Source organism: Paramisgurnus dabryanus, chromosome 9 (genome assembly GCF_030506205.2).
Source record: "Paramisgurnus dabryanus chromosome 9, PD_genome_1.1, whole genome shotgun sequence".
NCBI classification, from domain to species: Eukaryota; Metazoa; Chordata; class Actinopteri; order Cypriniformes; family Cobitidae; genus Paramisgurnus; species Paramisgurnus dabryanus.
Genome location: NC_133345.1, coordinates 27,717,769 through 27,789,857, shown reverse-complemented (window position 1 = coordinate 27,789,857; position 72,089 = coordinate 27,717,769). Strand labels below are relative to the sequence as shown.

The 72,089-nt window shown below is 37.9% G+C and overlaps 2 protein-coding genes across 5 annotated transcripts in view; both read left to right on the top strand.

Annotated features, from left to right (window-relative positions):
- The window catches only part of LOC135769471 (solute carrier family 66 member 2), a 52,201-nt gene extending 47,210 nt beyond the window's left edge, over positions 1-4,991 (top strand). For all 3 annotated transcript variants that reach the window (XM_065278797.2, XM_065283456.2, XM_073815778.1), the window contains one exon: positions 1-4,991. This exon is cut by the window's left edge and continues 49 nt beyond it. In XM_065278797.2, the coding sequence (XP_065134869.2) occupies positions 1-126 (126 nt within the window). In that variant the 3' untranslated portion in view covers positions 127-4,991.
- A 30,838-nt stretch (positions 4,992-35,829) lies between these two features.
- kcng4a (potassium voltage-gated channel, subfamily G, member 4a) lies at positions 35,830-70,796 on the top strand. Of its 2 annotated transcripts, XR_010542455.2 has the most exons (4): positions 35,830-36,069; positions 37,240-38,147; positions 68,762-69,903; positions 70,137-70,796. XR_010542455.2 is itself a non-coding variant. In XM_065278801.2 (3 exons), exons 2-3 carry the CDS (start codon positions 37,398-37,400, stop codon positions 69,629-69,631), a joined length of 1,620 nt encoding a protein of 539 aa, XP_065134873.1. In that variant the 5' UTR covers positions 35,830-36,069; positions 37,240-37,397; the 3' UTR covers positions 69,632-70,116. The 2 variants fall into 2 exon arrangements, 1 of the variants encoding a protein (XP_065134873.1); XM_065278801.2 differs by lacking the exon at positions 70,137-70,796 and having other exon boundaries at positions 68,762-70,116.
- Positions 70,797-72,089: the final 1,293 nt, after the last annotated feature.

Genomic DNA, 72,089 nt, shown 5'->3' with positions numbered 1-72,089 from the left:
TACTTTGTGATCAACGAAAGCCCTGTCCAGTTCGTGGTCTGTGGCGCAGTGCAGATCATGATTGACATTGCCATTCTGCTCCAGGTGGGATACTATGGCCAGGACTCCAGAATCAAACTGGGATGATGTTACATTTAAACAATCGTGATGATATTCACCACTTTACAACAAGGACGTATACAGTACATTACTTGTGTACTACAAAACTATGGACTGTTACTTTCATTAGTGTTTTAAGTCTGACACCATGACTCAATTTAGAATCTATATTTTTATTAGAAGTTACAGTATATTAGCAGTGAGTTCAATTTAAAAATTAATTGAGTCTTAAATGACAAACATGCACTTAAGCCGGGATGAACTCATAATCCAAATCACATTATCCCAACATAATTTGAGAACGCTGGAAAGAGCATCGTCATTTATTGGAAATGAGAAAATCTGACCTTTTGTACTTGCTTAGTAACTGGGAAATAGTGCAGATATGACAATCACTCCCGAGTTTAAGGTTTTAGTTCGTAGTTTTAAAGAAAAAGTTAAAAAAAATTTGAGAGCTGCTAGTTTTCAGTGCAATTAAACTACTGGGAACCTATGTGTGCCAATGTGCCGATCGCATCTGCCATAACCTAGATTCAATCTGATAGCTTGTTTATCAACAATTTGGGGATCTTTCTCATTTAAAAGCACTAACACACTGTTACTTACAAGTAGGCTGTATTTTAAACTGTCAGACTTTTAAATCCAATTAAGCCTTTGAGTCAAGACCATTTGCTGATGTATGATTTTAATTACCTGAATATTTTACAGGAAAGGCATGAAGGGTATGCCATAAATGTATAATGTAAAACTGATATATTAAGCTTGATTCCAGTGCTAACATAAAAAAACTGATTAGTTGTGTTTTATAATTTACATAGATCAATAGTGCCCTATCAGAAAGTAATTTTACGAGAAGATTGTTCAATCGCCTTAAGGTAGCAGCCAGTGCCCGAACAAGACTTTTATAAATGGGGTGGTCCAGGCTACTTTATGTGTTTATGTGTTACCCTGTAACAAAAAAGCATGAATGAATCTCATGATTTCTGATTACTTTACATTACCCCACATTAGATTAATATTCCTGCATGCATTATTACTAGCACAGATGGGTGATTCTCACGAAATCCAGATTTTAGATGATGTCCAACATCAGAATTTTTAAAAGCCCTTGAAGCCATTTTTTTTTTTTGAACATATAAGATTAAGGTCGAACTTACTATAACCATTATTTTTAGAGGATTTAGAAAATATTTCCTATCGAATTATTTACCTTTTTTAGGTAATCATTATCAAAAATTATCATTACCGCAACATGATATTACATTAAATATATGCATTTACAAACTCGTGTTTCGGTAATGAGAACTCAAAAGTTGTCTAGGTACTATTTCAAAACAAAATTTTAACTTTTATATGGAGAGAAAAAATAAGAACTGCTTACCTGGTAGCCATCTTGAGTGTCACAGTCAATTATGTCCCTTCCAACATTTTTTTTTTCAAATGTTAGTTCATTAAGGGCTTAAACAATGATTGAAAATTGTTGTGGAGGATGAGAAAATTAGTCTTGGACACATTGATATTCCTTATTATTGTCTCTACATTTACCAATGATCACCAAACACCACTTGTTTTTTTACTGTAAATGTTTATAGTATAACATGCACTGAAGCTTTTTATTTTTTAGATTTTTTAATTATAAATATTTCCATGTCAAAGAACCCAAATCCATGGACACGTTGCGGTAATGAAAATGTTCCCCTTAAATGTGGAAAAAACAACAAAATTGGTTTGTATGATGTCATTTGAAATCGTGTGCAAAATAGTACATGAAGAGATGTTTGTAACTGGATGCTTCTTATTTTTGATACCCTTACTTTGCATTAACTTTTTTATCAAAATGTTTCATGACACCTCATAAGTCTAATTTCGCGAGAATCACCCAGATGTAAACATAATGTAAGGCTGAACTTAAAACTAACTTATATTTTCACATCACATCTGATTTACTGTTAATAAAGTAAAAGACCTCACTTTAACTGCCGTAACTTTCGTAAAAATTCAGGAAATCTAAACTGCAAACCTTAAACTTACTTCAAATAGCAGATCTAAACAAAGGATTTTTGGCAAAAGGGTCATTTATTTAAATATTGATTCATCTCAAAGTTATAGAAGTTAGTCTCTTCTTCTTTTTGTTATTTATAATAAACTTTAATGACAGAGACCTCAACAGGTAGGCTAGCCTACTGTTTTTTGGACATAAGTAAAATGTTTACATTCATTTAAGACATACAGAAACCAATTACTCACTAAGACAGCTATTTTGAAATATGAGTATTTGTCCGTTTAAGCCAAAAAAGACGCGAATATGAACTAATTTTAAGCTCTGTGCACGCCCCGCCTGTGGGTGTGAAACGCGATGCACGTCGCTTTTTCAAGTTCAAGGCTCCAGTGCAGTCCAACACAGTGAATTTAATAATCAGTAGAAAGATCACTTCACTAATTTTTGTAAAAATAAAATAAAAGCTAGTCTAGGCTATATAATAAAATATAATATAAGCATAAACTTGATTCAGTCCACAGAATGACAAATACTAGATGTGAGATGTGAAGGGGGGTCCAGTGCCACATCGGACACCCCTCTGGGTCCGCCAATGGTAACCCAAATGCAATGCAATCTTACAAATGGAGTGTTATTTTTATCCAACCTATAAACTCACAGGAAACGTATCTGTTTTGCATGGTGGCAATTTCTAGAACTGTTAGATTATCTTTAAAAAGCACGGATGAAACTCCGCCCATAGCCTTACTGTCAATGCATGGGCGAAAGCAGAGCATACTAAAACGCACAAATGAGATTCAAACAAATTAGACACTTTGTAAGGTAACCACATATTGCCATGAGATTGTGTCGTTTTATATAAATATATATCCAAATATATCCAAGGTATTGTGGAAAATTTCATTGGAAACATCATATCGACACCTATAAAGCCTATGTTGTCCATGACTAGTCCTAAACTGTTCAAATATTTATCCATTTACATCACACCAAGATAAAGGGCAGTCTATCCACAAATATTTGGACTGTTTTCATATGAAAGGTAATGAAGCTGGTGATAAAGGTAGCTTGAATGATGGTGTAATTCATCAGTTCTGATAAATTCTCATCATAGAATAGATCCACTCCATTAAGTTACTATTCGCACATGCACTATACACTCTCAGAAATAAAGGTACATAAGTTGTCACTGGGACAGTGCCCTTTCAAAAAGGTACACTTTTGTACCCAAAGAGTTCATATTAGTACTTCAAAAGTACATATTGGTAGTACAAACAATAAATGGTACATATTAGGACCTTTTAAAAGGGTACTGCCCCAGTGACCGCTTTTGTACCTTTATTTTTGACTGTTTGTAATGTTTGTCGCTGCAAAGAATAAGTCACTGTAGCTTTAAATGCTTGTAAAATGCCAAGCTACTCAGGGCGATACAAATGTGGCCTTTAAAAACCGGTTTTAGATTCCATCTTGGTCTATGTTTGCCTTCTCTCTTTACCTTTTTGCTGGTGACTGCTTTAGCATTTCTCTGGTTATTATGGATGTCTTCAAAGCTATATAGTCTATTAGCTGTGTGTTATCTGCATAGGCATTTTATTAGCTTTAGTTCTTATTTTGACAGGGATTTTATACCATTGTATATAAGGTAAATCTTTGTTCTGCCAGGAAATACATCTGGCCACAGCAAAGATTAAAACTACCAACATATTTTTTCACTGAAAAAACTATGTACTGTAAGCCCTATATGTATGGCCTTTAAAACACAAAAAATATTGAACTGTTTCACCTCAGATGATGTACTACAACTCAGGAGATGACTTTGGGTATTAGTTGTTTCTTTTAAATATCCAATTCGTGTCTTTGGTGTCACTCTGAAAATGCATATGCATTTATATATATATATATATATATATATATATATATATATATATATATATATATATATATATATATATATATATATATATATAGTATTACAGAGCTATAGAATGAATAGCATGGTATGGTAGCTTGACAAATATGAGCACAATTTTAGACACCTTCTTATAAACCTTATAGAATAAGCTCAAGGATTCTTAAGCAAAAGTTCAGATGTACTTATTTACTTGTCATTGTTTGTAAGAAACATTTCATTGCTTTTCTTTGGGACAATTTATTGCACTTGTACCCGTCTTAGACTTTCTTAAACCTTGGTCAAATCTGTTATCCTACAGAAAACTGGCAAAAATTACTGTTACCTATAGGCATTCATGTTGATGATGTATCTTTCTTTTGTATGTGTTTGGCAATTTTCAGTTTTGTTGCACATGCCTGGTAAACAACTTTGCAGGCTCAGTAATTCTTTTGTCTTGATAAGGAAATTGCACTGATGAGCAAGATAAAGGTCTATTATGTGTTTAATGTTGTGTAATAATGACCGTTTAATGTTGCCTTAATGGTCTGAACGTTTTGTCATTTAAATCGTGTGAAAAAAATTTGACATCAAAACAAGCGTTATTACATTATTGTGCACATTTTTAAAGATATCAATATCAGCCCAATATGCAGCCTGTATTTTGGGATTGTGTACATGCGTTTGCTAGTATATCATATGTCATGTATGCAAAAAAAAAAAAATGAGAAAATGTTACTGAATGACAGAATTTGTGTTTTATTGTAAAAGTAATCTCTGTACTCTGTGTCTTAATGTTTTTGTTTTTTATTTATTACCATTATTATAAAACAGGAACCTACACTGAAACAAGATGATATTTCCTGCACATATTGCTTGTTCGATACATCAGACTTAATATTTACCCAATCGTTTGGATTTGCAAAGGTCCAGCAACATATTTCATTTATATAACATCTATTGCATGATTGCACATTTCAAATTAAATGTAAATTGCTTGTGTGACCAGTGTAGTGGGGTGTAAAATTGAAAACCAGTATTCCATCCATTCATGATTTTGCACATTGGGTGTAAGGCAGGTGTCAGTTTTGAATAATAAAGAGACTTTCAATGATCACAAAGTGTTAAACTGTGCCGTTCTGACCCACGGGCCTGAATCTGAACTCGGTGGCTTTACATACATTGGGTTTCAGCAGTGGAAAGGTGTCAGTATGAAATATTTAAGGCTGCAGGGAGAACCTATGAGAGACTAAGCCTGCTTGGATACCTGTATCTCTCCATTAATCGAAAACATTAATGATACAGTATGGTACAGGATGTCACATGAAAGACTGCGGGGTCATGGTGTCCCTGCTTGACCCTTATGATGGGGGCTATTTGGGTGAGCGGTAAAGCAGCCTGATGCAGGAACAGGGAAAGAGGGATTATCGCATTTGCTCACATTTATCTCCTATTTCCATTAAAATGATGAAAGCCGTTGATTCAGATTTTAGATGTGCCGGGAGCACAAAATCCAGGATTGACAAGCATTTTTCGTAATATCTGATAAATTGTGGATTATTTTGCTTTCCTATGTGAATTCATGAAACTAGAAATCCCTAGTTCAAAATAAAGTATGTTCTGTGTAAAAGTCTTAGGCCACCCCCACCTGCTTTGTTGTTTTAGCAAAGTTTTAATGTCCATCCATATTTATTTTTCACTCTTTTTATTAAGATACAAACAGAAAATACAGGAAATATGTACACAAAATTAAAAACAAACATGTTTCAGAACTAAATGTCTTCTTCAAGCATCAGTCACTATTCAGTATCTTTGCACGAAACACATCTTGAGCATTTTTGAGAAGACTGAAGTCATTCGATTAGAATTAGAAATTAGTATTTAATTTTATTTAGGTTTAAGAGATCCTGCAGCTGCCTGCTATTGCTCAAGTGGAAGGGGAGTTTACCCTAAATACTTGACACTTCAGCTTATACTTTTATACTGTTTTTAATACTACATACACATTTCCTGTATTTTCTGGTTGTATTCTAATAAAGAGACTGAGAAATAATTATATATGCATACTATACAATTGCAAAAACAACAAATCTAATGGTAGCATGGTGGCCTAAGAATTTTGCACATATATTAATTCATACACCATTCACTTTTTCAGCAAATTCAGCTACAGTAGCTCATCTCTTGGATCGGACCACCCGGGCCAGCCTTTGCTCCCCACGTGAATCAATCAGCTTTAGCCGCCCATGACCCTGTCTGCGGTTCACCACTTTTCCTTCTTCGGACCACTTTTGATAGGTACCACTTGATTGACGTGGGAAGCGAATGCTGGCCCGTGTGGTGCGATCCAATAGATGAGCTACTGTAGCTGGAATTGTTGATAAAGTGAATGCTGGTTTTGACAAAAAGGTCCAGTTGAGGGGCCATGGCCATGAAAATCTGACTTTTTCCATGTTTAAGTGCTATGATTGGGTCCCCAGTGCTTCTGTCAACCTAGAAAATGTGAAAAAGATCAACCCATTAACTTAGTTTTGGTAAACCATTCTCTGCAAGCATGTGGTAAAATAGGTCTTTGAAATTTGGCTCTCCTTATGATGTCATAAGGAGATCTTATTATAATAATACCACCCCTTAATGTGCACTATCCAACCACGGCACTGCCATTTAGTGCAGAGAGAAAGAAAGAGAGAAAATAATTCACAGCACAATTGAGTTTCAATTTCAACAAATCACTATCATTGTGATCAGCTCATTTGCATTTTAAAGGACACACCCAAAACGGCACATTTTTGCTCACACCTACAAAGTGGCAATTTTAACATGCTATAATAAATTATTCATATGGTATTTTGAGCTTAAACTTCACATATGTACTCTGGGGACACCGAAGATTTATTTGACATCTTAAAAAAGTCTTGTGACATGGCCCCTTTAAAGTAATAATTATAAAACAATACAATAATAGTGTTATATAACAGCTATGAATATTATTCAGGCATGTTTTTGTGCGAATCCCTCACAGCTTTCAAACCACTCTCGTGTGAAGTATTGCGATTTCTATGTAAGACAGGACTGGTAATTTCTTCTGAATATGTCATTTATAGTATCTTTCAAGCTGCTTGAGATATCCAGATAAAAGCTTTTGTAGCTGTGGGCTGACCAGACTTATATGAGTTATGGTATATTTGTCCTTTGCCTTAAAGACATTTTTCTGTTTCTATGCAGCTACGGGACAAAAAAGCCATTTTTGCGTTATCTGCGACACGATTGATGCTTGCATTAACTTCATTTTATAGGCTGGGAAGTGCGTGAAATGTGTCCAAGAGAACACGGTCGTTCAGCGTGCGTTACCTAACTGTAGTGCAGGTGTCATATTTCACAGAACATTAGCTGCTTTGATAAGGTCAGCGTGTCACAAAGTATGTACTGTAAAATATTGCAATGCTTTCTGAGGTTCTTCTAATGTGCACGTGGGCCTAGATTCATTCCGTTGGCGGCAATGATGTGTTATAAATGATTTAGAAATGTGAGTGAGGGATATTTATTTCTAATGATAAACTATCAGCTAATGGGGTTAAAGGGTATGCTGTACTTTGTCTCGTCAGTTGGGATACCATTATGTATACCATTACATGTGCACGTGACAGACATTACTAACCGTGTAAGTCTTATGGTCGATGTCTTTGCCTGCAGCCAATCAGCTGATCCGCAATCAATATTTAGTAAGTTCATCCATAGCTTGAGAATAAGCAGTCATTCATCTGGAAAATATGTGACACTTAAGAAGTGTTTAATAATGTTAATATTATCTTTCAACAGTTTTACAATATATTTTTAAAAGCTGAATTCTGATTGGATGAGCCACTGGCAAAGACTTTATATGTACACTATCTGATTAAAAGGTTAAAAATGGTCCCAAGCTAGCTGTCACTGGGGCGGTACCCTTTACAAAGTCCTAATATGTACCATTTAGGTACTGATATGAATATTTGGTAATAACCTCTGAGGTCCTAATTTAAACTCTTTACGGTACCACCCCAGTGATAGCAAGGGACCACTTTTTCAGACAGTGTACAAATGAAGGCTTTGCTCATCCAATCATAATTTAGTGTATATATTCCATTCAAATTGATTTCTTTACACAATTTGGCATTGTTGCAAAACAGATTTACACTTACAGGTATAGAGACCACTGATCTATATAAATGACTGGATTGCGCATGACGTCACAATTGTTAAGCCACCGCCCCGCCATGTTGGTATGCCTAAACCTTTTTTTTTATCAATGGACGTTTATGATAAAAACATCACTTTACTAGTTTTATATCTGAAGTCTCCCTGTACATTATTACAACGTAAACTTCCTAAGCATGTGCATAGTTATTTACTAAAAGTTTTATATTTTGGTTTTTAAACGGTAAGTTACTATACATTCATCTTCATTACAGTATCAGATCAGCGGACAGACCGCAGCATATTTATTATTAATGACAAACGTGCTCATTCTGAAATCTAAATAAATAATCATGATATCTACCGTATGTGCATGCAATAATTTGCTGGTTTTGTAATTATGCTGTTTTTTCAAGTTACTTAAACTTATTCAGAGAAATAACGCTGACCGTGTAGCAAAAAAACTTTATTTATACATAAACATTGCAAATAACACCAGAATTAATGATTAATTTACATACACATATGCTGAAACTTAATGTGTGACTGATACGCTGTAAAGCAAGTTAATTTAGATCATGATGTTGAATGTAAGTCAATGACGCCCTATGCCGGTTGGGAATACCAAGATGGCCGCTCGAACTTTGCGCTGGCTTCACCTCACGCTGTTATGTTAAGCGTTCTATGCGCAATCCAGTCATTTATATAGATCAGTGATAGAGACAAAAGGACTTTTAAATATGTTTTTTTTTTTTTTTGCTTTTGTTTTCATAAGATACATACATTACAGTGTAAAAAGTGAAAAGTTGAATCAACTTAAAAAATTACTTCAATTTGTAACACTTCAACAACTTTAAATTTAAAAAGTTAAATTAACTTCATTTTGTGAGGTGTTACCAATTTTACGTTTAAAGTTGACCCAACTTTTCACTTTTTATACCCCAAAGTAAACGATGACGCGAGTTATTGTCTCCAACGTAAATCTCTTTTCTTGGACTACAACAAACACACGGATTGTAGGCAACAGTTTACTTCCTGGGATTGGTGATGAAGACAAGACCGACATTATCATAATTCATCCCGCTTCGGACTCACAGCCTGTAAGTTAACTCCTGTTAGCATTGCATTATGAGTGAATCTTTCAAACATGGTAAGGAGCGTCACATTTTCGGCTGACGTTAGAGGTATTCAGACCAATAACAACGTACAGATTAGCTGACCAATCAGGGACACAGAGCTTTTCAGATCGATGAGTTTGTACAAAATCCATGCGCTTCAGGAATTGAGGGAAATCTGTAGCTACAAAAATGTATGGTTTGTGGAAAATAATGTGTTTTTAACCATAAACTACGCGAATACATTGTTTTATACCAAATAAACAAAATTACTTATTTTTTAGCAATGAAATAGGTGAACTTTAAGTTGAATCAACTTTTTTTTACATTATAATGTATATGCAATATAAACCCAAACCACCATCTGTAGGTTCCAGGATCCATTATTTAATCCCTTGCCGTATATGACATAATTTGAACAGGCACCATCAACACTGGATTCATTACATTATAAAGAAACCCTAGGGTATTTGTCTTAAACTCTCATAAACGTCCCTTTCAGTCGACCCATAATTCAGTCTGTTACGGTAATGAGAATGTCTCACGCAATAGAAGAAACTGAAATATCTTCCTTGTCTCTGCACTACACATGGCTGACTACTGCAAACCTATTTTTAATACGTGACACCTTCGCTCACAGGATTTGAAAAGGTGTAAGCAGTGCCATTTTCATTACTTTTGCTTCTCTTGCATTTTCATTTCTTTCATTAGTTCATTCTTGTCCGCTTAAGGTTGTGCTGTCCGCGCGCAAAGCAGAAGACAAACTGCAGAGCCAACAGTAGTCGACAAAAGATCTTGCTCGCTATAGCTGTGCACATCTCCTTCTGGCATTGGACATGATTTTCAAAGCGGTTGCACTTGTAGATTTGCCCGAATGACTTCCTTCCTAACAGTCGATGTCCTCGGGCTCCTTCACCCGAGCAATTAGCCTTCAATCTGATTGAGGGCAATCTCCATCTGCCTGAATCATTTGCTACACTGTATTTAAATCAATATCAGCTTCTCCTACAACTTTTTTCTCATTACTGATGATTTAAATGAAACGATCACTAATCGGGCCATTTGGTAGTGAAGCTATTTTCTGCTCAGGTAATTATGGGTTATGTTAAATTGCCACTGTAAGTTTATGATTTATGTAGACCTTTCCCTTATATCATCACATTCAATTACGGGAAACTCAGACATAATACTGTAGGTGTTAAGAATAATAATGAGCAATGTAATTTAATGACTGTATAGATATAGATCGTAACTCTAATTGTGAAGAGACATCTGAAAGCTTTTGCCATGGGGTGTAAACTTTTTAACTTTCTGACCTTTTCAAACTTGTGTGTGTTAAATAACCTCTCTCAACCTGCCCTGAAAAGTGTTTAAAGAGCAGTAGAGAGGTTATGAGTCACTGATGTAGCATTACTGGGCTCTCTGTGTTTGCCCTCACTTTTAAAGAGCACCTATTGTCCGATTCACGTTTTTAAATTTCCTTTGGCATGTGTAATAGTACATGTTAACGATATGCAAAAGGTACATACCCCAAAGGAAACAATGACGTGAGTTATCATCTCCAACATAAATCTCTTTTCTTGGACTACAACAAATGCATGGATTGTAGGCAACAGTTTACTTCCTGGTGATAGTAAAGAGTGACATTATCATAATTCCCCCCGTTTCGGACTTACAGCCTGTAAGTTAACTCCTGTTAGCAACCGAATCTTTCAAACATGGTAAGGAGGGTCACATTTCCTGCCGACGTCAGAGGTATTCAGTCCAATCACAGCGTACAGATTAGCTGGCCAATCAGGGACACAGAGCTTTTCAAATACGTGCTTGTCAGGAAAAGAATAAAATCTGGAGCTACAAAAATGTACGGTAGATGTTTTTAAACCATAAACCACGCAAACACATTGTATTATACCAAATACACAAAATAACATTGTTTTTAGCAATTAAATTGGTGCTCTTTAACAATATGCAAAAGATACAAATCCCAAAGTAAATGATGGTGCGAGTTATCGTATATCCAACTTAAATCTCTTTTCTTGGACTACAACGAACACAAGGATTGGCAACAGTTTACTTCCTCTGCCTGTTGACGTGGACATGACGGTATTTATCATAATACCTCCCGCTTCCGACACACAGCCTATGAGTAGTCTATGTTTTTATATTGAAAGAATATACTACTGACTAAACCATGATCCAAATGCCTGTTGTTTCTACGATCAGAAATGCAGGCCTGGTTTTTAATGTTTTAGTAATGATTACCAATTGGTTACGTTCTGCTCAAGCTGCACTGGCAAAGTTAATCGATCAGCTTGGTCATCTGCATTTTCTGGATCAGATTCGGCTTGTATAGAAAAAGTAGTAAAGACAGGGGTGTCATGCACCAATTTTTTTAAGGGGGCACAGTGTGCACAGCTCACAGAAATTTGTGCACACAAAATAATAATATTGACCTTTCAGTCTTTCCATGGCACTTACATTTCTAACAATCTGAACACAGCTGCTTTAATGCAAAAACCTCCAAAATAAAAGTGTTGACTAACTTTCATATCAAATACTTTTAAATCGGAATAATTACATATTGGTATCATATTTACATCTGAAACGGCATGCATTGTTTATTTACGTTTTGTTTAATGACTTGTTTAATTGTGTCAATATATGGCATTAATGCAAATTGCACAACAACTGCATTATCCTATAAAATTAATGTAATTTTAAATCCATAAAGTATATAAAAAACGAAAATTACATAAGCTATAGCCACATGATTGAGTTTAATGTTAAAAAAATTATAAAAAAAATATATGTTTAGATAAAATTATTAGAGGAACGGATTTTTGCATTCAATTTTACCTCGTATGTGAGCATGTGTGATTCCGTGCCCCCGTGAACTCTGGCGAACTTTGGCATTGTACAAAGATGAATCTAGAAATCTCTACTAATATAATGTTGAGACGGTCACATTTTAACCCATACATTTTCTACACAGAGGAGGTTAACTGCACATTGCCGTACTGGGGTTTGGATATGTTGTGAGCATTTCTTACACGTTTTAATTCCTCAGATAGCCAAATGCAGCAGCAACAGCAAAGAGCCTGTGAGCGCGCTCAGACGCTAATGACGTCTGCGACTGTGCTGTCTGCAGCGACTGCCGCCAGAATAAAGTAATGTAACATGATCAAACACTATCAAAATGGCAAAAATCTTTGAAAAGTGACAAGGATGCAGCACAGCATAATCAGATTAAAAGACAAGTATTAATGAACGCTTCTTTGAGGTTGCATGTAAATTACATTTGGCTCAAAAAACCAAACTGCCCCCTCAGTTTGAATGGGCATGACGCCTGTGATTAAAGACAATATTAACTCTATATTAACTTCCGGGTGACAACAGAGGTATTCAGGCCTATTGAGCTTTGTACAAAATCAAAACATTTTGCGGAGGCAGGGCATAGAGGAGCAACAATAATGTACGGTATGTGGAAAAATTATCTGTTTTTTGAAGCATTAACCACGTAAACACATTGTATTACACCTCATACACAAAATAACATTGTTTTAGCAATGTAATTGGTTTTTAATGTAGGCCTACATCACAAAAATTAGATTTCAAAAAAGAACCAAGTTCTTCATACAGTTGCCAGAAAAAATACAAATGTGATTCTGTCTGTGAAATCCAGGCTAAAGTTTTATAAGATTAGAAGCAAAAAGTTTAAGATATTAAGGTTATAATTTCACAGAATGTTCTTTACATTTTGTACGATGACTGTATGTAGAAAACAGTAAATTACTAAAAATGACTTTAGCTGGGGTTTATAGCCAGCGTCCCAAATCAGGAAAGATTTTACACACAAGAGAAAAATGTATATTCAATTTGTTTTGGACCTATCCCATGCAATTAAAAAATGTATACTGTACTGTTTAACAACAAACGGTGCTAAATGGCACTAAAAGTGGTTCACTGGCTTGTAATAATAGGGGAACCATTTTAAGTGCCATATAGCACCTATAAAGCACCTATGATACCTGGTTAGAACCATATTGTGCTATACAGAACCATATCTGGTGCTATATTTTCACGGAGTGACTAGACAGGGCGGAACCAAAAGTAGAGTGAAGAAGTTCCGCCCGGGCCGGTTTGCACGGACACCGGCACTTCTGGGTTTCCCGGGGATCCCCCGCAATCACCATAATACGGCACAGCTGCGTGAGCGACGTGGCAGATGACGATTGGACGAGCCACGCTGAAGAGAGGAATATAAACGGAGAGAGTAGGAGTCACTGGGAGGAAGTTTTGATCGCGTTGGATGTGTGCTGCGGATACCGGTTGGGTTGTAAGTCGTTCTGGTGTTGAAATACGTTGCTGTGATACGTCTGGGATCTATGAAGGGAGAAGAAACACCGTTCAAATGCAAGTAAGAGTATCTTGTAATTGAAACATACCCATTGGCACCTTTTGTTGTTGTTGTCTACACGAAGGATTGGGAGCTCTGCATTAACGGCATTGTTTATATGGGAGACGTCCTAAGGAAGGAGAAATAAGGAGAGAGAGAGAGAGAGAGAGATCGGTTAGAGACCCGCCAACCGTGAGTAACAGCAATTCAGCGACTAATATTGGAATGCTTGCATGTTAAAGGAGAGTGTAAACCATTTCTGAACGGCCCCACTAGATGTGTGTAATAGGTGGGTGAGCCGAGGGGTGTGTGTATTGAGTAATACTGGACAGTGAGAGTTTGCCATCAGGTTGAGGCGCAGTACTACGTGGCCAGTACCATTCTACCCTGCTATTCAGGCGCAGTCCCACCAGGAGAGGAGTACAGACCCTAACCTATCCACTGGAGTGTGTGCTGTGCAACGAGTGAGTGATTTAATTTGACGTGAGTACACAAAGCTTTTGAAGTGTTGTGCTGTGCCCTTGTTCGTACTCACCTTAGGAGGGATTGAACCCTGTGGATGCCATTGGGGGCCGCCGTGATGGTGTGTGCCCAACCAACTCATTTACGCTCTGTAGCGGTTTCCAGCAGGAGCTACGTGGAAATACCGAGTGAGGTACATTGAGGAGTTTGATAGCTACATCAGCCGCCGAGCAGCAGAGGGGTAGTTGAGGAGGGACCAAGGGAAACTGGGCGTTCTTTCGTACGTTTCCTACAACAACAAATGTGTGATAACTCCTGTCTTTTGTCTAGATCTTCGCCTGCCTAGGGAAGAGGATGTGCGGTCATTGGCCGTTTGGAGTTTACTCAGCGGGACGTAGCGTGTCGGCCCCCGGGCCGTGAGTCCGTCCAAGCCCCTTGCCTCTTGCTGCATTGGACGGTATGGATTTAAATTCTGAACTTACCTTCTCACGAGCTAAAGCTAACTTACCCAGAAACGACCCACAGCCCTAGAGAATCTGTAAAGCAAGGAAGATACTTACCTTCGCACGAGCTAAAGCTAACTTACCCAGCCACGACCCACAGCCCTAGAGAACCTGTAAAGCAAGGAAGATACTTACCTTTGCACGAGCTAAAGCTAACTTACCCAGCAACGACCCACAGCCCTAGAGAACCTGTAAAGCAAGGAAGATACTTACCTTCGCACAAGCTAAAGCTAACTTACCCAGCCACGACCCACGGCCCTAGAGAATCTGCAAAGCAAGGAAGATACTAATTTTGTACTTAAAAGGGCTAATTTTGTACTTAATATACTAAAAATTCCTTTTTAGTACTACTTAAGATGCTCTTAAGATCATCTAAGTGTACTTCATTTTGAGACACCATAAATATGATCTAAAATGTGCTAAAAATGTATTTAAAAAATGTATTTAGATACCACTTGTAGTAAACTTGAACCGATCTTTGTATGAAAGTTGACTAAATAATTTTTTTAATACAGAGATAGTATGTTAAAAGTGCATTTTAGTTCATATTCATGGTGTCTCAAAATAGCACAGTAAAGTACATTAAGATGATCTTAAGAGCATCTTAAGAAGTACTAAAGATGCATTTTTAGTATATTAAGTACAAGATTAGTGTGCGAAAATAAAGCACTTTAAGTAAACTATGGAAGTGTACTACTTTTTCACCTGGGTCCTTTGATTACGAGCTTTGTGCTATTTAGCACTTCTTTTTTTTAAGTGTACACGTAAAATGTCCAAGCCTCCACATCTATACCTTACCTAATGAATGGCTGGAAGCAGGCATGTGTTTACTGAATTTGACAATGTGTGAATCTTCATCATGTGACCGATGTATCTGATGTCCTTGAAACGCTTTGTTTTCCCTTTCACTAAATCAGCATTCATGCTACAGTCATTGCCTCTGGGAAATGCAAATCCCTGTGACGCCAAAGCCAATCTTTACCTCTATCCACTTGCTGAACTGTATCTCTTTCTATCAAATATGGCTCCCATCATTGTCACCTCTACGGTTATTGTTCCTCATGCCCCTTCATTTGAGATTCATCTCTCTGGACCACCTGCAACGTGTCCTTCCTGTACATTGTTCCTATAGACTTCCCCAGGGTGGGTCCTATTTGTTAGGCATGACGTCGGGCCAGGACGTCAAGGGCACCCCGGTCTATCTCATGGCTTTTTGATTCACCTCCCCCCTGGTGATTATTATTACCCATCCCCTGGGCAGTAATCCCAAACAGACTAATTAAACAAGGTCAAACCTTTTACCTAACATAGTGTGGGACCCTCCCTGTAACTGCTGAAGGTGACCATGGGTACCTTATGGTGTAGTTACTGTAGCGTTTATGTACCATGTTTATTTTTTATTCCAGAGTAAATTGCCACATGACATTTAAAATAGAAATGCTTATGGATGGATCCTCTCTGCAGATAATAAACCTCCTTTGACCAGAACAGTAAAAGAAGAAGGTGAAAATCTTGCAAGGTTTAAATGAAACTTTAACGCCTTTATCTCACTGGAGCAGATGGAAACTTACATACCTTTTTCCAGGCTGTCTACAGGACACCTCATAAAAATTCCCAGGCTATAGTTGAAAGTACATCCAGTTCCCTTGCCATAATGTTCTTTGGATAATGACCTCAACTTGGTGACATCAGACAGATAAAATGTTAGTGGTTTGTTCCCTCTTATTTTCTTTTTTCTTTCTCCCTCCTGTATTATTTTAAATAATGGATGTCCTGGTCAGAGAATCTGAGCTTGGGAAAGACTGAGATCACTGACAATGATCCTCAGCATTGTGGGTGAAGTTTCCGAGCTTTAAGACAGCATTAATGAGCAATCACTATCTCTCTGCATACTTTGGAAAGAGAAAGCGCCACACTTTACAGACACCACCCTGCCCTCTTGCCAGTGTCTGGAAATCATCATTCATTTATGAAATATATATATATACTGTATATTGATCTAAATAGATGAACCGCAGAGTTGTTTTTGTTTTTGGAGACATGATAGGAAGCATTTGGAGCATAATTGATAATCCATACGTTGAAAGCTAGATGATCATTTTAACAGCGGAAAGATCTTTTTCCATAGACTTTTAAAATCTTGTTTTAATGACCGCAATCACTACAGATATTGAGTTATGTACTCAATAGAAACTTAAGAAGCAAAAGTGTTAGACTGCTAGTGTCCAAACACTTTTTATGTTGCTATTTGAATACAATTTATTTCACAAAATATCTGCCATTAAAGGGATAGATCACCCAAAATAATATAATATATAATAATAATAAAAAAATATATACCTACATAACATTTCTTAAATTCATACATCTATACAAACAGTGCACACAAACATTTATTATGAAAACACAAACTTTTATTTTGTATGTGATTAATAGCGATTTATCTTTTGACAGCCTTAGTAACCATACATTTGACAGTACCCACTGACTTTCATAGTAGGAAAAACAAATGGAGGTCAAAGGGTTCCATTAACTGTATCCTTGCCACCATCACATCATTTACTCACTCATGTTGTTACAAACCTACATTTCGTTGTTTTGATGAACACAAAGGAAGATATTTTGAAAAAAGTTTGAAACCAAACCGTTTGTGGACCCTATTTACTTCCATAGTATTCTTTTTTCCTACTATGAAAGTAAATAGGGTCCACGTACGGTTTGGTTACAAACATTATTTTAAATATCTTCCTTTGTGTTCATCAGAACAAAGAAATGTATACAGGTCTGTAACAACATGAGGGTGGGTAAATGATTACAGAATTGTCATATTTTAGGTGAACTATGCCTTTAAAATTATAATATTAAAAAGTTTGCATTTATGCTAAATATAACTCTTGTATTTATTTACCTGATGATTTTATGCAAGCATGCCTTGGAAATGTTAAAAATGGCTCTTTGGGTGCTTCAGTGGAAAAACATAAAATCTGACCTTTCATACAAGGAGTTAACATGTCACACTTGATCTTTTTCCTTAAAAGTGACCTAGAAATAGCACAGAATCATACTTCTATGTCACAAATGTTATTTTTTATATATAAATAAGGACAAGATCGTAAAAATAACCATTCCCCTGAAATTGATCATGTGATTGGAGGTTGAGTCTTTCAGCGGCACTTCCTCTCGCCTGTCTATGACCTTCTTCACAGGGCAGTGCGAACACTGAAAACACATTAAACAAACCCAGTGATTTATCACATGCTGACCTACAGTGATGCTCAGAGCCCCCTCACACCTAAAAGATTGATGTGACCAACAATATAAAGCCTTTAAAGTTCTGACCTTTAAGTGTCCTTCTAAAGGTTTTCACTCTTTCTTGCAATTTTTAGCTGTGTGATGTAAAAAATCAAGGGGAGAAAAAGCTCCCCTTTAAGCTATTTTAGGCTATGGTTTGGCCAAAAATCTGTCCAGCAGGTGGATCCTTATAACCAGCCACAGGTAAAAGTGTGGTAATCTAGGAAATTGTTGAAAAATAAAGGTGCTACAATAGGTTCTTCACGGCGATGCAAAAGAACCATTCCAAAACAAACCATTTGTGACCTTGTGCCCAGTTGCACGAAACTCCTTAAGTGAGGGTTTCCCTGAGGGAGAAAAAATCCCTGAGGTAAGGGATTTATTTAAGAGCGTTGCAACAAAGGTGTTAACTGCCACCCTTACCTAAGTGTTTATATTTTACGATAGTCTCTGCCAAAACACGGCAATGGAGAAGTGGAGAAGTTGCTTACAAAATCTCACAGCATAAACAAATCAACGCACGCAGCTCAACAGACGGCACATTTGTGTACAATGAAACATCGCAAATAACACACAGTAAAGTACCGCATGTATTAAACTTCAAAGTACTTCAAACTTAAAGCTCTACTGTGTACTTTATTGAGTTATTTCTTAACAAAAACCCATGTTTTCTTTCAAAAGTATGTGCTCATTCATGTGTAATTACTTCCCACCCACTAATCAAAGTATTCTCGTAAGTGTAGAATCTGCTATTTAAAATGCATACCGTCGAAGCGCTCTCTGGCTGAATCCATGTTGTGCCTCCATCTTTGAAATACATTCGCCGACGAGGGACATTCCTGAAATTCAAGCTCCGCCTTTCGCGCTTTCACTCTACACTCACGCTGCCCGATAGCTGAAGCCTCCAGAGGTTGCATGTGTAGGCGGTATACGTCATCAAGACAGTCTTATTTCAGAATATTAACAATTATAAAGCTGACAATTATTCTTAGTTAATTGTAAATTGATGTAATATGCGTATGACTTGCGAATGTAATGCTCAGTTAATTTAAATAAACCAGGCTTGATGACGTATCCAGCCTGTGACCTGCGTAGCTGAATCCTTCGGATTTTACAACAACCGCACACCGTGATGAACCTGCGATCTAATGCTTTGATTTGAAAGCCTGTTGAAGACATATTCTCGAGGACATTAAAACAAATCGCCAAGGATGCGAAACGGGGATTTTAAACTAGGGCTGCACGATTTGGGAAATTTTTCCCATTGCGGTTATTGATGCTAATATTGCGATGTGCGATTGCGATTATAATGGATGGTATCATGAGTCAACTTGATGGGTTTTAAGGAAAATCCACACACAGTTTAGGGATAATGCTAAAATGTGTATTTGTAAAACTAGAAATGTTTTGGTATTGCCACGTGATGTAGTAACTGCTCAGTGTCAGTAATCCTAAATCCAAAATACCGCCATACAACAGACGTAGAGTTTTTTTCAGCTACCAGATCACTGTCAATCTCCTCTGCATTCATCTTCGCTCTGTTATTTCCGTGCTGCGCACACACAAGTAACAACGCACGCAACACACGTGCATGCCACACGTGCACTGCCTTTTTTGTTCATTTTTCTTTCTTTTTTTAAACAGCAAGAAAAATCATCAAACTGTTATCAGAAAGTTTGTGTTAACAAGTCCACACATTTATTTATTTAATATAATTGCAACATTTTGCTGTCATATAATCGCACAGGCTGACATCGCGATTGCGATTGCGATGCGATTAATTGTGCAGCACTATTTTAAACGACAACGCGACAGGAAAAACAACAAGACCAAAGTCACTATTGGAGTTAGTTTTCCAAGATGGGGCTCATGGGACACTGAAGTTGCACTTTCTATATTCTCCACAGGTAATTCAGCATATTCGTTTACATCTATACAGTCCATGTTGTAAACTTGAAGTTTTATAGTTCCTTGGCTAACTTTAGCATGATTATGCATAACACTTGTTAGTGTAAACATGCATGTGGTTTAATGTGTTCGAACGGACACACGCCGTCTCTCCGCCCATTTATGTAATCTGAGGTACTGAGATAAATGTTTTCATCTTTTCTGACCTCTAGCACAAACACACGGTGACAGCGCTATTTTTAGCCTTTCATTGATAAAAGAGTCTGATCTGCGCGTCTTTCGTTTCATTTTACAAGCGTGTGAATGTTGCGCGATCTTTTTTCACCAATATGAGAGAAAGCTCTTACATATACACGGACATGTAACGTTTACTTAAAACATAAGCATTGTACTCTGACATAATGTCTGACATAATACTCTGATAAAAGCGTCTGATCTGCGCATCTTTCGTTTCATTTTACAAGCGTGTGAAAGTTGCGCGATCTTTTTTCACCAATCTGAGAGAAAGCTCTTACATATACACAGACATGTAACGTTTACTTAAAACATAAGCATTGTACTTTGACATAATATTAGTTCGCGTCCATTTAAACCCGTCATGGTTGCTTTTTGTATGTGATTTTAAGCGGACATATCATGACAATCAGACTTTTTTCATGTTAAACATAAATCTGTGTGCATTGATGGATCACAGGCAAAGGACATTGCAAATTGTTCATTTTTTCTCATTGCTTTTGCTTTGTAGCTACTGGAAGCCATGTTAACCTTGGCATGACACGGCCGGGCCACCGTACGAGTTAAAACGCGTTCCGAATGGGGAGGGCTAGAAAGTAATATTCAGTTGCTTGTCATATAGACTTTCACCGCTAGATGGGAGTAGATCTTACACAGTGGAGCTTTAAGGACTTGGTAGCAACACATAGCAGAACTTAAGGTAATAGTTTAGCATTTAATAGTAAATACTTATTGACAGCCTTATGGTTCCCTAAGTGAACACTTAAGGTTTTTTCTTGCAACCCTTTATTTTTTTATGAAGGGTACCCTTAACCTTATATTTAGCATTTAGCCTAGCCCCATTCATTCCTATGGCTCCAAACAGGGATGAATTTAGAAGCCACCAAACACTTCCATGTTTTCCCTATTTAAAGACTGTTACATGAGTAGTTAAACGAGTAAGTATGGTGGCACAAAATAAAACTTTTGTTTGGAACCATAGGAATGAATGTGGCTAGGCTAAATGCTAACACATTCAAAAGACAATGTACAAAGATTAAGGGCTCTATCTTGCACCCAGCGCAATTGACTTTGTCCGTGACGCATGTATCATTCGTATTTTGCCCCGGCGCACAGCGGGTTTTTCCCGTCACAGAAGCACGTCGGCAAACTAGGGAATGAACTTGCGCTCCCTGGGTGGTTCAGCGCAAAAAAAGAGGCGTGTTCCGGCGCAAACCATCCCTGATGCTATTTTGCAGTTTCAAAAAACAATTGCGCCACTGACCAGAAAAAAAGTTTAAAGTCAGTGGCGCGTTGCGCGTTGTTCATTATGCTATTTTAAGGGCGCATGCTTGACCATAATGTATAGCGTGCACAACGCGCATACACTTTGCTTATCTAATCTACACAGATGCAACAGTTATTTTTGCAAATCATAAATTGTTACACTTAAAAATATTAATACACGAGATAAGGGGAATCATAGTGGTGAGCATTGTGGTGATAGTTTTTATTTATTCTCATGCAAATAACGATTAAAATATTTTCATAACTTTGTTGTGTGGCTGTATTACGTTTATTTTATGTAAATAATAATTAAAATGTTTTCATAAGAAACCTTAATGTATATGAACTTGATTTGTTAGAGTACTTTGGGGTTGGACCTTGCTTGCGTTTCTTGGGTCCGATTTCAAAGCCCCCAAACCCTTTCAGCGGTGAGGGTGGACGCAGCGATGTCCTCTGCTGGCGTCAAGTCCTGAGGCAGATCCACCTCCCGTTACACGGCGTGCCCGATTTATGCTGGCAAGCGTGGGATTCCCCCGTACAAGGACGTCGGTCTCCTCGGCTGTGAACCGCTCCTGGCGTGCGCCTGGTAAATCCATCATAATAATAGCAACCCGCCATGGAACTTGCGCCCTTGCGTTTAAAGGGAATGTTGGATAGCGTTCTGATTGGTTTATTTGACGTTACGCCCAAACCACACCTATGAATAATGAACCTACTTCAGACCCACCCCTTATTGATTTGCGCCCGGCGCAAGAGTTATTTCTCACGCCGGGAAAATAGCAACAGCGCCCAAGATCCGCCCACAAACTCACTTGCGCGTTGCGCTTCGCACTTGCGTTTCAGATCGTTAAAATAGGGCCCTAAAAGTACATGCATTGAAAAAAGATAGGTATGTATTAATTCATCTAAGTTGAGGTAAGAACATGAAAAATGGTGGTGTTTTCCTTTAAAAGCTTTCATGCAGCCGGGCACAGGACAACAAAACCGTCGTAAGGGTCATTATTTAAAATTGAGATTTATACATAATCTGAACACTTTTATTGATGTATGGTTTGTTGGGATCTGACAATATTTGTCACAATAAGATACAATTACTTGAAAATCTTGGGGTGCAAAAAATCTACAGTAAATTGTGAGAAAATCACCCTTAAAGTTATCCAAATTAAATCATTAGCAAAATAAAGTTTTGATATATTTACGGTAGAATTTTACAATTTGGAACTTAATATAATGATATTTGGCATAAAAGAAAAATCGATAATTTTGGCCTATACTTTACAACTTTTTTTTTGCTTTTGCTACGAATATACCAGTGCCCTTGAATTGAGCTCTTTTAAGGGTGTATGGGATTTTTGGTCTTATGTATACGTTTGGATCTTCCTTGGAGAAGTGATTGACAGACCAATGTTGACCTTGACAATGCTGCGTGTGCGCATGAAATCCATGATTCAGTTGTTGCACATACATTTTTAATAGTACTTGTCAAATGTTGTTTATTTCTGTTGTTTTTTCAAAATGATTTCGCTCTGCTTGGTGTTTATACAGCATGTTAATAAACACAGCAGCTACTAACACTTTCCTACCCAGGATCACCTGATCACAAATAGAACTTACTTTCTGACCATGGCATGTACACTTCGATAACTTTTGTAAGGGCCATTTGCAAAAGAAACGCACCTATGAATTCCATCCCCTTCGTAAAGAGCCCTTCAAGGGTGCATAAATGCTGTTTGGAAAATCTCCAGGAACAGTGTGCATCATGTAGCACCATTATTTTTAAGGATGTTTTTTTTCTATTTTGCATCAAAAATGATTGCACAGCAGAAAAATACAGTTTATGCAAAGATGGAGCTACCAGTTTTTTTTTCAGAAACCTTAGTTTGTATGTGTTGGTTAAATTTGTTCTGTGAATATAAATGAAGGGATTAATATAATGCCAGAAGGAAGTTTTTAAAATGCAAGATCTCATTAAAGCATTTCGTGTCGCTTTTCTCTTTCTTTATCCTTTTTTAAACCTCCAAGCTTTTTCCTACTTTGACAGCAGTTAGTCTTCATGCGGTGCTCCCAGACCAATCATAAACATCTATGTGTACATCCTTCAATGTCTGTAGGTAAATATACGCTAAATAATATGTTTCTCTACATTTCTGTCCACTGCGCATTAGGGGCTCTGTTCTCCATGCCAAAGCATTAAAATGGTAACGGTTTACATTTGATAGTGGTAATTGTGTTGAGAGTGGAGGTGAATGCACTTTAACCATATCAGCGGTGGATTAGAAAAAGCTCTCCAGTTCTGCCCTTTGAGACACGTTGCAGTAGATTTAAGTTATTTTCCATTTACAGAGTTTACTCCTCTGACAGAGCAAGCAATTTCTTTCCATTGCCACACAAAGACTGACGCCAAAGTTTAAGAGACAACAAGAAAAGCTCTTTCATCCGTTTCTTTGGTTAAGATAATTTATAATACTGTACCTGCTGATATCACACTTGATGGTAAATGTGTATAATTTGCTCGGACAGGATTTAATTTAATCTAACCTTACCTTCAGTATTTGTATGTAGTTTAATGCTTTAAGTTCTTTACAGTGTAACAGTATGCAGCCAAAAGTGGGCTATGCAGGGTGATTACGCATCCTAGAGATCAAATGTTACCTTGGTCATCATGACTTGGAAATGGAATGGGAAATATTATACGCTTTATGGTTATACTTAATTCATCATTAAATGCAATTTAATATTTGTACAAATGATGGATGTGTTTGATGTTGTGGACAGATAGGTAAACTATATGTTATAAAAGACGGCATTAAAGCAACACTAAAGAGTTTTTGCCCTTTGCTCCCCCTACAGGCTGGAAGCGGAATTGTCCATTACCACTGTCATAAATAATTTAGCCTACCCCAGGAAAGCTGGCTTTGATTGGATTGTAGGTCTTCCGTAAAGCAAGTTTGTGCAGTTTTCACTCGAACTACAGGACCCGACGGTTGGTAACTTCTTTAGTGCAGTTTTGGCCGAGAGGAATGTGAAAAGCGAATGTGAAAGTGCCGTTCACCCTGTTTCGAGTGGATGAACGAAACGTTATTTTAAGGTAAAAAAAAAACCCTCTTTGGTGTTGCTTTAAATTTGAAGACACTTAGCGTTTTTTCTTGCCTCTCTAATTCAAAAAGTGTCAATGGAGCTTAATGTACTGTAATGCATTTGAATGAATGAAGGGTTATGAGATGACGATGGTAGCAAGCCAGTACATGTTTTTCAAAAAATGTAAGCCAGTACAATGGCAAAAAATGTATGTGTGCACCCTCTTGCAAACAAACAGCATCATGCTAGCATCAATGGTTCATGTAAATAGTAAAGTAAACAACATTAGCTGATAAATATATGTTTAGTGCATCATACAGTACGGTATGTGGCATTAGCAAACAACTGGATTTGCTGTATGTTGTTTGGCACACCTTATGTTCACAATACAAGCGACATTGACAAAGCAATACGATCCCATCCATCCAAAACAACGCTAGACTTTATACAAAATTCTATTATTTAAAAGTCCTCAGATAGGGATAGGGAGACAGAAGGATGTTTTTTGTTTGGAGGAGTACGTCATTGTGTAAAGCTTGGGACACTGCAGTAGATCATTTGAAGGGGTTATATGATGCGATTAAATGTTTGCCTTCGTCTTTGGAGTGTTGACAATTTGTGCATTTAGAAGATCCATAAAGTTGCAAATATTAAAGTCTCAAACACAAAGGGATATTCTTTCTAAAACTGAAGGCTCATTCACCCCTTCCTTAAACGCCTCATTCAAACATGTCCCACATAGCTACGTCACTAAGTGGGAAGATGTGCATAACACCGCCCAATGTATACGCAAAGAAAGAAGGCGTAACTTGTATTCTTGCTGTGGTATTGTTGACGGCACTGCCATGTCGTGAAGACCCTGTATTGCTTTTGGTGCTGATATTCAAAATATAGTAAGGGGCGTAACTTTCCAACACACGCTTGAGGTATTCAGCCAATCACAATGCACTGGATAGCTGGCCAATCAAAATTCAGATAGGGTAGCAACAATAATGTACAGTATGCATTTTTTTTTTACCTGTGTAAACACATTGCATTACACCAAATACACCAAATAATGTTCTTTTTAGCAACATATGACCCCATTAAAACTAGTTTAATTGTTGTATCTGATTTCTAAACAATATACATTAGAGTAAAATTTGAGGTTGCACGTAATAGTCCTATTGGTATTACTTTACTTGAAGGGGTGTTCATAAGACTGACATGAAACCTTCATAATCATGACATGACACGTGTCATGAACATGAAGGAGAGTTCATGCACGTTTATGTCATTAAGTGTCATTTGTTGAATTATGTCATTTTTAATGCAAAGGTGACATTGTTTGAGATGTCTTTGACAACTTGACAAAAAACCAATACATCATAACTTGTCATAAACATGACGTAGCAGAATAATTATCAAACATACTGTAAGAAGCTACGTAGCTTTATAAATGTCATTAAGTGTTAATACTCTGTCAAATAGTTTTATAACAACATCATAAATATTTTTCTTGACCTCAACTACAGTGGTACAAATTGAACTTGTTATTAAAATGTCATTAAGTGTTAATACTATGTCAAATAATTTTAAATACCTTAACAAAATGCAACAGACATGTCAAAAGATTATGTACTGTATGTACACAAAACATAAAAAACCTGACAACTAACAGAACTTGTTCTTCCTCACACAGAGGGTTCTGAATTTTTTTTACATAACAAAACATTTGATTAATTTAATTTAATTTAATTTAATGCGATATGGACCCATGTTGCATGGCTTAACCCATTTATGCACTGTTTTTTGTTAATTTTAGGTGAATCAGTCGCCAAATGCAATAAAATATAATTTTATAAATTTTAATGAGTATTATTATTTTTATTAAATGATTGATTTTATTTCTCTAACACCTGGAGGAAACTTAAAAAAAAAAAAACATTATGAACTGAAGAATATTCATGACGCTGTTATAAAATGATATGACAGAGTATTAACACTTAATGACATCTTAATGACAAATTCAATTTGTATCACCAGTAAAAAATGGTCAGTTATGTTGTCTTGGTATTGTCAAGTTGTCATAACAAAGACATCTTAAACAATGTCACCTTTGCATAAAAAATGACATAATTGAGAGAATGACACTTTAATGACAGTTGTCGTAAACGTGCATAAAATCGCCTTCATGTTCATGACACGTCATGTCATGATTAAGAAAGTGTCATGTCAGTCTTATTAACACCCCTTCAAGTAAAGTGTTACCGTGCTATTTAATATTGTGATTCTGTCAACAGAAGAATAACAACAGAGGCTAACAAAAATGACTATACTGGGAGCCGTTACCTAAGCTTACATTAATTCAGTTCCTCTGTGAATTTTATCTGAAACGCTTGATTTCTCAGAGATGTGTAAGATTTCCACATCTGTTTGTGACTACCCTGTATTAAAAGACAAATACAAATAATGGACTAGTGAAAAGACACATGTATCCATTACTGCAAAACTACTCACTAAAAACAGTTGGGTTAAAAATAACCCAATAAATAACCCAATGGTGGGTTACTATAGCACCGACCCATTGTTGGGTTATTTTAACCCAATGCATTGGGTAGAAAGTTTTACCCAATTAGTTGGGTTATGAAATAACCAATTTGTTGGGTTATTTTTGCAATGCTGTTTTAACCCCATTATTATTATTATTATTATTATTTATTACTATTATTTGCTTTATAAATAAATAATTCAAAACTTACAAATACATTTATAATGCTTTAATTTCATTTAGTCATTTGCACCTGCATTTAAATGTATAAATACATACATGTATAGAAGCATAAATACATACACACATACATATATACATACATAAATAAACAAAAACATAAGAACAAAACAAATCTACTCAATCTTATCCAACTAAAAACTGATTAAAAGCATATTTCACACATTTTGTCATCATTTTCTCCCTCTCATGTTGTTATAAACCTGTATATAAGTCTTTACTTTGATAACCACAAAGGTATATTTCAAAGAATGTTTAAAAAATAAAACCGATCATGAGCCCCATTCATTTTCATAGTATTCTTTTTTCCTACTATGACAGTCAATGGGGCTCATGATCTGTTTGGTTTCAAACATTACTCAAAATATCTTCCTTTGTGGTCATCAGAACAAAAAAATGTGTACAGGTTTGTAACGACAGGAGAGGAAGAAAATTATGACAATTTTCATTTTTGGGGGAACTGTCCCTTTAAGCAGGTGACAGTGTGTTCAGGAAACATCACATGGTACAAAATGTATTGTGTGTTACAGAAACTACTTAACAGTAGTGAAAGGCTTGGGATACTCTGTATAAAATGTAAAAAAAATATTAAAGCACATGTCAACTGCTGGTCTTGCTCCAGGGCCATGCCTCCCCACGATAACAAAGGCTTGTGATTAGTCAAATTCATCCCATAGCAGAACATGGGGTCTTCGTCATACCTCCTCCTCCAAATACTGAATTATGTTTGTTTTCTGACCTGAAGACAGAATTTTCACAATGTAAATATGCACACATAAACAGGTTAAAAAAAACAAGTGTCATAAATGATACTTACAGGTTGCAAATTAATAAATGTTTGCTTTGCCTCTTGGTACTGTAGGAAGGCTGAACCATCTTGCTGGCCATTTTGTAAGGTTTTTAATGCAACATCTCCAAGAATGTCTACATTTAAAGAAAAGAATAATTAATTAAATCTCAAAGCAAACACATCTGGCACGCTGAATAAATACTCTACTTTGACAGTAGATGGCGCTGAATTGCAAATTCAACCGTTACCGGGGTTACAGTATACAGTAGTAGACGTGCAGCGCTTTATCAGGAATTATACTGAAGTAAAACGACAATAAAATGCCATCGAGTCATTTCTTAAGACATTTACATTCAGAATCACATTTATATTACAGCTCTGTGTCTATAACACAGACCGGCTAAAAAAATATTTGGAGCAAAAAACAGCCGGTTGCATCCCTTACAAAAGTTAAAAAACGGTTTTTACTACACTCTAAACAAAACAACATTGTCTGTTACAGAAAGCATGGTTAAAGCAATATGACAATCAATACGCCATGAAACTAACGTTATACTACTAAAAAAAGAAATGATTCATTTTCGTAAGGGCTCATGCTGTTGGTGCTGTTTAGTATTAAAATAAATTGCAATGTCTCTCTACGTTTATGATTGCTTAAAAACGCGTTTGGCATCGATAACAGTTAATGAATGGTGTAACGGACAAAAACTAGACAACAGCGTTTTTGTACACGAATTTAAACGTGACTGATAGTTTACTGTGTTTTAGAGCTTAACGACACTTTGTAGCAAAATAAAACATTACACAGAGATATATATTTTAAAACGTACCTCTCGTGTCTGTCCGCACTCAGCAGTGGCACCGGTCAACCGTTGAAATTCAAAATCCGTGACGTGAGCCCGATTTTAACCCAACTCTCTGGGTTGTTATGGAAATAACCCAATACAAGCTAGGAATAACCCAACAGAACAACCCAATTCGTTTAACCCACCTATTGGGTAAAACAAATAACCCAACGGTTTTTAGAGTGTACTCACCAGTTGCCACCTAATATAAAAATGCATGAATCACTTTCCAGCCATTTCTATTTTTACCCATAAAATACAAATCAATTATGTTATGGTTAGATTGAGAATGATAGCAGCATCTGTGTTTATAAAGGTGCCTTGCTGTTTACATATCTGTGTGTGTTTAAGGTCAATAGAAAAGAGTGAATGGCCCATGGTGAAAAGAAAGCATGGAGGCCAGATAATTACGACCTGTACTGGATTAACAGGAATGCCCAAAGCTTTGTACTCAGTTTTGTACTCTGGAGGCGGGTGTGTGTTAAGTGTTTGTCTGTATCTGCATTTTAATCTGGCTGCTCGACTCCAGAGATTGGCTTAGACATAGAGCATTACCATTCATTTTCAACCTAAACACGTTTTGCAACAACAGTGCTGTTTTCCATTGCCCAATTATAGAGGATATACTTTAAAATTAGTTGTAAAGTCTATTACGCAAACAATATGAAGAGGCTCTATTGAAATTCTATCAACATTTCCCAGTAGTGTACTGTAGCAATATCTTAAACAGAAAGTAGTTGACACTGCTTTACTACTGGGAAAAAAAATCAAGGGTATTCATGTTTAAAGAGAATTATTCGGTTAACAATTTTGCACTCGCTACCAATTACTAAATCTTCAATAATGAGGGCAGTTTTAAGATGTGGTACTGTAGATGACAGCTACATTTTAATAAATCCTGTTAAAGACCTTGGCTTGCATTTAGATTTGGTGGTTGCATAATAACTCATTGTGTTGTCATAAGTGTACTTTGAGGTATGTAACACAGGGGATTCATTTCATCAAAGGCCATTACATTTCTAGTCAAAAGGAGCTGCTCCATATTCAGCAGGCGTCCCGCAGCAGCCAGGGCTGGGGGCACTCATAGTTTCTCTCTGTGATTAAACTAGCCATTCCTCTTCTTTCTGCTCTGATCACTGAGGGCTGTACTGTACACGGTATTCACAGGAGAGCATGACACAGGCCAAGCCAATGGCACGTGTGCTTTAAATGAGATGTGATGCTTTATGTTCCTTAGAAGTCATTCTTTACCTTCTCTATTCATCTTGAGCCTTTCTCCTTGGTTATGGCAGTGCTTTGGCATTCAATCTGGACTGTAGTGGTGATGAAGAAACACAAAAGCTTGTGTACTGTAGTATACTGTATGTCTTGATCATCTGTGTTAAAGATGATTTCTGAGCATACACTCTAAAATAATAAAAGGTCTTAAAAGGGTTATTTGCAGTGATGCCATAGAAGAACTACTTTTGGTTCTCCAATGAGCCTTTTAAGGTCTTAGAAAGACAATTTCTTTCTTACCTTTTATGTTTTTTTACAACCTATTTCCCCTACAAATAAAATTTTGAGCATCCTGCAGATGATGAAGGTTATCAGTGTCTATGCAGGTAAGTTTTGTGGGTTAAATTCCTATTAAAAAAAACATACTAAGATGCTTTGGATAGAAGTATCTGCCAAATACATAAATTTAAAGGTAAGGGCTGTCAATCGACTAAATATTTAATCTAGATTAATCGCATGATTGTCATGAGTTAACTTGAATAATTCACACATTTTTATCTGTTCAAAATTTACCTTAATTTAACACTTTTCAAGTTTTTAATACTCTAATCAACATGAATGTGGACAAATGAAGAGTTTGGTTCCAAAATGCGATAAACAGGATAAAAATAAATCAATTAGATCCCACCAAAATCATTATTGTATCAGGTCATTATTAAAAAGTAAATTCTTAATTTTACGCAAAATCCGATATCCATCATGTTATTCTGTCATCTTTTCTCCCCTTTTTCCCAAAACGCGATAAACGCCAGTCCTCCTTCTCTGCAGAATGCAATAAATCCACTCAACAAATCACAGCGCACCATTCCACGCATTGTAAACAACATTGGCGGCGGGTTGAATTCACACCGAATCCTAGTTTTCCTCATTTACTTTGTACTTCGTGATCAACAAAAAAACAAAATAATACTTTTGATGGTATTGATATAAACCTGTGGTGGTTTTCTGTGACGGGGGAGAAACGTAAGCCAATCAGGGGACGGAAAAACGACAGCTGTTCTCACACAATAGCTTCTGTCATGCTAACACATTGACCCCAGGGGATCTTATGAAAAACTTTCCATTATTTTACTCGAAGTCAATGGAAATCGAGCAGGACCAAAACATTTTAAATCTAATCCCTGTCAAAAAAGTTCAGCGACGTCCCAAGGATGACAGCAGCAATGACAGTGTTCTTAATATGACAAAGTAAGTGTTTTGATTAATCCCATTAATGTTTTTTTATTCAGTGTATACCAGTCAACTAAATAAATATAACACGGCAAAGATGAATGCACATTTATATATTGATTCAATAGATTTATAGCATTTTGAAAAAACTTGTCATGGATTTATTGCATTTTACGAAAAAAATCAGTTTTTATAAAATATCTTAAAAAATCAAATTATAGATAAGAATTTTTAATGTTATTAGATGCTATGTGAAAGTTTGTAACAGAAAATAGTGTTTTTCATCTTGCCACTTTCTTGGTATAGAAACCATATTTTTACTAAAATAAGTCAAAATGGATTTATTGAGTTTTGGAACCAAACTCTTCAAATATAGATGCTTTATGCAAATGTTTGTTTACACCAGCCTGTTTACAATCAGCCATTGTTTTGTATATGAATTTGCCTTTCAGAAAAACCCTTTCTTAATAACTCTTTTAACATCAATCAGGTCCTGAACTTCAGCTCTCTTAATAACTCTTTTAATATCAAAAGTCCTGGGGCTGGACTCACAAAATCATTCTTATATAAGAAAAAAATAAGAACTTTCTTTAAAAGCTTTTTTGGGATTACAAAAAAACTTTTTCTTAAACTTAAATGTAAGAAAAAAAATGGCCGTTAAGAAGAATTGCACTTGAAACTAAAATGTAAGATGCGCAAGTTGATGTACAACCATCATTTGTGTATTAGTTAAGCATTTAGGACTGTACACCTCTCAGAAAACGTACAAATAAAAATAATTTTAGATGTTCAACTAACATTATGAGCATTAGATTCGCTAGACAAGAGCCTAATGTTCTTTTTTTCATGAAAACCTAAGAGCAGGGGTCACATTTACTGTCTAAGGCGGGTGTAGGCAAGTTCGGTCCTACAGAGCCGCAGTCCTGCAGAGTTTAGTTCCAACCCTAATCAAACACACCTGAACAAGCTAATCAATGTCTTTAGGATTTACACATCAGGTTAGATTATCAGTGCTTAGGCTAAAATATGCAGGACTGCGGCTCTCTAGGACCGAACTTGCCTACCCCTGGTCTAAGGCTTTGTCTCAATTTATCCAACTGAGCTAGACCAAGGGTCAAACAGAAATTGTGCGTTGCATTAATCGCACGTTAATAAAATTAGTGGTGTTAAAATGAATTTGCATTAACACGTTAATTTTGACAGCCCTAGTAAAATGTAAATGAAATTCAAACAAAGTTATATATGGAATGATAGTTAGCATATAGATTTGTATTTTTTGGATGAATTAACACTTCAAACTACAATGTTTTTACTACAATAAATCGATTTGTTTGCCGATCAAACATAAATCCGTCCTGTCCGACTTGCTGTGAAAATATTTGACTTTCTATGGTGGAACCCAGCTTTGTTCTCCATGTCTGAAGCTCTAGTGCCAACATATTGTCAATATTGCTGCTGTACGCAGTGCGTCGGAGGGGGGAAATGAGAGAGAGCTCTATTAACAGTCTAGCTAGCAAATACATCCTGACAAGAATATTGAATTCTCATGCAGTTTAATGATTAATTGGACCGGCTAATGTAACAGGCCAGCATGTGTTTTCTTATCAGAATTAGTTCTCTCCTAAAATTAAAATAGATCATTCCTAGTGGCTTTTAATTATTGAAAAGTCTTTTTCTCATTTCTTGCCTGTGGGCATGGAGAGGTGTGGAGGAGAGAGCCTGACTGATTCAGACTGTTGGGAGTTTGGTTATGATGAGTGTTGATGGCAACTTGGTGTGTAGAAGCAACTCATTTGAAAAAAGAGATTTATTCAGATGCGTTAATGATTTCTTGAAGGAATGTTGATTCAATTTGCACCACTTTCTCTTTGTGTGTGTGTGCAAGCTAGATACAGCTGACTTATCTCTTCTAGGAGAAAATAAACCTTCAGTGCACGGACTGCCACGTTGCCACTAGGTGAGAAAGTTGAAGCGAAAAATGTGATCTGTTGTCTCGGTGATTGCACCCTTGTTCTGGCTCGGCCTATTCTTCACTTTGGCTTTGACAGGTCGGTGTTTGGAAATCTGGGAGAAGCTAAACATAAAACAAAATTGCCCAAATTTTACTTTTATAACATACTGTAGTTTATCATCTTATTGTGCACAATTTATCAATGCTCTGTACACTGTAATAAAAAGTTTGTCTTCTGTTTGTGTCTGTCTCTGAAATGACTTTCCTTTTTGGCTGTTGCCCAGATTGTGTGGGCGAGGGGGGAGAGGACAGGAGGGGAGACGGTAATAAATAATATTTTTTTACTTTATTGAATGACACGGTGGCTTGTTTTAAGGACAGAAAAAGAAATTTTAAGAAATGAACGAGGAAGCAAGTTTCTTCACTGTTCTGATTTGATCCAAGATGAGCTGGGAAATGGAGCTGCGGCGTCTGTAAACTGATCAGAGATCAGGGAAGTGAGCTGATCGGGTTGAGCTCTCAAGTTCGTATTCAGGTGTGTCATTACAGGTAATCTGAGCACTAGGGTATAGGCTGCTGATGTAAATAGACTCAATTATTGTGGAAATAAAACACCAGCACAGCAGAGACCACACCGAGTCCCTCGCTGCGTGACGACGCTCCCCTGTTCGTTTTACTGATGTCTGCAGTTATGGCAATGTCATGTGTCCTTGCCGACTACCTTTGCGGTTCTGCACAGAAGTGGACGCATCTAAAGTTGCATGTGGTGTTCATTGATGGAGTCATATGATTCTACACAACATGAGATTTGCTGACAGGGCACATTTTGTACAGGAAAGGATCAGATGTGTTTCACTCGGTACAGATGATGAAGATCATGCTATATTTGTCGCTCCTATATGGGGATATCCGGTCTGTAATTTGCTTTTTTCCCCACAAGTGCACACATACAGTACGCTATTGGACACACATGCAAAGAGAGGAGGGTGTGTCTGCAGGGTCTTCTGTGTTCCCGGCTCCTCTCAAATTCCAATTTAAGCTCAAAGGGAGGTTTGATGTCTGCATAAAGAGAGAGGTCCATGCATCCCGTCCTCCAGCATTAATGTTTAATACGGAACACCATGGAAGGCTTCAGACCGAATATCTCTCTGTCTTCAAAATCTTCAGCACTGCTACAGGCCCAAATTTCACATGACAGACATTTGCCATCTCCTAAGAGAAAACCTTGAACCCGCTTCTGGATGGCTGCAGGATTTGATTACAATTTTGAATGTTATGTAAATCATCCTGCATTGGGATCACTGCCCAGATGACAAAACAGAGCATGGTAATGTGTAAATCAGCACTTCCTCCCAACACATGCCCAGACTCTTAGGGCTTTAACCACAATGAAAATCATGTTTTGATTATATCGAACCAATTCGGCAGGAGAGGGAGTTGTTCAAACTTTGATTACTGAGATTGAGTTGGGGAAAATCCTGTTAGCTCTTATGAACTTCCTCAGTCTTTTATTTACACTTTTCTTGGCAGCCCACCGGTTGGTGGTAATGTAGCTGCTCTCACATCTGTTTAAAGAGCAATTAGATTGATCGAAACGTATAGTGAATCAAACAAATGTCAGTAGGACACAACTGCCCACCAGCCACCAGAGCTGCTCCTCGTCCCTCAGCTCAATATACTCAGCTGATCCCGTCTCTCTCTGGGGATTACAGTTTAATCCTCAAACTGATTCGTGTCCTTTTCCCCTCCATCTCTGTCCAGAACATTCACTTTATCTCTTAAATGTGGTAGCATCATCATACCGCAAAATCCCTAATGAGGACACCCATTAGTGTGTGTGCGTTTGCACAATTTATATAGGATTGTATAGGGAGTAAGAACATCTGGCAACATTGTCGAAGGTCCTGTGACACGGGCCCCAGAAGGTCCTCTACATGACTTTTGTGGGTGTGTGTACACATTTGTAAATAGATGTAGATATCACTTTTGTCCTATACTTGGAAAAGTATGCACTTGTTAGTAAGCATGTGGAACTTATTTTCTTTTTTTGCTGAATGGAGTATAAAGAAAAATGACCAACTTTTAGCATACAGTACAATGATAGAGTGTAGATGCATAATGTCTGCTATCTATTTCATACATCTGTTACCAGGACCTGTGAAAACTGTATTTATTTTAGCATTACCTTAGGCATGACTATCCTATACAGCATGCACGCTATGCATCTGTCTTTCGCATATCCTACTTTAGTGAACAGAATGTGCAGCCTCGCGTTATTCTACTGTCACTGTGTGCAAAGTGCATACAAATGGTGGATGAAAGGGAATGCGGTTTCTAATGTATGTGCGAGAAAAAGATCTTTCGCTTAAACCTGCATCTGAAATGCTGCTCATTTTTACTTACTAAAGTCACCACGAAAACAATTGAAATGTAGCTGACCTGTCTGTTTGCGAGTTTTATCATTTATCATCGACTGTTTGACGCACAATGACGTGATAAAATAAAGGCTGAGTGTGAATACGTAAACGTTACGTGACCGTGGATTTGTACCAGTGCTACACTAGACTCGTTTTAAAACTTACCTTAAACACAGAGCTCGAGGAGCGCGCAGCCGACTGCCATCCACACACACACACTCATAAGCACGCACGCACTCACTCGCGCGCGGAATGCGGTGAGACTCTGAGCGCGGGACAGTGATGGTGTCTCCGCGAGGAATAATCGCTCTACCGACAATTTTACCTTTTTGACTTAATCGTTCCGTTAAAAACCTTTTTATAGAAAGCGAGTTATATCAAATAAGCAGCATTATGAAGAAAGTCAAGACCGGTTGAGATGGAGTCGTGCTGAGGGGTGAGTTGGGACTTTATACTTTGATGCTGTATATAAAAATGAATGCCTGTATTAACTTTTTGTGCTCAACTTTTGCTTTCTTTCTGGTAGTAAAGCTTTTTTCAGTTATGTTTCAGTTTGTGTTTCTAAGCTAGACTGTGTACAGTATAGTTAAATGTGTTTAGGAAGTCCGAAACATTTATTAATGTTTTGAGAGGAAATAAACTGAAACTTACAATGCTTGAACTCTCTAATGTATCTCTAATATAAAATGCTCGTTTCATAACGAAGTATCACTGTAAAAACGTCAAGACAAAAATATAATGAAAGTTAACCTGACTGCATTAGGTTGAGGTAAGAAGTCATTTGTAAAGGTTACGGCACGTTATTAGCCTATATTAGCATGTTTACGGTGAGTAACTTGTGAAATATATTATACATAATGTAAAGACCCCCTCAGAGTAGCACATTTTCCATATCGTGCAATAACAATTTAACAAAATTTGTACAATAGTAGCATAGTATGTGTAATGTCTTTCAGCTTTAAAGTTTATAACATCTCGACCTCTCCTTCATTTTGACAGTATGTTGTTGTAATAAATACAGTATGCTCACAGTTTTGATGTTGTATTTACAGATATGTATAATGTATTGTCTACTTTATTAACCTCACATTCCAAATTTCCTCACAGTTTATATGTGATTATGTGTTGCTTCCCATCACATTCTGTGTATCCGTCTGTACTGGAGAAAATGTTCCTGATAGAACCACTGGGCTCTTCAACACACTTCCCTCAATTAACTTTCCACACAGTAAAGCAAGCCTCTCTCCCGACGGGAATTTGGTTCTATTAATAAATAGTTTATCACTCCCTCTCCCACACTTTCCTAGTATAATGAAACACCTTGACAACAGCAAATTATTCAATCTCTGTAAAGAGTTGTAGGATGTCTGGAGGTTTGTGTTAATGTGCCCAGCCTCCAGAGACTGCTTATGGTTACCTTTGTCTGTGATAAAAGATAACATCCCCTTTCATTGAATAAATAAGCGTGTATTACTTGCGAAGGATGACATTTCCATGTAATTTCACATAAGAAGGATGATTGACGTTTATAGTAAATAGATAATCTGTATGCTTAAGAACTGGTTTGACCTTGTTGTGTTTTGTTGTCTCCCTGTTGTTTCCACAGTGTGTAAATGATGTTGACTATTTGGCTCTTCGCTGAACCGTGCATGAGATCCTATGGGATCTACCTTGGTGTTCTTTGGATAAACACCTCAATGCCCAGCACCCAGGTATCAAGCTAACACACTGAGCTTTCATTGATCAACTGTTTTCAATGCCATCATGCCAATAATCAGCAATGCCAACCATGACTTCAGCAACCTCTCTGTCAGTGATGACAGCAGCCTGGACCACATCTTTACAGAGATCCCAGAAACGGAGACCATCAAGGGTGTGTACTACCAACATGCCCAGTTTATTCGCAGATCAGAAGATCTGCTTTCAGTGGATCACGGCCTGCTGGCCCTCATTAACGTTGGGGGCAATCGTTACACTTTCCCCTGGAGCACACTTGAGCAGTTCCCCTTGACGCGGTTGGGACGTCTGAGACTCTGCAGCAGTCCTGAAGAGATTGCCCGTGTTTGTGACGATTACGATGAGGCACGACGTGAATTCTTTTTCGACCGTAGCCCCAGCGCATTCCGAGTTATCCTAAACTTTCTAGCAGCAGGAAAGCTACGTTTGTTACGGGAGATGTGCGTGCTTTCGCTGCACGATGAGCTAAACTATTGGGGCGTGGAGATGGCGTACATGGAGCGTTGCTGTAAGCGCAAAATGTACACGCGCATTGAGGAGGTTGCGGAGCTTGAGCGACGGGAGGAGGAGCGGCGTCAAAGCAGGATGCAACACCGGCCTCCTGTCGAGGAGACGGGTTACCACAAATTCATGAATCGTCTGAGGGACATGGTGGAGAACCCTCAGTCCGGCTTGCCAGGAAAGATGTTTGCCTGTTTGTCTGTGTTGATGGTGGCGGTGACGGTGGTTAGCCTGTGCATAAGCACAATGCCAGACCTTAGAGAGGAGGAGACTAGGGTGAGTATGTACAAAAAAGCTGACACAGCAAATATGCTAGAAAAAAGTTGTATGTTCTGACATTCTTTTATTCATGTTTTTGAATTTTTATAAGAAGACAAATTAGTGGTTTACAATATATCATCTTATATAGATATATATTTTCTTCTGTGCATCTTTGTCTGTCACTTCATGCAGGAAGTGAACACTTACTTACAGGGGTTCACTTCACTCGCTTGCCTTAGGTCCAATGTGAGCACCATATGTTGCTGGAAGTGTGTTTCCAGTCGCCATGCAGTCCTGTGTGTGCTATTCCTAGTCAGGAATAATAAATGCATCTCAGCAGTGTTCCCCAATGTCAGTAAATACCCAGAGAGTAATGAACTGGACTAGCAATGCCTCCACAATGTCAGCAAACATACACAGAAAATAATGAAGCAGCTCCTAAGAGACTTTACAAATGTCAGCGGGCACACAGGGGGTCAGCTTGAGAAGGCTAGACCTTTTTGCTTGAAATGACTATGCATTTTAATCATGTTTAGGTAGACACCTCCCACCGTACACAAAGTAGGAGTGCAGGGCCGCTGGCTCCATGTGTCAGTTTTTACCAAAAATAAATTCTGTGTTTGTGATTGGATGCTGTGCACATGTCAAGTTGAGGCGCTGGTAAAGGCAAGCAGTGTCTGGTCAGTTTCACTCTATGTAGTGTCCAACAGGAAGAGTCTTGGTGGAAGAAGCAGGGCTGTCATATTTAATTCACACTGCCGAGCTGTTTGTCAATGTCACCGGCCCGGTAGAACAAGAATGGCCTGAGCATGAAGTCATTCATCTCTGCTTGTGTGTGTGTGTGTGTGTGTGTGTGTACATTGAGTGATAACAAGATACCGGCTTTGGCACTTTCAGTTGTTTTGTGTAATTGAATGTGAAGATGTGCAGATTAAGGTTTTACAGTCCTGTGTGTTTACTACAGTATAAAGTTTTATCCCATTGTATATTTATGTACTACAGTATTTGAGCTTGGAGCTTAATATCAGATCAGGCAAGACAAGGAAGCAAATCTCGAGTAAACAGAAGGTGGAAGAAAGTGGGAAGCAGTGAGGAAGACAGTCCGCAAACGCAAAGGGTTGTCAGAGCCCCTTAATCCTCTTTACTAGAATATAGTTTTTAGTGTGCAGTGGTCCCATAAAGTACTTTGCTAGTACAATTCAAGCTGTGGTTAATATAAGAGCTAGGTGGTATATCGAGTTTTGGTAATATATCTGTATTAATTCCAGCAGCATATGGTTTGAGACAATACTAGAAATGCACACTGAGGTCAAACATAAGTTTTTCAACATGCTTGAATGTGTATTATCAAACAGCTCCCCAAGGGTGTGCCTTCTGCAGTTTTGTTACATTTTAGTATATATTATATACAAATAAATGTATTTTATTACTGTATGTTACTGGTTACATATTCAAGTCATGTGGATGAAAGGATGATAACGTGATGAGATAGTCCGGAGAATCAATAGCACTTATGGGATCTCCCCTATAGATTCTGCAGTTCCTGTGTTTTTTTTTTTTCTTTCTTTCTTTATTTGCTTCTTGCACTAGATTCACATCAGGTCTGCTTTCTCTAGGTTTCCCGCTGCTTTCTTAAATATTCTTTTCAAGTTTTTCTTTTTTGGTGCCTTTTACACTGCCCTCTCATCTCTTCACTGCCATTTCTCACCTTTGCTTTTGTTTTTCCAGTCTTTGCCCCATTCCTCTCCCCTCTGCCTCTCTTATTCAGTCTGTCTTTCTCCACTTCCAAGGCAGTAGGTGTAAATTTTGCTTTGTTTTGAAGTACAGCAGCAAGGACTCAGGGTGTTTGGTATGCTGTGAGCATCCTGCAAACTCTCATTCAACCAGTATTACTGTAGTGACACAATCACACGCAGGCTCTCTCACTCAGCTAGTGGTAGTGACACACACTCTTTAAATCACACGGTGCTGCTGGTGACACACATACACACACACTCTCCCTCTCACCCATTGCTGGTGACATGCATACTGTACACATAGACAAGCACACACACATGCACACAATCTTACTCAACGAGTTCTGGTGATACACATGCACACAGGCTGTGTCACAAATAGCCCCCTACTATACCCTCATTCACTATTCCCTACAAATAAAGTTAACTCGAATAAGTGAATTAAAACAAGTAATTTCGGACACTGGAGCTTGCCGAAAGTGATGCAGTGTGGGCACACACAAATACACTGTCTTTGTCAAACTTGCCGGGTGTGTGTGAGTTACATACACACTCTTACTCAATCAAAAACAAAAACATATATGCACACTCTTGCTCACATACACACAAATTTACCTTATCTCACGAATATTATGGATGTGCATTTATGTCATTTTTTCATTTCGATTAATCCATAACTAAGTTTTAACTAAGTTTTCAACTAAGTTATCTAAATTAAAAAAAGAAACTCCCTTTGTGGATGTGCATCATAAACAGCACACTTTTAAACACGTCCAGTCAAAGCTCAAGCTTCATAACATTAAGCAGCTTTAAGTGTTTTGCTATCATTTTAGCGTTTAGCTGTGTCCTGTCGTCCTCTTACCTCTGTTAAGATGTAATGTTAATGCACGTATGGCTCTCTGGTATCTCTTGACATTTGATGTTTAAATATGAGATGACAACCCATTGAACTTTTGACGGCACTGTACGTTTTGCACCTGACTGACTGTATTTCCGAAAATCACGGGATCCTTTTAAACCATAGGGCCTCAGTGATGCGAGCTGTGGCCGGCTTCCAGGGATCGGCGGGCTGTTGGACTGCCGCGCATTGTGCGGAACGGATCGGTGGGTTGCTGCGGTGCGGTCGCGCGGAATTATCTGTTTGTTTTTGAATCACGCATAGTAATGTTACTGATGTTATACGTCGGTCTGCGTAGCTCAACACGACGTCAAACACGCATCTCCAGACACAGTCTTTACTACCACATGCGCCTGTAATGCTAACCAGACATCCAAATGCCGTCATATCCACAATAAATAAACCCACATGATCATCGTTTTCGTGATCGATCATCGATGCCACGTTCGAGTACTCGAGCAATCGAGTACTCGTGCCCATCCCTAACGAATATGGTATCACTGTTAATTTTAGGAATCTTAAAACCAAGGGTGCAAGTTTGATTTTGACATTGGTGAGGACAAAAATAAAATTAGTCTGCAGAGCTGCATTGTCACAAAAGTTTGACTAAAGACTTGAATAATATTTAAAATTGTATTTTTTCGGTGTCATAAACTACAAATCAAAACAGGTGGCTAATTGCCAAACTCTCTCACACAGACATTATATCAGGTTTATGATATTTTATATTACCTAAAATATAACCCCCATACAGAATCATCAAAATCATTTGATTTAAACAGAAACTTGCTTTGGATCACTAATTACTAGCATTTATGCAACAGTCATAATTTTTCACTAAATAAGTGACCTTCATAGGCCCTGTTTACACATACATTTTATTCATAATTCATAACTTGATTGTCATGTATTGTGAAAAAACACTGTACCTTAATCAATATGTGACACAACTTTATAAAACTGTTAGTATAAGAATGCTTTTTCCTCAACTACCGGTAGGCTGCATAATTATGCAGATCACATCTTGTGGACAGAGGTTTGATGCTTTCTAACAACCGAATGCAGCCATAGCCAAACATAGTCTCCCATTGCCAGACCATCATCCAGGAGGCATGACTGATACGTAAGGCAACCAATCACATTTTTCTTTGTGCCGTGTCATGATTAGGGCCATGGGCATGTCTTTACAGTAACAGATTGGTGTGCAACCATCATTCATGGATGTCTCTCTAAACTTTACAACAACGGCAAACACGTTAAAATATCTGTTTTAGATTTCACTGATACTGTAGCTTCAAGCAAAGATATCTTTTAAAGACTTTATGCCGTGAACCTGTTAGATGTGGCACAGTCTTATAAAGTCATACATAGACCATTATAAAAGTAGTACAGACTAACTGCATAAACACTCATGTTTTTCAATAGGATAGGATTGAGAGGAATAGACAGTTTAGCTTGATGTCATGAACTGTGTTTTTTAATTTGACTAAAAGTCTCCAGACAGTGCATTCAGCGACTGGATTTGTGATTTGCAACAACGAAATAAAACCTAATCCTTTTGATTTAACAGAAACCTACTAAAAGAGCTTACATGTCTTTGAAGCTGTCCTTAATTCAGCAGCAATCTAGATCTGAATCTTTGTTAATGCAGTTATTTTCACTTGAGAACATCTAAAAACTTTCATGTGTTAAGGGATTATAAACAGCCTTGATTTTAAAACAGTTATCTACACGGTTACCTGCAACTGCTGGATGGAGGTGGTGAGAAAGATTCAAGCTTAAAATCACAATAATCTGAATGGGATTTACAGATTTGGAGCATAAGTAACTGGTCTCATGTTTGATCAATTATATGAACGTTTACCCAGTCCTGCTTTTTTAACCAAAGCAAGATACATTTTTCCTCTTGACTGATTATTTTCTTTACCTATTCACCAGTGGCAGTATTGTTCTACAAAGCCTGCTCATTTAAACTATGTCGGACAAGAGACTGCATAGGGCCAGCTGGTGCCAGTACAGGTGCAATGCGTGAGTGGTTTTGGCCTTGTGCTACAGAGTTTTGCATTTTGGCTGTATGGTTTGACAGATGGAGAAAACCTGGAACAGGTGGTGTTGCAGGGTAAGCGATGATCTTGGTCCGGGCCCTTAATCTAAGGCAGGAGTTTGTGAACAATCCACAACACAATCTGGGCAACACTTTGCAGGTTTCCCTTTGAGTGGGCAGCATGATGAGGGGAGGGGTGACTCCTCCAGAGACAGGAAGGGGAAAACTGAAAGAGGATTGGTTGGAATAGTAAATTTGTGTTCCTGACGTTGTTGTTGGAATCCGAAGGGTTCTTTTGAGCCCCCCTTAATTGCCACTGTGTGCCCTTGATGCGCTTTTTCTGCAGTGATACGGGCTCCAGAGGGGGCAACTATTTGAGATTACAGAACATTATTTGAGATAGAGACATTATTTCTTTTTTCACATAAGGGAAGCAATTGTCCTGTAACTGGATAGATAATACTGTAGCTGTTATTTGAAAAAGTACTTGTCTGTTTTGTTCCTAATGAAGGTACCATGTTGTATAACAAAAGTGAACCAACGTTAGTCCGATTCCAAACCCATAAGCTGGGAGTTGAATTTAGACTGTAGATTGCTGTTTTATTAGATCCGACCATAAAAGCTGTTTGTGCACAAATAGCACAGAGCTACTTGTGATGTGATGAACATTGTAGCCAGCAGGGACAATGCAATAGACAATATTGTATTTTTATTGTCTATGTATTATTTCACAACAGCTTGTCTCTCTCTTTAGCCAGATTCACTTAAGACTGCAAGCTCACAATAAAACACTGTAGTTTTGCCGTGAGGCAGTATCTACAGTAGAGCAGTGCAGTAAAGTAACAGGAAACATCGCATGAGTGGAAAGAACATTTCAAAATGTTTTTACTGACTCAAGACACTTTGTATTTATTACTTTGTAGAAAAATGCATATGTACTAGAGGTCTTCACGGGTCCACTTAGATCCGAAAACCCGAGGTCCGGGTATAATAATAAGGGCATCGAGTCTAGGGTAATTTAAAATAAATGTGTTTTGCCGAACGGACCCGAAGACCCCAACTCTCTTGCGTGTGTGCGTCAATGTTCTTTTCAAACCTCTCCTCTGTTTGCCAAGAGCACTTGCGGTATTGTTTGGCTAGCGGTAGGTTAATTTTTGTTGAGACAGACATGTCAGTCAATTTTAAATGTACATTTTAGCAGTTACATTGGTGTCGTCATCAGATAACAAAGAAAACAAATGGAGCAGCTCACCAAATTGGTTGGGAGACCAGTGGGTTTTTTTCTGTCTAACTACTGTGTGCGGGGCTGTACACTGCACACACGTCGGTGCCGTTTACATTCGGGTCCAGTAGGGTTAAAAAAATTGCCACTGGTTCGGGTCGGACTCGGGTCTAATTTTCTCGGGTTTGTCTTGGGTCAGGTCTTTCTTTTAAAAAAATTTTTTATGCACGTCGGGTTCGGGTATAAAGTGATTCAGGTAATTTTGGGTCGGGTACGTTTCTTTGGACTCGAAGAGACCTCTAATATGTACGCATGTGTGTAGTATTTCTTTAGAAGGTAACATCGCCATCTACTGGCCTGGCACATGTAATACAGTATATTTATTCGTCTTTGCTGATCCATGTAAACGCTTTTACATTAAATTTTGTTTTGCTGACACTAGCTGCTTTCTTTCTTTATATAAAAAATAGCAGGCCTGTAGGAGGGAAAAGAGCTGGCATCGTATTTTTGTGGTGCTCCAGTATTGATTGAGGAGAAATGTGCAGCTGATTACAACTCACCAACAGCTTCCAAAAAAGGTTTTTATATGAAACTCAACAACAATTTTGTGTAGGTCAGATGCGTTATTGCACCAGTATCACCTCTCTGTGGACCTCAGTTAATTAAGGGTATTCAGCTTCTTTAAAAGAATAACATGAAACAAATGTTTAGTATGTATGCTGTAATTTTGGCTGCCTGCCTGTTGTTTGCTATTTTGAGCACTAACATCTCTTCAATTTTGAGGATAGAGGGTCAAATATAAGATACTCTGTCTGGAGTGCCTTGCAGGTGTATGTAAACAAGCACACGTGGCTGAACCTATGCTTCTTGTTCCTGTGTGTGGTGGTGAGGTAATCTAAAGCCCAGTGCTAGTAACCAGGATGTTCTGGATCAGTCCCAATTTTGTCCTAGGTCTGCCCTTGAGCAAACCACTTAGCCCCAGGTTGTTCCTAATCTATGACGTCAAACAGGGTCCATTGTCTATGGATGTGTGGTGATGCTAAAGATGCTATTCTAACAGCTGCTGTTTAGAAAATTTGTTGTGGCGGGTTCAGTTAATGTATGTGGACACAGCTGATCGTTTTTCCTCTCATACTATGCCCTCAATTTTGATTTTAGCAGAGATTGTAACTGAAGTAAATGTTGTCATCCATCAGAGAAGACTCAATTCACAAGTACAGCTTTATCCCAAAATTGAAAATGTATTTTTAATGCATGCCCTCTTGGCCCTCTTATTATTTCCATTTGTTAAATTTCCTATACTTTGACTTGCTTGTGCATACAGTAGGGCTGTCACTTTTGAGAAAAATCAAATTCGAACGGATTTCGAATATCATGCAATGTATCCGAATATATTCGAATATCTAGCCCCCCCCCCCCCCCCCCGCTTAAAAAAAACCCTAATGGAGATTCAATCACAAAATTATTAACAGTGCCAGTCATAAACAGGGCTGTCTGGATTACTTTTTTTACTTAATGTTTGAAACAGGTTATCAACTTATGAATAACAAACTTATTCAGAACAGTAACAAACAATAACGTGACAACTTAAACAGCAGCATGAGTAAGGCATATAGCCAAGCCCAAACGGATTTCACGCCCGCAGATTTCGGCAGAAAGATTTAATGCCCGTCATTGACAAGCACACATATTACACGAGCGTGTTTGTGAGAAGAAATCTCATTGACAACAAGCACCGATACATAGCCTATCCCGCGGGTTTGTGAGCCGTCATTGACAAGTACATTAACCCTGCGCGTGCTGTTTCCTTGCCCGTTTTTAATGATAGAGAGCACACAAACCCTTTGATACTTGAGATTAAATTAAACTTACTGCTGAGTAAAGCAGCTCTCACTTGACTCTGTCGTCTATGTGACGCGCGACAGTCAGCACATGATCATTTCAAATCCGTTTACAAGACAAATGTTGTTGTTGTTGTTTAATATAAAGTTTACATTGCGTTGTAAAAATGATGAAATTATCTTCATACATGCTAATTTCATAATGCGGACGTATTAACACAAGCTTTTTATTCTGCTATAATATTTAACACTATAAACAATATGTCATTTTATATACAAACTACAATTCTATCTTGACATGCACATTAGGTTCATTTTGGTCCAATTTGATTCCCTCGCTTGCGCACAGTTGTCGTCGTCGGTCTCACTCTCAGCCTCCTTCCCATTACGAGGTGAAAAATGCGCTAAACATGTCATTTTAAAAACCGGATGGTTTATTTAAAGTTCGAATGCGGATATTTCACGTCATGTTCGAATGCATATTCGAATATCGAATAAAAAGTGACAGCCCTAGCATACAGTATACAGTGTTTCCCACAGATCTGAAATTTACTTGTGGTGGTAGCTGGTGAAAAGGGCAATCATTATTATCCACCGACAAAAAATGGTCTACTATACATGTAACAAAGAACTAATAATGTGTGACACAACACAATACTTTGATTTATAAAACATTCATATTAATATCTAGGGATGCTCCGATCAGGATTTTTGCAGCCGATACCGATCACCGATTTGTAATCTTCGTGATCGGCCGATACCAATTCCGATACCGATTTTTTTTTAAAGCTGATATGCAAGCTCTTTGATGACTGAAACTGTTACAATCTTTCTAAATAAAATAATACCACGGATGTTGCCTTTGTTATATTACTTGCAGTAATTAGGTATATTATTGTTTTAATAGAGACTCAAATAAATAAGCACAACAAATATTTATTCTGCAAAGAGAAATGTAATATGGCTTTAAAAAGGCTTATGTCTCCTAAAAGTACTGAAAATAAAACACTTCACAGACTTTACTGTATTAATTAAATATACACGCATTCGTATGAAGTATAAAAATTCTTTAGTCAAGAGCAGAGAGTGATTTTATTGAGAGATGAATTATGTTACTGCAGCTTTAAGACGTGAGAGAGAGATCGCTCTGTTCACGTGCACTGATGACAGGCTGCTGTGTGTGTGGGCGGCGGCTGAACACAGAGAAGCAGCTGTGAGGAAAATAAAAGTTTAAACGCTCAAAACTTTAAGACGCATGCAAATAAGAAACTTTTGGCATGATGATGCAATTGTCCGTGATAGATATGTGTTGTATACGCTGTTTGATGGGATGTGAAGACGCCTCGCGCTGTTTACCGGAGCGCGATCCTCATAGAAAATACGCATATCTCTGTAAAGGCAAAGAGAGACATACAAATCTCCACGTCGCACGTGAGCAACGGGTTGTAAAAATGCTCGCGCTACGTAAAAATGTCTTTAATTGCACCCGCATTCAGGATTCTTTTGATGACAAAAGTAAACAGAAAGATCGGTTTATGAGATCGGCAGATTTAGCGAGCACCGATCGAGTCATTTAATGCCATTATCGGCCGATACCGATCGGCGGCCGATCGATCGGAGACTCCCTATTAATTTCACATTATAGTTCATTAATCTAACCACCCCAAACTTTTTTTGCCATAAACAAAGCTGACACTGTTTGTCAAAGCACCACGAAAACACTTTATGTTTTTGCACTGATATATGAAGCAATTTGATGACCCCTTTTATCAAACTCAATTATATACAATACTATCTATACTATAGCCTATATAGACAGTGCAGGTCTATAGATTATAAATGTGACTGATGTTATAATGTTAATAACTTCTATAAGATAGGCACTTTTACTGCTTCTGCTTTCTATTTCTCTTTTGCCGATTAAAAAAAGCTTAATCCACTAATTATTTCAGATTTAAAAGTCTACTTGCTGTCCCGATGACAGACTTTACATTACAGCTTTGCGTTTTTTATATCCTGAGTCAGCTAGAGCTTTGCTCATTCAGTATTAGCACTGCTTTTTGCTACAATCTCTGTGCAAACTGTTTAGATTTTAGTAAAGCTATTGTCTATTAATAGTATGATTATAAAAAAATGGGATAAAGAAAATGAAGCGGCGCGTGGTCGTGACAAGAGCCAGTTGCTATCGCCATAGAAACCGGAGGCACGCTAAAACAGCACTCGAGCTTTAGCGCGGTAGCGCTCACGGCCGTTCTCCGATCGACTCGGGTTTACAATATTAATCAGACTTGGGACCCGAAGTAATGAACTAGGACCGACCCGGACCCATCTGACCATTTAAAATATAAACCCGGAACCGTACGGGTCCCGCGTCCTCAGTGAAGAAAGACCTCTAATGGTAAAACTCTGCTCAAGTTCAGAAACATGAAAGGATACTATGTGACACTGAGGTTGCTTCGCGTCGCGCCCAATTCATTGAGAAACAGAGAGCACGTGAACGGACACTCAACCGGAGAGACACAACGTGCTTGCACGCAAAATGAAGCCAACTTAGATGCTATAAACACATATGCACATAAGCATATGCGACCATTTTGGTCGCAGTGTGTTCCCTGGCTGCTCCGTATGTGCTGCTGCAGTTGATCCAGTTTGCCGCGCTGGATGACGCGTGCATCATCTTCACGGTCACCCGACCCCCACCTCTCTCTCGCGCTCTCTCTCTCTCTCTCTCCAAAACACGGGTCATCCAGTCGAGTTCAGAAAATACGGAAATTCGTAAAGTGATTTTTTTTACCTGGGTGGGTCGCAATTTACCTGGGCGCAGCGCCCAAGTAGAGCCTATGTATGGGAAACACTGGTATATTTAGGTTTACAGTACCTATAAAAACATTCCGTATTCATTACATGTTGTGATAGACTGACAACATTTCAAAGATCATCGTTGTCACTGAACACTCAACTGGGCAGCAGTCTCTTCAGTCAACTTTAAATCAGATAAGAACTGTTTACGAAGTTATTTTACAGATGTATAATTGAACTGACAGGTGACACTTGCTGTTTTTTGTTGTAAGCATGTCTTTTGCTGTTGGCTTCAAGTAACTGTCCTGTTGGAAGATGAATCACCGTTAAAGTCCGGCTGCTCCAAAGGACTGTAAAATGTTTTCCCCTTGGACTTTTCTGTACTTCGCTAAACTATATTCCTCTTTGTCTAGCTCTTGGCATGATGCAGCCACCACTGTGATTCACTGTAAACATGTAATGTGCCCTAAATGTATTTCTGCTTAAATTTTGTGTTAATTTTCCTTAAACAATATTAGTTATTGTGTTAGATCTCCTTAGAGTGGTCTAAACATAACTGATGCTGACATAAATTTAAAATAATGGTAAAAAATGTATTATTACTGATAATTCAGGGCTCAACACAAATAATTTTTATACTGGCCCAGTCTGGACTCGGGACAGTGTTTTAGGTTTTCACTTGCCCTGCCAAAAATTTTCACTGGCCCCACCAAATAAGATTTCTGTGTCACATATTTAAAATAATGATTTAAAAGTCAAATATAATTGTATACCTATATATTTATTCATCATTTGTTAATACAATTTTCCATTTTTAATGTAAACTTTAATTCTGAAATTTTACAATAACAGGCAACAACAAAACCTGAACCACTGGAGGGGATTTTATGAAAATGAGTCATTTTGCGTATGAACCAGTACCTGGATTTGCTGAAGTTCATTAGGTTCATGGCATTAGGTTGTTAAGGATTTGTTAGCAAATTAGTTGGTTTATCATTGTGGTATAATTAGTTTCTGATTTACCTGTTTCTGCATATCACGTCATGACAGGTTAATTCCACTGTGGGTTGATTATTCTAAATGTTGGTTAAACTTCCTGTCTAACTTGGGCTAGCTAGAATGAGCTACAGTGTGCATCAGGGATCATTCCAGTCGAAATCTAGTCAAAGGTCTGGGGCCTCATTTATCAAGCGTGCGTACGAACAGAAGTGTGCGTAAAGTGTGCGTAGGAACAGTTTTACGCAAAGTGTGGAATTTATCAAATTGTACTTATACGTAGAAATGTGTGTAAATATACGCACACCTCGGAGTATGCGTACGCAGAGCATCTAGTGGTATAGATGGTTTCATCGGACGCACGTGATACACGTCTGGATTCGAACCTTACTTCCGGTTTCGTTTTTTTAATGGTCTGACTAGTTGCTAAACTGATCTCTTGAACAAATGCCTAGTCGAAAATAAAAAATGTTTTGGTTTCCTAGGTAATCTTTGTGTTGTTTTGTTTGCTTGTTATATAAATAAACTATGTTTAAAGAATTTGTTGTTATTTATTATTAGCGGAGTTTACCGGAAGTTACGTGCGGACCGCGACAGCGGCTTGTTTATGTTGTTATCGCTGAAACCGTCTATAATAGCGATACTACACAGGACCGTCCATCCCCAGTGTTAAAAGAACACTTTGTCTATTTATTATCCACCCCCATGTGTTAAAAATTATTACTGTTAATAAAGTAACTGCAAAACAGTATTGAAGTTAATTAATGAAATAAGTGTCTTACCCTATGTAAGAAAGCTCCGTCAAATGCTTAAAACAGTGGCTTATCTTGCATTATTGGAAGACTTGGCAAATCATCCATTCCGCCGGGAGCGCGTTTTCAGAGATTGCGCCGATGATGCTGGTTATGCGGCTGTCCAAGGAAAGTTCTGTCATTGTCTGTCCTCCTACAGATTTCACGTCGGTGTGCTGTGACGCGTTTATTTTTTTTTTTGGCTGATAATTTAATGTCAAACCACTTTTTTATTTCTAGAAGTGTTCTCATACCCAACGGTATTAAACTCACTGGTAACATGTTCCCATGCAGATTTGTTTTCTTTTGTTAGTCATTCCTCCCGATGTGTTATTAACCTCATCCACCAGTAACTCAATTTCTGTGTCTGTAAAGTTCCTATTTTACGCTCTCTTTGTCATTATTGCGATGAGGGAAAAAGCGCAACCACGTGACTTATAAGTTATAACGGGAGGTGTTGTCACCATATATGGTTCATTGGAGGCGTTTCGGAATGCAAATGACCATGAACGTGCACGAGCATGGTGCTTAAGAACAAGTGGGATTTATCATCAAGGATTACTTACTGATGTGCGTACGAACCCCGTGCGCACGTTTGATAAATCCTGATTTTTTTGTACTTAGACACATTCTAAATTTCATTCGTAGGTACAAATATAGAACATTTTCTACGCAATGTTGATAAATGAGGCCCCTGGTTTGTAAATACCACAAGTTAATAAGAAGCATTTCAGGCCACACGGGTGAATTAAGGCTACTTAAATATTCAGCTGAATCAGCTTTTTATTTTGAATTAATTCAGTAAAATGTCTTGACATTTTTCACCCTGACATTATTGAATACTAATTATCTGTTAAATACACTAGGGTTTTATGTAAATTAAGCTTTTAATGGGCATTTGCTGTTTTTGCATATCACAGTGTTTAGGACCCAAAATAAATTCTCTCATCATCATTTAGTTTGTCAACTTTTCAGTTCAACAGCTGCCATTAACGGCTGGAATAGTCCTTCTAACGTAATGATAGCCTTGAATAACACCTGTACCCATATTAAGAAAATAGCATTAAAGTATGTAACAGTGGAAAGTTTTATCACAGTTGACAGAGTAGCATTTAATAGACGAGTCAAATTAAGACACGAGTTCATTCATCAAATCTTACAGCAGCTTTAAAATGCTTTTTAATAACCAAGTGTTAGAACGCAGCAGTTGAGTTGTGCACAGACCAGAAAAACATTCAGTGACTATGTCTGAAACAGTCAGATGGTGTTAGCTCAGATTTCTGTCTCTGTATGTTACCAGAACCCTGTATGAAAACATGCAACAGTCACATGAGAGTACGGTAAGAGCGGCTTTTGCATTGTATTTGCATTTACACAAGCATAGTTTTATCAAAAATACTTCCATGAGCGATGGAAATCTGAGTCCCTATTGTTAATAACCAAACCATTCTTAAAAGTAACCATATTTAGCTCTCTAACACAGGGCAGGTGACCGTATTCTGCTGTTGTGTAAACGTAGCCATTTTATAGCCCTTTTGTCTTCACAGACCAGCATGAACCTACAGTATTCTCTGACCTCTCTGTTCTTTTTCCATTGAGGTGTTTATGGGCTGGCTGTGAGATATCCATGTCTGTTCAGTGTCTCCTGGGTCCTGCCTAAAAGCTAGATATGCTCATTGAAAGTGGATGAGAAGATTTTACAGTGCCATTTACAACCAGGCAAGAAGAAACATGCACTTTGCAAGTACACAGATGCGAATGCCGTACAGTATTACTTTGGTGGCAACAATCTTCAGTACTCATAGTGGCATAGAGTTAAATAAGATAAATAGAGATAAACTGAATATAAAAAACTACAGTTTATCTAAAATTCGAATAACTTAAAGGTTTGTCTCAAAGTTTTTCTTTTAAACCTTCAAGTTGACCTAAAATAGACTATCAGAATTAATGTCTCAAATAATTGTTAATCAAGGTAAGGTAAGGATGCAGTAACATTATAAACATTGATTTTTATGTGTTTGCTCTTGTTGATTTTTAACCCAAAAAAGAGACAGATTGCATCTATAAATGCTGGTATAGCACTCATTTGCAATGCTATGATGCATCCCATCACAGTGTTATGAATTGCATTTTCACAGTTTGCTCATAAATATCAAAGTAACACAACATTCACCTAGTGTTATTTAGTCCGTTTTAGTAAGTGGATGCTGGCAGTTGGCCAAGGCTTTTGCTTGATCTAGGTGTTTTACATGGCCAGGCACAGATTTCTTTGCACTCACACCAAGCATAATAAAACACTTTAAATATAATTACCTATAAGTGTGGGAGTTGGGGAAGGAAACAAACTCATTCATTTGTTAGTTATAGGCTAATAGCTGCTTTGCCCCTGATTTCTGTAGTGAGTCTGGCACAGAGCTGCTGGTGATAGACCACGGCAGTAAACCCAGCTTGAAAGGATTCGCAGTAACCTGGCATAAAGGACAGATCAAATGGACCGAGCACAGCATCAGTCTTCAGAGACGGGGAGGAGGACATTGAAGAAAAAGAACAGAATGAGAGTGATGCAGATGTGGGTGGGCGGAACCACTGCTTCCAAAGGTCATGTAGTTTCATTGCAGGTAGTTGCCCCATCAGCCGGTGCTGTGTGCAGGTGCACAAGAGGCCGTTTTAGCATTAGAGAGGTATATGTGGGTGAGCTGGTGCCTTCAGTCATTTTCCACATGTTCTCACTCACTCAAGATTGTCACGGTCAAGTTCAGCAGCAACCGATTTTGAGACACATTGGATCCTATCATACACCCCGATGCCAGGCACAACGTAATTGAACTACCTGACGCAGTTATCATTTTAAATTCCGGAGCCACTTTAGTTAATGGGGTCAAATTGTCAGATTGCATGTTTTCCTTTGTTTTTAGAGTGTTTAATGATGTCTGTGCACATAAAAGATCTGTAAAGTTGCAAAAATTAAAGTTTCAAATCCAAAGAGATATTCTTTTTAAACGTGAATCCTCATCCACGCCCACCTAAAACGGCTCGTTTAACACGCCCATCCAGTTTGACGTCATACTGGTTTGAACATTTTCATAACACCGCCCTCATATATACGCAAAGATAGAGGGTGTAACTTTCAATCACGCTGTAGTATTGTTTTTTCCGCCATGTCGAGCAGACGCTGTGTTTCGTTGCAAAACTACTTTGGTTGGCATTCCAACAGAGTAAACATTAAGAAACCAGTGGTTAGGTTTTATTTACAACACAGTTTCAGAACAGTACAGCCCAAATGTTCGATTGTGTGCTGCACATTTTAAGGAGGATTACTTTCTAAACATTGTGGAGTACAACCGCTGGATGGACACAAAGGCTTCGTCTAAAAAGTGGAGCAATTGTAACTTTGCAACTACACTGACATTCTGTAATACATTTCCTCACTGACGATTTAAAGACGAATTTTGAGCAGAGACGCGCCTGTGTTTTAATGCATTTCCTAATGATGATCCAAACGCGAGATTTGAGAAGTGCAGATTAGTGCTTGTTTGTTGTTTTTACGTTCACAAATGCAAACATGGTTTATGTTTTAGTATCCTTACCTTACCATCTGTTACGTTCTGCTCACATCGCGCTGGTAAAGTTGATCGATTAGCTTAGCCATCCGTGTTTTCTGGGTCAGATTCAGGCTCGTGTTGATAAGGTAGTAGTAAATACGATAGTATCTCGTGGCTTTCACTATTGGTTTGGGAGCTCATCTTCCAAAACTTGGCAAGGAGCATCATATTTCTGATTACGTTACTGAGGTATTTGGCCAATCACAACGCACTGGATGTTTCAGATGGGCGGGACTTGTATGGTATGGTATGTGGAAGATAATGATTTTTTTTAACCATAAACCACACGAACACATTGTATTACACCAAATACACAAAGTAATGTGCTTTTTAGCCCTATAATATGACCCCTTTAAATAAGCAAATGTACTTGCACAGATCTGTTTATTCATGGGTGTGCTGATCTGAAGATGAGGTGTGTTTAGGTGCATTGTTGAAACGTTGCGTCATTGACCAACTAAAATCTGGTCTAAAGTCTATGGCACAGTTTATTTATTTATTTATGCACGCTATTAATATGTGCCTATAAGTGGACAACGTGCGCACAGTCTGCTTATTACACACACAAGTAGGGCTGTCACAATGATTAAATAATCGTCTCATCGCGATTGTTTGACCTCATCGCGATGATTTTAGATCACCGCAATGATTGTACATCTCTCTTAAAACACAAGGGGGAGCTGCAGCAACTTTATAAATGAGACCTTATCAGATGACGCCCCTAACTGACAGTGTAACGAGATGCATTGCAAAGCTATTAAATACAGTGGAAAAAACAGCATTTTAAGAAATGCTGCAAATACTTGATAAGTAGTATAAAACATACATTTCCAAAACGCCAATTACAAATTTAGGGGAGTGAATGATGCTATTCTTAAGGATCTGTAAGGAATACATTTTTTTGCATGTGGTCCAGTACTGATATGACCTTAGTAGGATTGGCTACTATTTAAGGCCTGATCTGGTCAGTTTATTTTTTTGATTGCATTTTTATTTGTAATTATTTTTCAGATAATTTCTTATGAAGAATTTTCAGTTTTTAAAAGATATATTCATTAAATAATTACTTTTAAATATGTGTGTATTAATATTTACTGTCAGGTAAACCTTGAAAAAGATTTCATTTAAATAATCACAATGATGTATGAAAATTTATTTCATGAACAAACAAAAAAAAAGTATGATAAATAAATGTCAAAGCAATAAAACAGACAATTCATTATCATAATCATCACAATTTATTAGATAATTAACCGTCAGCCAAATTTAATTATTGTGACAGCCCTACACACAGGGACGTGCAGAAGCATGCAAACATGCCAAGTTACAATAGCAAAGATTATTATTGTGTACATAAAAATAAAAATGCCTACATTTTATAATGGATGTCATAGTATGTATCAGAATGACCAATTTGCAGTAATGACAAATGAAATTGGTTTCCTCTCTGGGCAAGCGTTCAGTCTTTGCTCTTGCAAATTCCACCATAAAAATAGCGAATCCGCCATGGTGCATGCGCAACTGGCTTTTAAAGAGAATGGAGATGACACCAGATGATTGGTTTATTGCACGTTGCACCCAAAACACACCCATGACTCATTAAGAGAATTCAACTAGCAAAACTGGATTCAAAGTGCACCTGTGCCATGCCCTTACAGTAGATCATTAAAATAGAGCCCACTGAGTGTAAAAGACTGTGCATGCTCACAATACCAACTCACTATCTATTCACCTCCATCCATCGCTCCATCCCTTCATTTCGTTCCATTATAGCAGCATGAGGTGGGGAGAAGAGGACGAGGACGTGTGTCTCGGTAAAAAAAATCAGTGCTTAGCAAGCTGAAGATGGAGAGGCAGGTGTTTAAGATTCTGATGTCGTCTCACTGTGTACTTTAGCTAGTGCAGAGCTTTACCGTCCCGCTCTGTGCTTTATATATTTTCTGGAGTGGGATGGAAATATATAGAGAAATATAGAGAAACGGAGACATGTTATAGCGTTTTGCAAAATAGTATTTGGGGATAAAACAGTGAAGTGCATAGGATTACACAGATTAAACCTGAGAATGTGTGTGTGTGTTGGTTAGGTGGATGTGATGAGGTAAAGAGAGACGGTCCATTGGAAAGAAAACCCAAATGAGATCTTTTAAGTCAAAGTAAACAAGGTTTGCAACCCATTTTACTTCAGTAATGTGATGTGAAACGGAGTATTAAACAGAAAAGAAAGTAGAAGTTGGACTTTTTATCCATCAGGTATTGATTGGATTGTGATAAATGGTCTCTGTAAGAAGAGGCTTTGTGATGTCAGTTGAAATAAAAGAAGTTTGATCAGACTTTCATAAGTTTCTGAGCTGTGAAAGTAAGACCAAGCTTTGAGCAATAAAGTTGTCCTTTCCAGGGAGGATTATCTAAATATCACAAGTGTTTCAGGTCATCTGTCACATCCCTCTCAGTCTCTGATCTGTGACTTTATTAGTGGGCACCAAAAGCATGTGGGGTTCTGCGATGTACAGAGTTCTCCCAATGTTCCAGTCACTCCATCTCTGTCTCCGCCTCTTTCTCAATCTCCAGCAATGACCTCAAGGTCATTTTGACATAGGGCCTCATCAGCACACACAACTGCAAGACAGATTGGGCATTCTCTTCTAGTGTTTTGCCTCCTTTATCCTTCATGTCTCTGAAACAACGTTCAATCGGAATATCGAATAAGAGAGCTGCCGGGGGGAGTGTACAGAGATTTAAATAAGGCAATATGCTGATCTCCACAATTTCCTGCTCTTGGTCATTTCTAGGAGCTCCCGGAATCTCGGCACTGTTGAATTTATGCCAGCAAGTTTTGTAACATAAGTGAAAGTGTCAGAGAGAATTAATAATAAGCTTGGATGATGGAAGAGAGGTATGGGAAAGAGACAGGAAGAGACAAAGAGGCTGATGTCGGGAAGACATGGTGATGAGCAACCGTGTTGCATCAGAGAAAACGCATTCGCATTACGTCATATCACTGTACAGCTAATGTCAAAGCAGGACTGCAGCGCTATGTTTTTGATTTCTGAGCTTTCCTCAGGACACTTGTCAGTGGAAAGTGATGAAATGGAAGAAAGGAAGAACTGTATTAAAAAATCATTCTTAGAGAGTCCTTTTACTACCTCTGCGACAAAGTGACAGGCTTAAACATCAGAGACGAAACATCAGAGAGTGTCTGTGAGGATTGTCTTTCACACATACCCTCACATCATCATTTCTTTATTTCTCCATCTCTCTATATCTGTAGTTCTGTTAGAGGAGTTATATGACTTCAAGACAAGACTTTCGATTGCAGACAAAAAGCAATACTGTTTACACATCCCTCTTATTGTAATGTGAACATTAGTGTTAAAATCGCCCTATCGTCAGCCTGTGAGGTCGCCAATACATGATAGTATTAGGGGGCGGGGCAGTAGTTTTCTAATTTATTTATTTGTTCATTTTTTTGACTTTTTTATGTCAAGTCACTTGATTGGTGGTGGACAAAAAAGAAGCAAGGGCTACACTGTCATAACTGCAACCTTCTTAAAACTGATGCCAATAGTCCATCCGCATCATTAAGTCAAGGTCTTCTAAAATTTCCTGCGTGCCAGGGAGCGACAAGAACAAACTCGCTGGTTTTAACCCACTGCGCGCCTAACAACCTCTCTAATGCAAGGAAATGTCAGAGCCGTGCGTATTACAAGTTTAGGTTCTAGAAGGAGTCCATGCCACGTGCATTCAGGTCCAACACGCGCGCATTACAAATCCTTTTGCACAAAGTAAAGCCCACAAACCCTCTCATGCGAGGGAAAGCATGCAATGCGCATGTTATTGTGAAACAAAGATGATGACAATAATAACTATCGCCAGCTATCTTCATGAAAGCTCGCTATTAGCGATATGTATGACGATCGTCGATACACGATACTGTCTATCGGCACAACCCTAGTGAACATATAAACACAAAGTTTTTATTAAAAGCTAATTATTATTAGAGGAGCTCTGATGCAAAAGCCGCAAATTCCACATTCGTCAAAAATGAGATATTAAGTAAATGCTCTCGGCACGTATTATATGCACATTATAACCAATTGTGGCAGTAAAATGGATCACAACGCACCAAATGTGTGGTTCAGTTTCTTCATCATTTGCTTGTTTAGTTGCATCTTTTGTGATTTTGCAATATATTTACTATATGTGTCATCCAAAGAAGTGATTTTTTTTCAAATAGAGGTTTTTGTCAAAAAAGCTAGCATGCACTTACAGGGTTTTGCAGCGAACATTTGTTAAATGGGTCAATGACATCAAGTTAATTACTTTGTGTTCGTATGGTTCAATTAAATGTAAAAGGGTTAAAATGTCAAAATAAATTAGCAGATTACTTGCATACTTTTTTTTTTTGAGGACCAAGTCTAAAATTTCTGGTTTTATTTAATTTTGAAAGAATATTTGGGGGATAATTGCAAAAATGTTAATGTGGGTTAACCGGTCTGTGTCAATTAGTGTTAATATTTTTTTAAATGAAAATATAAATATATTAATAAAAAATGTGGAATAAAATATAATCATCTAGTTTAGTGTAAAAAATTTTTTACATACATTTTTACATAATTTGTCAAAGATTATTTAGAAAAAAGAGCTGTTTTCAGCATATATCAGGACAAATATTACAAAAAGGCATTAAAATTTACATTTAAAAATAATAAATAATAAAAAATAAATTTTTTCAAATGTTTTTTTATGATTGCGCTCACATGCCATTAAGGTGGATTAAATATTTAATATTTCTCATTCTTTGGTGCAATTGTGGTTACACCATTTGACATTTTCAGGTCCATTCATTCTTAACTTTCATAAAAATGGTGCAAATGTATTTTTTATTGCATAAAATTAACATATACCTGATGCATGTTTTAAAACAAGTTTTTTTTTTAAGATTTTTGAATTTCTCATCTTGCCAAACCGTTTTTGTCACTGACCCACATACCAATGAAGTGGCTTAAATATGGCTATGCATATGTGATATTTAAAAAAAAAAAAACAAGACATAAAAATAATCAGATAAGACTATTGAGAAATTAATGTTCTGGTACTGTTTATCAAAGTGTACAGAAAAAGTGTTTGACTAAGCAAGATTGAAAGCATTAGTGCATCTAGTGCTAACTGTCCCAACCCCCTCGTCTCTTCCTGACATTCCACCTCCAGGGTCCCTGTATCTCATTTACCATCCAGCTTACAAATTGAATTATCCTGACCACATCTCGCTTTCGATATATCCATTTATGCATTATCGGACCCTCATTCTAGATTCAAACTGCCAGCCAGACCACCGAACATTCAATAAGAGGCTCGTAACGGAAAAATGGCTGTCAGTTCACATAATCTGTTTAGTGCTTACCTGTTTCACATACTGTACTGGCAAGAATGGTGCAGTAGTTCTCTGTTCGGTCGTTGTTTCGTTCCGGGACTGCGGCAGTTTGTTTGAGTCCCACTGATTTAATTTGTTTTCACAGTCTGTCATTATAGAGTACAGCAGTTGCATTCCTAACAAAACATTAATTTGCTTAGTTTGGTTCAAGGCTTTGATTGATTTTGTTTTAACAATGAATATTGAAAAAAGCTCCGATAGAGGTTGTGCTTTTCCCCCTGAATGCACCTGATCCTATTATCTTACCTGTTATTCATGATGATCTCAAAAGCATGTCCTGGTAGTATGTGGTAATCTGCTTATCATCTCTGTGGAACCCAACAACCTATACAGGCTGGGGCTACTGTTGATTACCGTCGGGCTCGAAGATGGGGGATGTCATTGACATTTCTGTTTGCCGCGCTCAGATAAGGTCACCCTTAGTGCATTAGCACTGGGAAATTGACAATCAGCCTGAATAGTTGCAAAGTGTTAGCCTTCTTTAACATGCATAATGTCTGCAGCTGTGTTCATCGCCACCGCAAAGAGATGAGGAGCAGTGAGTGAAATGGAATGAGATGAAAGTGTGGGAGATGAAGATGAAATGACTGGGAAAGAGTGAGTGGAGAGAGTGAATCTGAATGATGAAGAGGGAGAGAAAGAGACGAAGATGTGCTGGACGGAGGACGACAAATCGTCTGTGTTGTGTGATGAACATTTCAGATTGCAGAGTTTACACAAATGAATCAACACACGCAGCTGCTGCAGTATAACATTATGCAGGCTATAACTTTGCGTCTATGACGGTGCTTAAGTTCTACGCTAAAATAAGAAACAATTGTTTAAATAATGTGTTTATGTGAGTGTAGTTAAGTTTGTGCTGCATTATGAAGATGTTTGCAAAATGTTTAAATGAAATGCAAAATGCTAGGTTTCTATGAGGGTTAGGTTAACGGTTTGAGGATTGAAAGTGTCTTTGTCCTCTAAAGGTAGGTACTGTAGGCAGTGAGTGTGCCTTTGCTTGGTGAGAGAGCATGAATTTTTTTAAAGGTTGTTTTGAAAGATAAGAGTGTGGAAATAGAGAGACTGATGGAAACCTGCAGTATTTCAGTTTATACTGCAGCATTGTTAAATACAGTGAGGAAAATAAGTATTTGAACATACTGCTATTTTGCAAGTTTTAGAACTTAGAAATCATGGAGGGGTCTGAAATTGGTGCATGTCTACTGTGAGAGACATAATCTAAAAAAAATCCAGAATTCACAATGTCTGATTTTTTAAACTATTTATTTGTATGATACAGCTGCAAATAAGTATTTGAACACCTGAGAAAATCACTGTTAATATTTGGTACAGTAGCCTTTGTTTGCAATTACAGAGGTCAAATGTTTCCTATAATTTTTCACCAGGTTGAACACTGCAGGAGGGATTTTGGCCCACTCCTCCACGCAGATCTTCTCTAGATCAGTCACGTTTCTGGCCTGTCGCTGAGAAACATGGAGTTTGAGCTTCCTCCAAAGATTCTCTATTGGGTTTAGGTCTGGAGACTGGCTAGGCCACGCCACGACCTTGATATGCTTCTTACAGAGCCACTCCTTGGTTATCCTGGCTGTGTGCTTCGAGTCATTGTCATGTTGGAAGACCCAGCCTCAACCCATCTTCAATGCTCTAACTGAGGGAAGGGGGAGTTCCCTAAAATCTTGCAATACAGTATTGTTCAAAATAATAGCAGTACAATGTGACTAACCAGAATAATCAAGGTTTTTAGTATATTTTTTATTGCTACGTGGCAAACAAGTTACCAGTAGGTTCAGTAGATTCTCAGAAAACAAACAAGACCCAGCATTCATGATATGCACGCTCTTAAGGCTGTGCAATTGGGGTATTAGTTGAAAGGGGTGTGCAAAAAAAATAGCAGTGTCTACCTTTGACTGTACAAACTCAAAACTATTTTGTACAAACATTTTTTTTTCTGGGATTTAGCAATCCTGTGAATCACTAAACTAATATTTAGTTGTAGGACCACAGTTTTTTAAAACTGCTTGACATCTGTGTGGCATGGAGTCAACCAACTTGTGGCACCTCTCAGCTGTTATTCCACTCCATGATTCTTTAACAACATTCCACAATTCATTCACATTTCTTGGTTTTGCTTCAGAAACAGCATTTTTGATATCACCCCACAAGTTCTCAATTGGATTAAGGTCTGGAGATTGGGCTGGCCACTCCATAACATTAATTTTGTTGGTTTGGAATCAAGACTTTGCCCGTTTACTAGTGTGTTTTGGGTCATTGTCTTGTTGAAACAACCATTTCAAGGGCATGTCCTCTTCAGCATAGGGCAACATGACCTCTTCAAGTATTTTAACATATGCAAACTGATCCATGATCCCTGGTATGCGATAAATAGGCCCAACACCATAGTAGGAGAAACATGCCCATATCATGCTCCATGCTTCACTGTCTTCACTGTGTACTGTGGCTTGAATTCAGAGTTTGGGGGTCGTCTCACAAACTGCCTGTGGCCCTTGGACCCAAAAAGAACAATTTTACTCTCATCAGTCCACAAAATGTTCCTCCATTTCTCTTTAGGCCAGTTGATGTGTTCTTTGGAAAATTGTAACCTCTTCTGCACATGCCTTTTTTTTAACAGAGGGACTTTGCGGGGGATTCTTGAAAATAGATTAGCTTCACACATACGTCTTCTAACCGTCACAGTACTTACAGGTAACTCCAGACTGTCTTTGATCATCCTGGAGGTGATCATTGGCTGAGCCTTTGCCATTCTGGTTATTCTTCTATCCATTTTTATGGTTGTCTTCCATTTTCTTCCACGTCCCTCTGGTTTTGCTCTCCATTTTAAGGCATTGGAGATCATTTTAGCTGAACAGCCTATCATTTTTTGCACCTCTTTATAGGTTTTCCCCTCTCCTATCAACTTTTTAATCAAAGTACGCTGTTCTTCTGAACAATGTCTTGAACGACCCATTTTCCTCAGCTTTCAAATGCATGTTCAACAAGTGTTGGCTTCATCCTTAAATAGGGGCCACCTGATTCACACCTGTTTCTTCACAAAATTGATGACCTCAGTGATTGAATGCCACACTGCTATTTTTTTGAACACACCCCTTTCAACTAATTCAACTACTTGCCCAATTGCAAAGCCTTAAGAGCGTGCATATCATGAATGCTGGGTCTCATTTGTTTTCTGAGAATCTACTGAACCTACTGGTAACTTGTTTGCCACGTAGCAATAAAAAATATACTAAAAACCTTGATTATTCTGGTTAGTCACATTGTACTGCTATTATTTTGAACAAGACTGTACATGGTAGGGTTGGGTACCTTTCACATTTTTACCGGTACCGGTTCCGATGCCGGTACCTGGAATTCGATACCGGTACCCAGCGGTACCTTTTTCGGTACTTTACTCTGACTTAAGTGACTTTCAGTGGACATAATAAGCCCAAACCTCTCATTTTCAACATTTTGTTATTTATTTCGAAATGTTTAATAATACACACAATCTTTAAAAAAAAAACATTCTTATAACATCCAGGGCATATGTCTTAAATATAAATAAAATAAATAAATAAAATATATAAGTAAGACAAATGATCAATGAACATAAACTTCCTAAAAGCAACATAAAAGTAAACTTTTATGTAGAAAACAATACTAGCAGTTGATTTTTAGAAAAATCAACATGTCGACGTTCTCAGGTAAAAGCCATGACAGAGCGGTAGAGAACACTCGCTCTGAGGATGTAGAAGAGGACTGGACACAGAGATACTTTTTTGCCAATCTGGCCAGCATTGGCATTTGGTCCGCATGTGGTTAAATGTGTTCGAACAGCCACATGGACTGCCTTCTCTCCTCCTATTTATCTAATCTGAGGTACTGAGGACAAAGTTTTACGTCATTTCTGACTTTTAGCGTGAACACACAGTCTTTAGGCTTTCATTGATAAAGCTAAAAGCGGCTGATCTACCCAGTTTCATTTCGCGAGCGCTTGAAAGTTGTGTGATCTTATTTCATTAATTGTGCTGAAAAATCTGAGAAAGCTCCAACATATTCATGTACAAAACACTGTGCAGCATGTTTACTTAAAACACAAGCATAGTACTAGTTCGCGTCCATTTAAACCCGTCATTACTCCAGCTTGCGTTAAAACGAAAGCAAAGGGACTTCCCCGCGGTCTCCACGGACCACCACTCAAAGAAATCAGGACAGAAGCGATCGAAAGTGGACAAAAGAGACGGACTGGTGTTGCTAAATACCAGGTGTAAAAAGAATTTGTCTCTCTCGTCCACTAGTGATCCGATCGACGAAAACGCATCTTAATAAGCTTTGATATAAGCTTAATAAGCTGTGCTTTTAAACACACACTGTGTTTAAATAAGTGCTTCCTCAGGTTGGATGTATTACCACTGCTTGCCTTGCACTTACGGTTACAAATATTACAGGTAGCATTGTCTGCATCATCCTTTGTGAAATTTAACCACGTTAGATCGCTTTCTGTTAGCCATTAAGCAAGTTGCAAAGGGATGTCACTTACCACACGATCTCTCTCTACCGAAATTGAGCACCGATTGATTTTATGTGAATCGATACTGGGTAGTACCGACGCAATTCGGTCGGTGCCTATAAAAGTACCGAGGTCGGTACCCATCCCTAATACATGGCCCCGGTCATCCTCTCCTTAATACAGTTCAGTCGCCCTGTCCCATGTGCAGAAAAACACCCCCAAAGCATGATGCTACCACCCCCATGCTTCACAGTAGGGATGGTGTTCTTTGGGATGGTACTCATCATTCTTCTTCCTACAAACACGTTTAGTGGAATTATGACCAAAAAGTTCGATTTTTGTCTCATCTGACCACATAACTTTCTCCCATGACTCCTCTGGATCATCCAAATGGTCATTGGCAAACTTAAGATGGGCCTGGACATGTGCTGGTTTAAGCAGGGGCATGCCATGCATGATTTCAGTAACCTTGGAAACGGTGGTCCCAGCTCTTTTCAGGTCATTGACCAGCTCCTCCCGTGCAGTTCTGGGCTGATTTCTCACCTTTTTTAGGATCATTGAGACCCCACGAGGTGAGATCTTACATGCAGCCCCAGTCCGAGGGAGATTGACAGTCATGTTTCTCTTCTTCCATTTTCTAATGATTGCTCCAACAGTGGACCTTTTTTCATCAAGCTTCTTGGCAATTTCCTGGTAGCCCTTTCCAGCCTTGTGGAGGTGTACAATTTTGTCTCTATTGTCTTTGGATAGCTCTTTGGTCTTGGCCATGTTAGTTGAATTCTTACTGATTGTATGGTGTGGACAGGTGTCTTTATGCAGCTAACGACCTCAAACAGGAATTTAGGAGAATAAATGGAGTGGAGGTGGACATTTTGAAGGCAGACTAACAGGTCTTTGAGGGTCAGAATTCTAGCTGTTAGACAGGTGTTCAAATACTTATTTGCAGCTGTATCATACAAATAAATAGTTAAAAAAAATGTACATTGTGATTTCTGGATTTTTAAAATTTTTATTATGTCTCTCACAGTGGACATGCACCTACGATGACAATTTCAGACCCCTCCATGATTTCTAAGTGGGAGAACTTGCAAAATAGCAGGGTGTTCAAATACTTATTTTCCTCATTGTACTTCATTCTGATTGGTTGACAGATCATCTGGGTTAAAAAAATAAGTTTTTAATTTGAATTTCATTGTGACTTTAAATAGACTCTTAAATAATCTACTGTATGTGTTCACAAAACATCATACGCACATAGTACAAAACATTTATATCTGCGAGCTGCACATTGCACAGCTAATTTGCTACCATGATATATCTGTAGTATACTCCCATGAGTTGTGCTTTTAGTAACACATCCCACCAAATAATAATTAAATCTGCTATCTCAGTATCTCTCCAGTAACTATTCTGCTCCTTCCACCAACATTTTAGGTTTTTGCTTTAGAAGGAGTATGCTGGCACTGAATGATAACCAAATGATAAAACGTGATATGTGCTACATCTCATCATATTCTGTGTGTGATAAAATCAAATGTGATGTTAACGAAATGTCTTCAGTTCTAATCTGATCTGACTGGGTGTACTGTACAATTTCCTGGGACAACATCAGAAATGAGATCTGTGTGGTTTAAAAAATGTTTTAGGCCGTTTTATCCATGTTAAGTGAAAATAGCCTGAATATAGCATAATATTTAATTTTGCAAGGATAATTTTAAGTTCAGAGTGGTCTGCTTTGTCTTTTCTGCTTTGTCTTTTCCTTAACACATCAATCTGACCTTTGACTTTTGAGTAATTAACTGATACAGCAGGGCTGAGGTCAGTTAGTGTGACTGTCATATTAAGAGTAAATATTTTTCTGAAGGCTATGGTGGTTATCTGCCCTTTCTTGATTTTATTCATTAGCAGTCCCCTTTTTCTGTTTTAGTGACCAACCTTTTGCTCCCTAATTTTATTTTATAAAACTGAACGTTTTGATGTCGCTAAGCCATGGTTTATTTAAGGGAGGATTATTTTTCATTTTTTGCTATATAAGGGTGCACATTATATGATTTCACATATAACAGCTTTCACCCGATATATGAATATCCAGCCTGTTATGATAATGCTACACAAATAATATGTCGAAAAGTAACTTTCAATAAATATTTTTATTGTGCATAAATAAATAAAAAAATCCCCATGACAGGGCTACACATCCATATGGGAAGAGGTTTCCTGATTGATAAACCATTGCGAAGCAGTTGTCTCTTTGCTTCTGCTGTTAAAAAGACAATGTTGGCAATTCTGCAAATTTTTATAATTATTATTATTTTATTTATAGATCATACTGGCCATGCAATTTAGCCGGACGCACTACGTGCTCTGCATGTCATTTTTAAGAACTGTTTTTACAGATATAAGTTTTATAATGCATTTAAAACAGGGTGGTTCTCTTGTCAAAAGTTGAGCTATAAAACACGTAAGCTGTTCCTAAAATTTCGGTGATGACACGAACGATATCTGCACCGAATTAAAAACGTATATTTATGCCTGACACGATTGTTTCTCTTGTGATTTAATATTATGGTCGGTGTTCGCTTTCAAATGATAGAAAAGAGATTCCTTAAACTTATGATTTAAGAATTATCAGATGTTTCTGTACCTTTCTTGTTATAAATTAACATTTAATGAATTGTATATAACAGTGGTTCTCAAACTGGGGGGCCGCGAGATGGTGCCAGGGGGCCCTAGTTTTATTACACTTTATAAAATAATTAATAATTTTTTGCAATTAAACCTAAAAAATAAGACTACTAACCAACAGCACTACTTTGTATCATTTAATATGTTTTGTTTAATTAAAATAAAGCAATAAACCCCGAGAAGCAGTGGGTTACCAGTGCATTTTATAACAGCTAAGGGGCGTTGTTAGGCACGACGCGAAGCGGAGTGCCTAAACCCCCTTAGCTGTTATAAAATGCACTGGTAACCCAACGCTTCGAGGGGTTTATTGCGTTTATAAAACGGTTACTTCATATGCATAACGTTAGCGGGATTTGATAAAATAAAACACAAATAAGTTGTAATTATATTAGTACAAATATTACTCTTCCGCCAAACAAAGTAGTTCCTCAGAATCAAGTGTGACTGAAACAGAGCGCAGTTCCCAACCAACAGAGATGCAGCAAAGACACAATGAAAATATGATTTAAGACTGTGGTGTTTATTTTATAAATCACCATTCATCTAATTTATACATTAACATTTATATCGTAACTGTTGAAGTGATGATCAAATATGCTTGGAAGCATGCTGAACTCTTTCCCCGTCAGCGTTTTTTTTTTTTAAGTTGCCATAGTTTAATGCCTTCCAAAAAATTATCTTCTTTATATAAACATAAAATATCAAATGAAAGAACAGACCATCCGCTTTGAAACAAAAACAAACAAAAAAACATTTCATCCTACCTTCATTTGATCTCTTATCACCTCTCAAATTTTTTTATTAAAAGCGGAGATAATTCCATTTTTGTGAAGAACTTTAGTAAGAGATCAGATTCAGACGGAGCCATGAACAGTACTAACGGTGTTTTCAGTGAATGCTTCAGTGTTTAAGTTGGGTAAGATCGCCACCCAGTGGATAATAGCGGACGTGTGAACTTGAGTTATAAAATCCTCAGACAACGTTTTCTCTTTATCGACGAGATGACTCAACAATATTTATTGACATTCATCTGTATATCGCCATTAATAGTGCAATTGTAGACAAATTAAAAATATGATTTAAGACTGTGGTGTTTATTTTCATAAATCAATACGCAGTCAGTGGCGCAGTGATACTAATGTAATGTGGTCTGAACCGTGAGGTTACCGGTGTATTTTATCACGGCTTAGAACGCGTTTCAACCAATCAGAATGAAGAACCAGAACTGCCCGTTTTATAAGTTGAGTTTTAGAACAGTTTCTTCTCATAAATTTTTTTTTGGGGGGGGCCGCGAAGGAATGCACCGTACACAAGGGGGGCCGCGTGCTGAAAAAGTTTGAGAACCACTGGTATATAAAGCTTACTTTTTATTATTTACATTAACAACCAGAGTTTATTTGTCATTTGTCATTTTTTTGGGTCACGACTACTTTGACGCGCTAAATCTCAAAATTAAATAAGATCGCTGAACTGTATCCGGGGATTCCTAGGCAGGATCACATTTGTAATTTTTTTGGTTTAGTTAACGAAAATCTATTTTGTTATATCTTTGTATGATGTTCTGTACATTGTGGTTTTAAAATGTAATGAGGAATCATTTAACATTTAACTTAATAAAGATAGCAATGCACCGTCAGTTCCCTTCATCACTTAAAAGGCAGTTTTGGTCACTTTATCAAAAAGTTGTTTCTGTATGCTGCTTAAAAGAAAAAAAAGTTACCCATTTGTTGACTATCTGGTCTGGTCTCCCACCCAACCCATGCACACACACACATAAATGATTCGACTATAAGTTGACCATAGGCAGCAAGATTCGACAATTGTGATTCGAATATGTAAATCCATAGTTGGGGACACCCCTAGTTTATTTGCAATAAATCACAACTACAGTATACTCTTTTCTTTTATTGTTTATATGTCAGGTACTAGTCACGCCTTATGATTATAAAAGAACATTCCAAAATCACCATTGTGCCCTTATTTTTTATTATGTAGATAAAAAATAACGTGATGTCAGTTATGCTTAACTTTTAAATATTAATTTCTTGCACTTTTCTCTTTCTGTCTCCCCACACAGGGCGTCTGCTCTCAGAAGTGTTACCACATGTTCATCATAGAGACGGTGTGCGTGGCCTGGTTCTCCCTTGAGTTTCTACTACGTTTCGTGCAGGCACGCAGCAAACTGGAGTTCATTCGCGGACCCCTGAACATCATCGACGTCATGGCCATCCTGCCCTACTACGTGTCATTGGTTGTGGATGAGGAGAACCCGAACGAGGACTCTAGACCTACGGGAAGCAAAGGATACCTGGACAAACTAGGGCTGGTATTGCGAATCCTCCGTGCCCTTAGGATTCTATATGTGATGCGGCTGGCCCGCCACTCCCTGGGCTTGCAGACGCTGGGGCTGACGGTACGAAGGAGCACAAGAGAGTTTGGCCTCCTCCTGCTCTTCCTTTGTGTGGCTGTAACGCTGTTCTCTCCGCTGGTGCATCTCGCGGAGAGTGAGCTGACTGGAGTGCAGGATTTCAGCAGCATTCCCGCCTCTTACTGGTGGGCGATCATTTCCATGACGACGGTGGGCTATGGGGACATGGTGCCCAGGAGCATCCCAGGTCAGGTGGTGGCACTCAGCAGCATCTTGAGCGGGATCCTCATCATGGCCTTTCCGGCCACCTCCATCTTCCACATGTTTTCCCGTTCATACCAGGAGCTCAAACAGGAGCACGACAGGCTATTTAAGGAGGAGTGTGCGGCAGCCGCCGCAGCCGCTTCCGAGGGACAAGAAGAGGAGCAGGACAAAGGATGGGTGGACTATCCAGCTCCCCGACTAATTCTCACCCCGGACACTGAGACGGCAGGTTCCATTGAAGATCTCTCTTTACTGGGGAATGGACATGAGACACCTGGGAACAACAATTACTCTTTACCAGCTGGAGCCTTTTAAATGATGCTGACGTTGTGGTGTACACTTAGACTGGATTGCATCAAAAATTGTTCTTCCAGGCCCTGACACTAAAGGAAAGGGTGTCATTTCAAAGACATCTCTGTCTAAACAATGAAAACTTTCAAGGACCTTCACGATTCGAGTGAAGCTTTTGTCTTCCATCAGCCACAAGCTGACTACATCTCATTAAAGTAATACTTCCCTCACATTCTCGTTGTGGACTTAACTGCCATGTCGAATTTATCACTCAACCAAAAATGAATGAAATAGAGGTAAAAATGTTACATACAGTAGTTAAACTTACTTTATGCAGCCTTGTTCCATGCTGTTAGATGTACAGCAGTGAAATTCTGTTTCCTTTTTAACAAAATCCAAAGATGGTAGACTGACGTAATAATTTTTTCAGGTTTCGTCTCCTGCATTATTTGGGACCGACATGTAATGTCCCTTGTACAGCTTTGAATAAAAACAGCAGTAATCTCCAAGCACTTTCCTGTTTTTTTAGGATTCATAGGATTTTGTAATCCTCTTCTTTGAAATGCTCAATCATTGCACAGTCAACCTGTTCCCTTGGTTTTTAACAAAACAGCACATAGTGTATGTGCCTTCACCATCTGCCAACTCTGGCAGGTAGCCGCTATACGTGGGATTCAACGATGTTATGACCTTAATGACGTCAATCTCCTGTTCCAGGGAAGTATTTTATCCTCTCATCTTATTGTGTTTGTGCTTTTTGAACGGCTTTTTTGTATAAGGTCACAGTATTGTCCCATTGCCCACTGCTGACAGGGGCAGTGGAGTCCAGCAGTGGGGAAAGTTTTTATTATTCAACATGCATTGAATTCCCAGAGATCGGCAATAAGTCTTGGTGGATTTTGCTTCGTCAACAAATAGGAAATTTGCACCGCTAATCAAATTATTCGGTAGCGTTGCGTCATTGTTCTGTAAGCTGATGAGCCTGAATCCCTAAAGGCTGAGTCATGAATTGGAAAAGTGCAGAACAAAGCAGCTAGGCTTGATCAAATTACAAGCATAGCTCTTATGAGGATTAACTACCTGGTTAAATTATTAAATGGACATCAACTTGTTCTTAACACAAAGGTTCACCTATTCATTACTTGTTTCTGTTTTATAGTTGGCACAAGTCCAGGATCAGATCTCCAAAATTTCCTATGGCCAGTAAGTTTCTGTTAATCATTAGCTCCCTAGAAGTTCCCAGAAGGCAAAGCATCTTAAAAATAGTATGCCAGTAGTGAACATCATGTGCTCACTATGCTAATGAAAATGTTTTCCCATCTGTCAAGTCATTTGACACAGATGCGTGTGTTTTTTTAATATTAAGTCACTGTACTTTTTAACAGTTAAAGGATTATTCTATTTTCTTTTAAAAAATCCAGATAATTACTCACCACCATGTCATCCAAAATGTTGATGTCTTTCTTTTGTTCAGTCGAGAAGATATTATGTTTTTTGAGGAAAACATTTCAGGATTTTTCTCATTTTAATGGACCCCAACACTTAACAGTTTTAATGCAGTTTAAAATTGTAGTTTCAAAGGATTCTACATGATCCCAAACGAGGCATAAGGGTCTTATCCTGCGAAACAATTGTCATTTTTGGCAAGAAAAATAAAAAATATGCACTTTTAAACCACAACTTCTCGTCTTCCCCCATTCGTGCCAGCGCGACTACACGTAATTGCGTAATGACGTGGAAATGTCATGTGTTACATATATGAAACACACATTTGCGGACCATTTTAAACAATAAACTGACACAATGACATTAATTAGTATCATTCGACATACAATAACGTCAGAACGGTCCTCTTTCAACACACTTGTAAACACTGGTGCGTAGTTTCGCATACGTCATCCGTGACCTCTTCACGTGATGACATATTACACTGACAAAAAATGACAATCATTTCACTAGATAAGACCCTTATGCCTCATTTGGGATCATTTAGAGTCCTTTGAAACTGCAATTTTAAACTGCATCAAAACTGTTACGTGTTGGGGTCCATTAAAGTCCATTAAAATTAGAAAAATCTTGGAATGTTTTCCTCAAAATAATAATTTCTTCTCAACTGAACAAAGACAGACATCAACATTTTGGATGACATGGTGGTGAGTAAATTATCTGATTTTTGTTTAAGAAAATTGACTAATCCCTTAACCTTTAACAGTCTTCTAGTAGTACAGGGATGTTTTGTAACACGCTCTGTGAGAAAAGCTACTGTATATGGTTAAAGTGTAAATCGGTTAGATATTAACTTAGCTATGCATTTTAAAATGCAATTGACATATTTCCATAAAGTTCTTACAGTATAGTAAACTGTTATGTAACATAAGCCTAAAGATATTTTAAACATTTTGATGTATCATATTTTACTGCAGTGGTGACAATTCACATGAACTTAATAGCCATCTATACCATTTAACAGCATTATATGGCA

Bases quoted from the DNA above. Each gene is read 5' to 3' on its own strand.
- kcng4a (XM_065278801.2), top strand. From the start codon at position 37,398: ATGCCAATAATCAGCAATGCCAACCATGACTTCAGCAACCTCTCTGTC. The intron at 38,148-68,761 runs GTGAGTATGTAC...CTCCCCACACAG, and splicing joins TTAGAGAGGAGGAGACTAGG to GGCGTCTGCTCTCAGAAGTG.